At 42.0% G+C, this 72,089-nt stretch overlaps 1 protein-coding gene, 1 long non-coding RNA gene and 2 pseudogenes across 2 annotated transcripts; all 4 read left to right on the forward strand.

Moving 5' to 3' along the window:
* The first annotated feature begins 11,011 nt into the window (after positions 1-11,011).
* Positions 11,012-12,959, forward strand: LOC114428083 (interferon-inducible GTPase 5-like; annotated as a pseudogene).
* A 2,921-nt stretch (positions 12,960-15,880) lies between these two features.
* On the forward strand, positions 15,881-20,039 carry LOC114427852 (interferon-inducible GTPase 5-like; annotated as a pseudogene).
* Positions 20,040-34,851: 14,812 nt separating this feature from the next.
* On the forward strand, positions 34,852-40,356 carry LOC114428089 (uncharacterized). The gene is made up of 3 exons (XR_003669512.1): positions 34,852-35,131; positions 37,423-37,611; positions 39,903-40,356. It is a non-coding gene; the product is annotated as an uncharacterized LOC114428089 (long non-coding RNA).
* Positions 40,357-41,293: 937 nt separating this feature from the next.
* Positions 41,294-44,122, forward strand: LOC114428078 (interferon-inducible GTPase 5-like). The gene is made up of 3 exons (XM_028396405.1): positions 41,294-41,632; positions 41,888-42,446; positions 43,186-44,122. Exons 1-3 carry the CDS (start codon positions 41,558-41,560, stop codon positions 43,809-43,811), a joined length of 1,260 nt encoding a protein of 419 aa, XP_028252206.1. The 5' UTR covers positions 41,294-41,557; the 3' UTR covers positions 43,812-44,122.
* The last annotated feature ends 27,967 nt before the right edge of the window (positions 44,123-72,089 follow it).

A 72,089-nucleotide genomic window follows, 5' to 3' on the forward strand; every position in this document is an offset into this window, starting at 1 on the left:
CTTGGTCCCTACACCGGCGCTCTGAAGACTGCAGCGGAGAGCTGGACGGGACCAGGGCTGAGGCTCCTAGGAGGCAGAAACAATGGATAAGTATTTGCAGAAAAAGGGACAACAGGCTCAAAAGGAGGTCGGTCTGATTACCGCAACGTGAACGGAAGAACAGGTGAGACCAATCAGCCCAGTATTCCGCCCAGAGTAAGCTGCAGCCAGAACAGAGTGCCTGAAAGAAAAGCAAAGGGAAAACCAAAAGCACAACAACCAGGAGGCCAAAAGAGGGTGCTGATGCATCTCACCACACCATCAAAACACAAGATTCCTTCAAATTACAAAGAACATTTAATTGTTTGTTCAGCACAGCATTGCATTACTTTAAATCATTATGTAAATACTGACAGGGGCACAGCATAGGAACAATGGGTAAAACAATAAAATAAAATAAAATCATAAGTTATTAAAATATTCTTGTAAGCCTACAGTTTAAATTTTCAGGGATACATTATTGGGATAATTTTACAAATACTAGAACTTATATACCTGTTGATATGTACCTTCAATCCACCATTAGGCTTTTTAATTTATCTGTCCTTGTCAGAGCTGTGCTCTCTGACTAATGCATCATTTCATGTGGGGGAAGGTTGGGTTAACACCCCAGCCTGTATCTTTCGAGAGATAAAACCCCATTAAGTTACAGAAAGCAAACTGCACTGAACTTTTTTTTGGGGGGGGGGGTCTAGTTTGCAAAAGGGTGAGAACCCCTGTCCTAGGGGGATTAATAATCTTAATCTTAAAGATTTATTCATTCATTCAGATGCTGGACTGAGAGTTTGTTCCTCTCTCTCTCTCTCTCTCTCTCTTCTTCATCCTCTCTGTCCTGTCTCCCTCTTCTTCTCCTCCTCTCCCTGGCCAACTGGTAGCAGGAAGGTTCTCCTTATGAGCCAGGTCCTGCTTAAGGTTTCTTCCTGTTAAAAGGGAGTTTTTCCTGACACCGTGGCTCTTAAGGGGGTTCAGGCTATGGGTCTCTGTGAAGCGCTTTGAGACAATTTGTGATTGTAAAATGCGCTATATTAATAAAACTGAATTGAATTGAATTGCAGCCTTCCCCCCTGATTTAATGACCTCCGCCCGGGGAGTAATTCAATGTAGAACCGCCAAAACAGCTGTAGTTGAATGGTGGGGCTAACAGACCGTCTTAGGGCCCCCCTCATGCTCGGGCCCTAAGCAATTTCCTAGTTTGCCTACCGTGTTGTGACCCAAAATCTACATCTATATGGGACCAGGGACAGTGAGGGATAGGTAGAGGTCGCAGCAGCCCGGCGGGAGGAAGATGGGAGGCCTTGCCACGGGCACAGACTGAGCAGGCTTTGACAAATTCCTGGACGTCCTGTCACATCCTCAGCGACAGGATGTTGTATAAGGTAGTAGGTGCAATGGATTCCTGGGTGACAGGCCAGAGGTGAGGAACAAACAGGCAGTTGTCCGGCAACAGGAGGGTGATGGCTGAGAGCGGAGGCCTCCTTCTATATCAAAAGTGGCCGCAGCCACAAAACAAGAGGGGGGCAGGATACTCACAGGTTCTGAGGTGGTTGAGTCAGGGAAAACTGTCTAGAAAGCACATCTGGCTCCTGTGATGTAGACAGCATCAATATTATCAATACTCTTAAAATCCCTTGACTTCTCTCTTTCAGACCTATCAGCATCTGGGGAAATGGTCTACTACAGCAGATGTCTGTCTGAAGACGCCGCAGTTTAAGACAGCAATCCTACCAGTACTCCCCACAGTCCCATGTATAAGTACTGATGGGGGTAGCAACTTAAATATTACTCCTGCAGAAATAGACTGCTTTGTCAACAACACTGCAGACACATTACACTCAGTCTTAAACAGCATTGCTCCACTGGAGAAGAAAACTACAAATCAGAAGAGGCTAGCTCCGTGGTACAACTCAAATATCCGATCACTGAAATGGATTACATGAAGGATGGAGAGGAAGTGGCAGTCCTCTAAATCAGATGACTCCCAGAGGGCCTGGAGAGACAGTTTGCTGACGTATAAGAAGGTCCTTCATAAAGCTAGGACAGCCTACTATTCATCACTAATAGAAGAAAACCCTAAGCCTACCCCGCGCTTTCTCTTTAACGCTGTAGCCAGGCTGACGAAGAGCCACAGCTCTGTGGAGCCTCGCATTCCTGCAGCTCTTAGTAGTGAAGACTTCATGAGTTTCTTCACTGATAAAATCACCACTATTAGAGGAGTAATTAACCACAATCTCTCTGTGACCGCTGAGGATACACCGCTACTTCTGGACACAGATCCTGATCTAACTCTGGACTGCTTCGTGCCCATCGGCCTCCCTGAGCTGACCACCAGCATCAGTAAGTCTAAACCTACTACCTGTCTTTTGGATCCGATCCCATCACGGCTCCTCAAGGATGCTATTCCTCTGATCGGAGACTCTATATTAGGACAAATCAACCTGTCTCTGGAAACATGATATGCAGGCTTTTAAAACTGCTGTGATCATTCCGATACTTAAAAAACCTTCACTGGACCCGGACGTCTTAGGAAACTACAGACCGATCTCCAACCTCACCTTTATTTCTAAAATACTTAAAAGAGCTGTTGTAAGTCAGCTAAATGACCACCAGCATAGGAACAGTCTGCTCGATGCTTTCCAGTCTGGATTCAGAGCCCATCACAGCACAGAAACAGCACTGCTTAAAGTCACTAATGACCTCCTCATGGCATCAGACCATGGACTCGTCTCTGTACTCATTCTACTGGATCTCAGTGCTGCCTTCAAAACAGTAGATCATCGCATCCTGCTACACAGATTAGAACATGAGATTAGGGCAGGATTACAGGAACAGCACTGCGCTGGTTTAAATCATATTTATCTGACAGATTTCACTTTGTTCATGTTAATGATGTTTCCTCCTCAGGTACAAGGGTTAATCAGGGTGTTCCACAGGGTTCTGTGCTTGGACCGATCTTGTTCACCCTACATGCTCCCTCTAGGGAACATCACCCAGAAGCACGGCATAAACTTTCATTGTTATGCTGATGATACCCAGCTGTATTTATCCATGAAGCCTGAAAAAAACGAAGCCGCTAGTCAGACTACAGGCTTGTCTAAAGGACATGAAGGACTGGATGACCTCCAACTTTTTACTATTAAACTCGGACAAGACTGAGGTCATTGTTTTTGGACCTCTGGACCTCTGGATGGAATTACTTTGGCCTCCAGTATGACTGTGAGAAACCACAGAGTTATCTTTGACCAAGACATGTCTCATATTAAACAGGTCTCCAAGACCGCTTTCTTTCACCTGCATAATATTGCTAAAATCAGGAGCATCCTCTCTCAGAGTGATGCTGAAAAGCTCATCCATACTTTTGTCGATCTTGTGAAAAAAAGAAGCAAATCCTCCCATGTCAGAAAAAAGTGACCTAAGTGATCTAAGGGATGCGAGGTTGCTTGTTGCCTTACCAGGTTTAACTGGTGGGCATAAGAGTGAACGTAGTGAGCGTTTGAATAGATGTCCTGTACCTTACGCTGCACTCCTCCAGTGGCACCCCTCATTACTGAAGCCCCATCATAGGCCTGGGCGATCAACTTTTTCAAAATTCAAAAAAACTCTCTTGAATGTTGTGGCGTTGGTCAATGTATCTCAGTACCAGGACTAGTTGACACCACGGCGCACAACTCTCCCTCCCCTTAAATAAATGGCAAATAGTAACGTGATGAAGTTGCACTCACTCACTACTGTTGGTACTCACCACAAAACTGAGGCACAAAGCTGCCTCCTGTAGCTGTGTGCCTCGTTCTTCTTCTCTGATCCTTCAGTACTCCGTGTTTAGTCAAGTAATCACGCTTGACATTATTTTCCCTTTGGACACCGTTTTCTTTGCACTTCAGGCAGGTTCAATTCCCCAAAATATCCTGCTGTGTCAATCTTTGAACCTGTGGTCACCATTCACTTTTTGTTTTTTTAACACCTTTGTTCACAGCCGTACAAATCTCTGAGCTGCACGACACAAAATAAATAATTTTTTGTTAATATTACTGTAGTGTTATTCAGCAGAATATTGTGGGTAGTTTAAATTTATATATAAAAAATAAAATCTTATATTTATAAAAAACATTTGGGCTGGATCATATATGTTTTGGACATCTTGGTGTGGGCCAGATAGAACGTTACAGCGGGCCAGATTTGACCCGTGGGCCTTGAGTTTGACACATGTGGATAAGAGTCCACAAGGTGGCGACAAGTCACCGCACTACTACTAGCAGCTAATACTGCACACAATCATTTGGATATAGTTCTGTCATTACTGTTGTTTTTCAGCTCACTTAGATATTACTAATACTGCTCTCCCTTATTTTGCCTCATCTTGTTTTTATGTCATACATCATCCTCCCATACTGGTACTGACAGACCTCGCTTTGTCTCTAGCTTGTAGTAATGCTAAAATCAAACAGTCCAATCAATTCCTATATTACAATATTATTCAAATATTTTCACATTTCTCACAGGTGTGGCTCCTGTATAAAATGAGGTAAACAAAAAAACGTCAAATTAAAAACACAGATGTAGAGCAGACCTGTTCATAGCATAAGGGTACATAGGACTGACCTATCTGTATGGAGGAGATCAGAGGAGAGAGTCTGTCGAACCTAAGCATCAATTGTGTACTTGAGTCACCTTTAAACCTACACACAGAAGAGCAGAAAAAGTTATGGTCTACTGTGAGCAGGCCTGATCGTAAAGTCTGACAGCAGCAGGGAGGAGCGCTCCTTCACACAGTGCGGATGGTAGTGTTGGGAGGTTCGACTCGTTACTGACTCGATTCAGTTACTCTCAAACCCTAATGTGAACGAATCTTATTGTGAGTCATTTAGTTCATTTTTATAGCCGATGGCGCATGTTCCTCTGTAGTATAGTGCCGCGCATTGATATAGGTCAAGCGGCGACGTGCATTAGGTGTGAAGCGTTGTGTGTTGCTATGGTAACTGGAAGTCTTGCGTGAATAAACAGAACTGAAGAAGCCTTGGCCGCGGTTCTCAAACACTAAATACTGAAGACAACATGGTTTGCTTCAGCTGACAAAGTATAATACACAACTACCACAAGCAATTCAAAGCATGTGAACACATAAGAGAGCAAATACACACCACAATAAAGCACCTGTTTTTTTTTAAATCAGGAAAACGGCACAACGCACTATTCTCACGGGCGGGTCTTATTTTGCTGCTGCTGGTTTATCTGTTAATAAAAACCGCCAGGCTAGGCCACACACACCACACCAAAATCCCAACAATATTTACAAAAACACAGAGGAGCCAGAGATCGATTGTTTAGAGTTCACGCTGTGTTGCAGGCAGAGCTCAGGTGATCAGCTCCGCACACAAGCAGCGCGACACAACCGGTCTTTTTCCACAAAGCTTCTCCCCTGTACCCCCAGAGTTTAGTGCAACCCGATCAGTTCCCAAATAATATATACAGAATATTTATAGTTCAGAGTTCGAGAGAACGGTCCAAATGAACCCGTGTCCCTCCGTGAGGACAAGATCAGCAGTTCCTCGGTGAGACGTCGCTCCATTAAAAAAAAGAATAAACGCGATCTCACCAAACTCCAGTCGTTCGGGTAAATCCTTTTTAGTCCTGGGGTAATCCACTGTCTTTGGTAAATCTACATTGTCCGTAGATTCCACTTAAATCGCGGTAAATCCAGCCAGGGAAAAGGTCCACTCGTCCACCTGTGCCTTCCGTGTGTCTCCTGAGTTCCCCCCGTGTGTCCTCCGTAGAGACATCTAAATGTTCCGCACAGATATCCCACACCTCCGCAGCGTAGATTGGCAGGTGACAAATATACATACATGACATTTATATGTGATGAGAAATAATAACCTCTTTTCTCTCATTTCTAAAACAGCCATGAACGAGAGTGTGCTGCTTCCCACACAGCGTGTGTGGAGCCCGTCACGTGACAGATGAACGAAGAACGAGAACGAGAAGGAATCCACAGCTCTGATCTGTGCAGCCTGAGCAGCCTATCGCATGACAAATGAACGACGGACGAGAAGGAGAACTGCTTCTTACACACTGGTAAAGTTAAAAAATATTTATCATTAAATGAACACATATGTGCAGCGGAGAGGATGAAGTACAGGAACTATTAAAGTATGTATTATTATATTTTATTATTTAATGGCGAATAACACTAAAACATATAATTTTCGAAAGCATTTATATACAGACACACTTTACATTATATACACAATAACTCTACACATCAACAAGAACCAAAGACCACTAATTAGTTATGATAGCGTATGCCGGTTGTCACAAATGAAGGAGCGTCAGATATCAGATTCATTTCCTTGTTTGTTTCTCAGTACACAGCCCCGCAGCTGAGCTTCAGCAAATGAGCAATCTATGAATGATCTGTGAACGATCCACGAACGATCCGTTCGTTTGCTGATCATTTGCTGCTGGTCAGATGCCACACAGCCTGAGTGGCTTGGTCGTCATGTGACAAAAGAACGAAGATCCGGGGGCGACTCGTGAACGAATCATATCTGTTTCCTGTCCTGCCAACTGAGCTTATGCGGCTGCCTGCCATGTGTGCGAGAGAACGAATCACTCACTGAGACATTCTGGGTTGATGTCCAGTACTAGACCTGTTCGTTTTATCTTCTGTGCAAGACTTGTTGAGTTCATCTTCAGGCCTCAATATCCTGAAAAAGAAATTTCTAATCCTCGTCAGCAGTGTCTTCTGGGTTTTATTTGTGCTAAAACCTGTATTTTCTCTGTCACTGCCTGACTTGTGTTGTTGACTGTGGATTTCTTGACTGTACTTGTTCGGTTTATCTTCTAGACAGGACTTGTCAGTTTTATCACCACAAAGAGGCTTGTTGGGTTTATCTCCAGGTCTAGCCTTGTCAGGTTTATCTCCAGGTCTAGACTTGTCAGGTATATTCCACGTCATCCTCTTCAGAGTGGACTTCTCGAGTTTCCCTTTGGGTGTACTGTTGTTTGTGTTGTTTGTATTAGTGCCAATGTTGTTTTGACCAACAAAGCTGCAGGAAGTTGAAGGTGTGGGTTCTTCAACATCTGGAAGTTCACTTGGGTCTGTGGGACTCTTGTTAGGAAAGTGTCTCATGGTCAAAAACTGGTGCCCCAGAGCTTCTATGGGCGTGATTCTCTTTGCAGGATCTGTGTGTAACATCCTTTTAAGAAGGCTTAAAAATGCCCTATTGTCTTTCCACTTCTTGACTGTTTCTGGGTCTTGGCGCATCTTGAGCAGATCATCCACACAATGAAAGTCTTCAGAAATACCACCATAGTCTTTGCTGTGCATACTGTTTGTGGTCATGTATTCATCCCTGGTTTTCAGTTGCCATGTGTGCTGCTTTCCATGTTTTTTCTTCCAGAAAAACCTTTTAGTGTACATCCCTTTATCCAGCACATGTTTAGCTGGCTGACCTTGCATCTTTATAATGATGCTGAATTCCTCAAATGGATCCTGGATAGGAAACAGATGGGAGTTTATATACATGAAAGCCGCCACACATCCGAGAGACCACATATCCACAGCCGTGGTCACTGGGAGGCCCAAGGTTACCTCTGGCGCTCTGTAACCAGTAGGTTGTATGTGGAAACCTTGCTCTATTTCTGACACATCAGAGGCTAAACCAAAATCAATCAGTTTCACCTTTAACGGCTTTTCATGACTAAGCATTATGTTGTCTGGTTTGATATCCAAATGTACGAGACCAATGCTCTTGAGTGCATTCAAAGCCACCAGGGTCTGGTGCAGGATTACTCGAATCTCATCCACAGGTAGGTATGTGTGGTTTTCCATGTAGTTGTGTATATCTGTATTTAACTTTTCCATTGCAATATAAGTGTAGCTGCCTTGCTTGAAATAGCCATAACACTTTACCAAATTGCACTTGTCCGGATCCAAACATCTGAGTTTCTTCAAAACGTTTATCTCCCTCATGGCCATCGATCGATATTCTTTCCTAATACATTTTACTGCCACATTTGTCAGACTGGGAAGCCTGTAACCATTCAACACGGTCCCAAAGCTCCCCTCTCCGATGAAGTTTGTGAGTAAGTACCCTGACATTTTCTGTGTTTTAAACACACAATCTTACACACTCACATCTATAACAACATTATGATGTCAAAGTCATCTATGACATCATTATGGTGTTACAAAGTATGGTGGTTGTTACGCATGACATCATAACTTTAAGGATGTCATGACAACTGATGATATTCTAGAATTTTCTCCTAAAACCATGACAACCATCAAAACACAAGAGTCCTTCAAATTACAAATAACATGTAATTGGCTTGTACAGCACAGCATGGCATTAAATCATTGTGTAAATACTGACATGTGCCATCAACAGGGCACAGCAGGAAACATGGGTAAAACAATAAAATTATTATTAAGTTATTAAAATATTCTTGTACACCTACAGTTTAAAAGTATGTGTTTAGTATGTATTTAGATTTTTCTGCCTAAGTTTACAAATACTAGAACTTATATACCTGGGGTGATATTAAAGGCAATTAAAGCAATGGTGTGAGCTTGCAGGTAGTGTTCACCTTCAATCCACGATCAGGCTTTTTAATTTATCTGTCAGAGCTGTGCTCACTGACCCAGACTAATGCATCATTTCATGTGCATGGGGGAAAGGTTGGGTTAACACCCCAGCCTGTATCTTTCGAGAAATAAAACCCCATTAAGTTACAGAAAGCTGGAGGGCTCCAGCTCAGGACGGGAGGTGAAAAAAAAAAACACAGAAAATCGCAGATTCACTGGCTATTAAGTCTGAAGGAGCTGCAGCAGATTGGCCCCATATGCAAGCATTTGGACAATTATTTATAACACACAAACAAATCAACCACAACCTTTGTCCTGACGTCAGTGCCACTATATAAGTATCCATCCTCATGCAGTTTCTCTTGCCAAGTTTGCTTGTGCCATCTCTCCCTATCAATACATTTATTATTTTTATTTTCAATAGCCAGTTATTTTTAACTGCTAGACTGCTTCTCTGCCTTTTTCACCATATTGCAACACAACCACGACATGACACACACACACAAAGCAGTGTTTCCCCATCCTTGAAATTAGGGAGCAGCCAACCCCTCCAACTTACCTTATTTACCTTATTTACCTTATTTGCACGATGACATGTGGTTTCTGTCTCTACATGGTGGTGTTTTTATAATTCACTGCTGCTGTCTGCACACATGGGCCCGGTGCGCATATACACAGATTGTCATTTTAATGTGTTTAATTTGTTTGGCTCTCAGCATATCACTAAAACAATATATATACAAAGCATAAACCAGTAAACTGAACATGATTATTGATGAGTTACATTTTTCCAGCAGGTACCAGAGAAACAGTACCATTGCACCCATGATTATTAGACCAGAATCTTGCATGTGCGTGTGAGATGAAATCAAACGTTGACCACAAAACAAGTCTTAATTGAGAAGAAACAAAAAGATTCTTCATTCTTTGGTGTCCTTTCAAAGCTCAGTAAAGCTGGATGTTGTATATAGCATCTCTCCACTGTATACTTCTTGTAAATCATGTCATGCCTTAAGAACTGTTCCTGTTGCCTTTCCACCACATCCAACCAGTTTGACCGTTAACACAGAACCTCCGCTCACTAGACATGGTCTCCACTTTCTCAGGTCATCTTTGCATGCCTGTCTGCACAAATGCACTGAGTTTCTGTGTGTCTGATAATCTGTGGTAAGATTACATGTTAGATTGAAAAAAGATTACAGATGTGTTCCCTTTTTGACTGTCATGACATTAATAAATACAAATAAAAAGAGATGTGCATCATTTGATTATTTGTTGATATCATTATTATTAGCCATGCACAAACTTACACTAACAGCAGCAAGACCCAGAAGCAGACTGACAGCTTAGGTTGAGGGTTTCTTTAATGAACTAAACGACAGCAGAGGAGGCAGTTGTGGGCAGGAGAGGGAGTCCAGATGAGGTCCAGGTGTACCAGCAGCCAGCACCCAGGAAACCACGCCCAGCCACTCTGAAACAAAAACACCTCCCACCGAGAGGAAGAGCATAGATAGCAGGCATAGGCATAAGGCCATAAACACAAGATCAAAACATAACTCCAGTACAGTTATGTAGTGGATGAGCAGTGTGCTGTAATGAAAAACAGTTCTTTTGTATAGTCTTCACGGATAGTGAGTCAAGGTTAATGAGTTTGAGGGGGATCAATTTATTAATTGTAACATTTCTAACACCACCACACATAGGTGAGAGAGAGACAGAGACCAGGAAACTGAAGTAAACACTCTAAGTTCAGTTCAGTCATACAAAGAGTCTGTGTTTCACAAAGTGGTCAAACCTGTACCATCAAATCAAAGAAGCCATGAGCAGGAACAAGGGAAACATCACCACACCTTTGACTTTATGTAACAATCATTATCAGATTAGAATTTTCTAACAGATGTTAAAAAGTCACCCTAATAACTACATGCCAATGCATCAACATTTGAATAAATCATTCATATAACTGTTCAGGTTATATACATATAAAATACATAAAAAGACATTTAAACAAGATGGCAGGAGCAAGGTGAAGCCAGGACAAAGGAGATTCATGTTGGCAGGTCTGATTATTTATAAGCCGTGGGCAGCTTATAAATTGTCCAAGTGGAGGACAAGACAGACCATGAATGATTTTAAACATTAAAACATAAAAATGTTTTACCCATAGCGTGCATAAAGCCCTTTACAGACTCAAACTCTCCCCGCCTACACACCTACAGTGAATACTTGCAGCTCCGCCCTGTGTACTTCCTGGGAATGACATGTATTACAGGTTTACCTTGAAATGAAGACAACTGATTGGTTTATACTGCGTCACCTAAAGTGTTTTGATAGGTCAATGACAGCTGATGACAGCCTAGTGCTTTGTCTAACAAATATCAGTGTAGATTAAGGTGTTGTTGCTGCTCACTCAGTGGTTGTTTGAGCAGGACTCCAGTGTAAGTACCTGCTAATATTCTGATTTATCCTTTTGATGGTGCTGTATGTAACTAAGTAGAACTCGCTTTACTATGATTATTACTTAGATTATTCCTAAATCAGGTAGAATAGGTGGAGATTTTTAAATATGATGATCATCTGTTGATTCTTTTTTCAAATTCTAACTTCCTATACTTTCCTTCAGTTGCCAATGGCTGGTCTACCTTCTTCTGAGCCACTCGCAGAAGTAATTAAAGAAGTACTCCAGAACAGTGATCAAACCCTGGCTGTAGAAAAGATCAATGAGTTTTTAGACAAGCAGAACAACATTCCACTCAACATCGCTGTCACTGGAGAGTCTGGCTCTGGTAAATCCACCTTTGTTAATGCCTTCAGAGGCATAAACAATGGAGATGATGGAGCTGCACCCACTGGTTGTGTAGAAACCACCACAGAGGTTACAGCATACCCTCATCCAAACTATCCTAATGTGGTCTTATGGGATCTCCCTGGTATCGGCACCACCAAGTTTCCAGCTAATAAGTACAAGAAGCATGTTGGACTGGAGAAGTATGACTTCTTCATCATCATCTCAGACACTCGCTTCAGAGAAAATGACGTCAGACTGGCTAAGAAGATCAGGAAGATGAAGAAGAAGTTCTACTTTGTCCGCTCAAAGATCGACAGGGATTTACAAAGTGAAGAAATTACGTGCAAGAGTAACTTTGACAGAGAGAAGACTTTAACCAAAATCAGGGACAACTGCATTCAAGGTTAGTTCACACTGAGGACATGTTCCCACCTGTGATGGTGTTCGCCATCATGCTCACACAACCCTAGCTTCCAGACTGCACACACTCACACAGTCTAATGTTGTGATCTTACAGATCTTACTAGAAGCAAATTTAATGTTGAGTTTCTATAGTCACAAACACTCTTTCTCATATGACATAATATTAAATACAATTTCCTTTTTTCATTCTGACCATTATGATGGTGTATTAAGGCCAGATGTCTTTACTAAGATTTGGTCCTTAAGTCCTTTTTAATGAGCACAGTGACCACAAACAGACTGATTTAATTTTATTTTTCTTTTCTTTTCTAACACAGGTCTTCAGAAAGAAGGCTTTGAGTCTCCACAGGTCTTCCTGGGGTCCAGCTTTAACCTCCATGACTTTGACTTCCCTCAGCTACAGGAGACATTAGAGACAGAACTTCCTGAACACAAAAAGGATGCTCTCCTGAGAACCACACCCATCACCAGCCTGGAGATCATCAAGAAAAAAAAAACGCTTTTAAGTCCAAAATAAAATACTATGCTTCTGCCTCTGCAGTAGGAGCAGCTGTTCCTGTTCCTGGTCTTTCTATTGCTGTTGATGTAGGCATACTGATTGCTGCTATCACGCAGTACGTGGTTGGGTTTGGTCTCGATGTCTCAACGCTGCAGAGACTTGCTGCAAGGATAAATGTTCCTTTTAAGGATCTGATGTCTGTCACAGTTTCACCGCTGGCTGCAAAAAGAGTAACCCGAGACCTTGTCGTGAGGGTGCTGTCTTCACTAGCAGGCACGGCTGCACTGATGGCAACAGAGGAAGGCTCCAGATTAATTCCAATTCTCGGAATCCCAGTATCAATGGGCGTCTCTTTTATAACAACCTACAAAGGTCTGAATCATATCCTCGACATGCTCACTGAAGATTCAGAGAGAGTCTTTAAAAGGGCTTTGACACCTCAGAGTGATGCATCATATTCGTAAACAATATGCTGATATAGATATTCAGTGTGTTAAGGCTTCCTGCTTTCTGTCCAGGTTTTTTCCATTATGTCACACAATCACTGTAAAAAGGTCTGGAGGTGTGGAGTTTCAGTACATTACAGCAGATGATGTTAGTAGGAGCTACTTTGCCAATTTGTTTATTGGAATAATTATTTTTGGGTTAGTTAGTTAGTGGGTATTATTTCGCATGTTTATTTAATGTACACTCAACAAAAATATAAACGCAACACTTTTGTTTTTGCTCCCATGTTTCATGAGATGGACTTGAAGATCTAAACTTCATTCCAGATACACAATATTACCATTCCTCTCAAACATTGTTCACAAATCTGTCTAAATGTGTGATAGTGAGCACTTCTGCTTTGCTGAGATAATCCATCCCACCTCACAGGTGTGCCACATCAAGATGCTGATCTGACATCATGATTAGTGCACAGGTGTACCTCAAACTGCCCACAATAAAAGGCCACCCTGAAATGTGCAGTTTTGTCTCACAGCAAAATGCCACAGATGCCACAAGCATTGAGGGAGCGTGCAATTGGCATGCTGACAGCAGGAATGTCAACCAGATCTGTTGCTCGTGCATTGAATGTTCATTTCTCCACCATAAGCCGTCTCCAAAGGCATTTCAGAGAATATGGCAGTACATCCAACCGGCCTCACAACCGCAGACCACAAGTAACCACACCAGCCCAGGACCTCCACATCCAGCAGGTTCACCTCCGAGATCGTCTGAGACCAGCCACTCAGACAGCTGCTGAAACAATTGGTTTGCATAACCAAACAATTTCTGCACAAACTGTCAGAAACCGTCTCAGGGAAGCTCAACTGCATGCTCGTCGTCCTCATCGGGGTCTTAACCTGACTCCAGATCGTCGCCGTAACAGACTTGAGTGGGCAAATGCTCACATTCGATGGCGTCCAGCACATTGGAGAGGTGTTCTCTTCACGGATGAATCTCGGTTTACATTGTTCAGGGCAGATGGCAGACAGCGTGTGTGGCGTCGTGTGGGTGAGCGCTTTGCTGATGTCAATGTTGTGGATCGAGTGGCCCATGGTGGTGGTGGGGTCATGGTATGGGCAGGCATCTGTTATGGACGAAGAACACAGGTGCATTTTATTGATGGCATTTTGAATGCACAGAGATACCGTGATGAGATCCTGAGGCCCATTGTTGTGCCATACATCCATGAACATCGTCTCATGTTTCAGCAAGATAATGCACGGCCCCATGTTGCAAGGATCTGTACACAATTCTTGGAAGCTGAAAATGTCCCAGTTCTTGCATGGCCAGCATACTCACCGGACATGTCACCCATTGAACATGTTTGGGATGTGCTTGACCGGCGTATACGACAGCGTGCACCAGTTCCCACTAATATCCAGCAACTTCGCACAGCCATTGAAGAGGAGTGGACCAACATTCCACAGGCCACAATAGACAATCTGATAAACTCTATGCGAAGAAGATGTGTTGCACTGCATGAGGCAAATGGTGGTCACACCAGATACTGACTGGTTCTGAGTCCCCAGACCGCCAATAAAGCAGAAACAAAATGCACATTTCAGGGTGGCCTTTTATTGTGGGCAGTTTGAGGTACACCTGTGCACTAATCATGATGTCAGATCAGCATCTTGATGTGGCACACCTGTGAGGTGGGATGGATTATCTCAGCAAAGCAGAAGTGCTCACTATCACACATTTAGACAGATTTGTGAACAATGTTTGAGAGGAATGGTAATATTGTGTATCTGGAATGAAGTTTAGATCTTCAAGTCCATCTCATGAAACATGGGAGCAAAAACAAAAGTGTTGCGTTTATATTTTTGTTGAGTGTAAATTAGTTATTGATTTAGTTTAATTTATTGTTGCAATTTAGTGTCACTAGGGGGCACCAAGGTTATATTTATTAGGTAAGCAGGTAGACACAGGTAGACCAGAATGCCCTGGGTGGGCTAATGGTTTTTTACCAGCGCAAGAGACACAGCAGGGACAAGTTTGTCTGGTTGTCTGCCTGAACACGGACTAAATAAACCTGCCATCAAAATGATTTTTTGGAATGGACATTGAGTTTTTTCTGCCAAATCCCCACGGTGCATATGAGTGATTGTTTGATTTTAGTTGATCGGTTTTGTTTAGTTAGAGTTTCAAATATTTTCGACAAATAGTCACTACAATGTTAGTAATATGTAACATCCACCAACCACAGCCATAATAACCCAGATAATCTCTTTGTTCTGTTCTTGTACGTTTGATTTATGTCCCCCTCTCTTGTATAAATAAATATGATTCTCCTGTGTAGGTATAAAGTAGTCACATTAGTGCACATGATTTTTTTTCACAAGACATAATTCACTGATGTACTGTGTTACTGAGTCTGTCTGACGCCTGTAAGACTAATTGTGATTAATGTTTGCTGCCCTCTAGTGGTCGTGGTGAGGAAAAAGAACAGATGAAATGATTGCCGATTTGTAATTATTAAAACAATGAACAGCATTGTTTTAATCCTTCTTCTCTGCCATTTCTTCTTTAACCAAAAACAATGTTTGGAATTTCAGGTAGGTACCACTCAGCTGGCTTATCTTAACAGAGGGGAGTGCCAATCAATTGGCACCCCCTGCTTGTGTTGTCCTGCAGACTGTCTGGGATGGAATGATGTTAACCACAGTATAAAATTGTCTGTCTGTGCTCACCAGAAGGAATTTCAGGTAGGTACCACTCACCACTGTATTATTATACTGAGTGTCTGATTATAACTTATGTGGCCAGTCAGGTGCTTTTAGTGAACACTAAAAGTGAAGCAAATAGTAAATCCTCTATTAGTTACACTGAACTACGTCCTCAATAGAAACAGAAGCTCTGACGGCTCTGCACACCTGTTCATGAGTGTAACGCACACACCTGCAACAGACCCACTGATAATGACGCTGGTCATTTGACACGTCACAGTCTGGGTGCATAGAGCCTGACAGTCACCTCCTTCCTGCTGCCACACTAAACTACTTTCATCTGTACAGCAGCATGAACACAGCTAAGAAGCCATCGGCCACACTTCAGAACCATGGAGGGTGAACAGCGAGCACACAACCACAGCAAACCAGCACTATGATCAAATATCAAATATCTTACACTATGATGACGGCTGAGTTGGTAAATACACAGATAATTCAGCATCACGACTTTTCTCAGATAAACATTAACACAGACTGCAAACAGCAGCAGCACCAGCAGAGTGAAACCAGTCAGCACGACAGTTCTGTTCTATCCTCAGGGACAGGCAGAGAAACACCATTGAACAGTGCCTGTGATTTAAATGTTAAACTTATTGTGGCTTGTTGAGCTCCTGCACTTTTGTCAAAAACACAATTTCACTTGTCAAATTGTATGTTTTAATTGTCACATTTTGTAATTGTTTTATTGACATGTGCTGCTGACCTATCATTTTATATATATTTTATCAGGTTAAATAAAGGTTGATAGAGACAGCTATGGCATAATATATATATATATATATATATATGTGAATTTATTGTGAGCGCAGGCGAATAAAAACTCCAAGCATGTCAATTATATGTTGAGGAGAAAATGTAATACTGTAAGGAAAAAATATTTTCGAGCACACAATAACTGAATTTGAGCAGACAAAAACATGTTTCCTTTGCTCAAATAAAGTGTCATCTACACACAAAATTACATATTTCCTTCAGTTTCAGGTTCTTTCTCCTTGCCTTGCACTCTCTCTCCACTTCTCCTTATCTGCATGCCCAGTTCAGCCTTCCTGCTTGCACAACTATTACACACATGCCAGAATTCTGATACACCAGTTTGACATTCATGCTGCCATTCATGGAAGAAGGATGTATCCCACATGATGTGTGTTTATTGTGCCAACAAGAGCACACAGAGACACACCGTTATTTAGCCTAAAACAATAAGTACACAATAAGTACTACTGAACATACCAAAAGTGGACAAAGCTTCAGCAGTTATAAAACATAAAAAGCTGCCTGTGTTTGTAAGTGATATATGTATGCCCAGCTGATGACTACCTGGAGGTATTTATGTCAACTTTTTTGTTTTAGAATACTCAAACTCTTCCTCAGTCTCAAATATGCAGTGAATACTTTACATACATTCTTGTAAATCACGTGATTAGGTATTTAGTTTAGGCTGTTTGCCCTCTGATGACTGTATAAAGTTGTCCAGTAGTTGAACTCATACAGCTTACTGTAACTCTTTTAAAAATCACAAACGTCTCTGCTCAGTCTGTTTTAACAGGACTCCTGTGTAAGTATCTGCCAAAATTCTACTTCCGTTTAATCTTATGTAGTTGAAATTATGTACTCAGATTACTACTGACATGGATTTTGTCTGTGGCAGGTAAGATAGTAAGACAGTAAGAACATCATCCATTAACAGAAGAAATTAAAGAAGCCCTGCAGAACAATGAGCAAAACCTAGCTGTAGAAAAGATAAATGCATTTTTGGAGGAGCTGAACAACATTTCACTCAACATCACTGTCACTAGAGAATGTGGCTCTGGTAAATCCACCTTTGTTAATGCCTTCAGAGGCATAAAAAATGGAGATGAGGGAGCTGCTCCCACTGGTTGTGTAGAAACCACCACAGAGGTTACAGCATACCCCCATCCAAACTATCCTAATGTGGTCTTATGGGATCTCCCTGGTGTCGGCACCACCAAGTTTCCAGCTAATAAGTACAAGAAGCATGTTGGACTGAAGAAGTTTGACTTCTTCATCATCATCTCAGACAGTCGCTTCAGAGAAAACGATGTCAAACTTCTACTTTGTCCGCTCAAAGATCGACAGTGATTTATATAATGAAAAAAAGAATCAGAGAGAGTTCGACAGAGAGAAGACTCTGATAAAAATCAAGGAGAACTGCATTCAAGGTAAGAGTGCACCAATATTCAATGTTACCCTATTACAATGTTTTTTACAATTTGTTTTCCTTTGACACAACCCTCCCTTCTGTAGCCTACTTCTTGTAAATCAGGTGTTTTACAAACATCACCTCCTACTTGAGAACTGATTGGCTTAGACTATGCCACCTGAAGCGTTTTCATTGGTCACTGCATTGTGATAAAATCCTATAACAGGTAGTTGATCTGACCTGCATAAACCTCATTGGAACTTATTTCATAAGGGAAATGTCTGTATGAGTAAGTATCTGCTAATATTGCAATTTATTCTTTAATAATGTATCAACAGTGTTGAGGTAACTGGTAAATCCACCTTTGTTAATGCCTTCAGAGGCCTAAAACGTGGAGATAAGGGAGCTGCACCTACTGGTTGTAATGAAACCACCACAGAGGTTACAGCATATCCCCATCCAAACTATCCTAAGGTGATCCTATGGGACCTCCCTGGAGTTGGCACCCCCAGGTTTCGAGCTGATAAGTACCTGGACAATGTTGGACTGGACAAGTTTGACTTCTTCATCATCATCTCAGCCACTCGTTTCACAGAAAACAATGTGAAACTCGCTCGGGAGATTCAGAAGATGAAGAAGAAGTTCTACTTTGTCCGCTGCAAGATTGACAGTGATTTATATAATGAAGAGCAGGATTTCAAGACCAAGTTTGACAGAGAGAAGACTCTGATGGAAATCAGACAAAACTGCATTCAAAGTAAGTTTCTGAATTAATATTTAATGTTATCCTCTTACAGTGTTAAAATGCAGTTGCATAGGTGTCATTTACAAAGAGTTTGGGCTGGCGCACATATCACAGATGAGTAGCAGCCAGCGGCCAACACGTTTGCTAATGTTCAGGTTAATACTATAGGAGTATTGTGGCCTTAGAGGCCAACAAGAAGCAGATTAGTGTGCACTGGCAGTGTCAGAACATAAATGCAGGCATGCATACACTTTTTTATTATCCCTAAGCATGGAGGGGTAGGCTGGTGCAGCATCACAGTGTGACAGATATGGCACACTGGTAGTGCCAGAACTGACTGTTGTGTTCTGGTATTGCTGCTACAGCGGCTATACTTCAAAATAGAGACACAATTTAAGACCCGTGTTTATATGTATGTAAAAACAAAAAAAACATTAAAAAAAGCTGTGATTATATTATATTTCAGACATCATGTTCCTGCAAATGAGGAGCCACACAGAATAAAATGCAGGGGTTGCAGCCCCCTAATGTCCCCTCGTGGCACAAACTTCTTTTCATAATTTCGTCCTTTTCTTTTGTATTACATATTTTAACTGTTTTGAAATGTTGAGCTGACCAAACGATAGTTATTCATTTTGTCAGAATTCAGATTTTACTTTATTATCCATACATATTGCATCTATTTTAAATACAGTTGTAGTGTTCATCAGAATATTTGTGTGTTTTCATAAAATTAAAAAAATAAGTTTGACAGAAAGAGTTATTTGATCTATATCCTGATATGTATCATAAAAAAAAAAAACAATCCTCAAGTCCAGTTGCCTCGATTTAAATCACTTTCCTCATTTTAGCACACATTAATTACTGTACATTGTTTACAGATAATCTGGTGAGTTGACTTAAGAGTTATATTAACTCTGAAACATTTTGTATACTACAAACAGATCTTAAAGCTGAAGGCCTTACGTCCCCAGAGGTCTTCCTGGTGTCCAGCTTTAAACTCGGTAAGTTCGACTTCCCTCTGTTACAGAAGACATTAGAGAGACAAATTCCCTGACACAAGAGGGACGCTCTGCTGTTTGCCATGCCCACCATCAACTCGGAGATCATCACGAAAAAGAAAGAAGTTTTCCAGTCCTGCATTAAATACCATGCCCTGGTATCTGCAGCAATAGCAGCTGTTCCTGTTCCTGACCTGTCTTTTGCTGTTGATCTAACTCTACTGCTTAGAGTTCTCAAAGAGTATATACTTGAGCTTGGTCTTGATAAGTCGTCACTGGAAAGACTTGCTGCCAGCTCAGATGTGCCATATGATGATTTGAGATCTGTCATTAAATCATCACTGGCTGCAGAAAAAATAACCTGTGAGCTCATCCTGAAGGCGTTGACCGCATTAGCAGGCACAGCTGTGCTCATGGCAGCAGAGGAAGGGTCCAGATTCATTCCAATATTTGGAATTCCAGTAGCAATGGGCCTCTCTTTCACCACAACCTACAGAGCTCTGAATCATTTCCTGGATGTGCTTGCTGAAGATGCACAGAGAGTCTTTATAAAGGCTCTGGGTGTGGACACCTCAGTGTGATGCATCATACGGTTTCTAACTGAATACCAGCTGCGAATTTAGTCAAATATAGTTTTTTTTTAAAAATAAAAACTATATTTGACTTGATTTGAAATAAAGATTAATCACTTTATTATGGCCTCAATCAGTCTCATTTATGTTATTAGTGCAGGACAGGATTTTGAGAAAAATAAGATATTATTGTGTAAATGTTATAAAATGCTTATTATTGCGATTGTATTGTATAGTTACAATTGTAATTGTAATTATCATTTACGTAGGTGTATAGCATGTTAGAATCACTGCATTTATTTTGTTGCACACTGCAAGTTTCACCTCACTATTTCAGATTTGTTGGGGCCTCAGTCCTCTTTCTGTTCATGCCAGATCCTCTAGAGCTCTCACACCGCAAGTGCACTGAACTCTGGGTAGTTTTCACTTGAAGCAAAATATCTACTGTAATGCTTGTTAAATTATTGCATGTCCATCCATCCATCATCCATTAACTTGCTTCGTCCTGCAGTGCAGGGTCACGTGGAGCCTATCCCAGCTAACTATAGGTGAGAGGCATGCAGACAAACAACCCTCACACTCGCAATTTAGAGTGACCAATTGACCTAGCATCTTTAGAATGTAGGCACAGGGAGAACACAGTGGAAAGATTTACATTATTTATTGCCATAGTTATTTTTTATTGGGTGTCTAAATAACTTGTTTATAAAATGTAAATTATATTTATATAATTCGAATTATGCATTTATAATAGTAATAATTATAATAATTATTATATTTTATATAATTATTGTTTATTGCCATTGCCACGACCACGACCTGCTGCTGCCATGCTTTGTTTGTTTTCACCGACTACAGTCACTACGGCAAGTAAAGAAGGTTATAATACAGTGAAAAAGTCAAAGTGGACCCAGTGCACGTTCACAATGTTCACAATGCGCTGATTAGGTGAACCATACTGCAGACTTTTTTAGCAAACTTTCTAGGTTCGTTTTAAATGGGGTCTGGGTACGGTTGGAGCATTCACACAAAAAATGTGTCATTGATCTGAATTTGAGTTCGAAATACACCATATCTATGGTCTTTATATGCACAAGTAGTTGGAGGTCAACACTGAGAGAATGTGAGGGCATTCCCCCTTTTGGAAAAAAAAGGAAGCACAATGCCATTATTGCAATTACTGCCAGGGAATGGCGTAACATGTGAACTTAAAGTGGAGAACTTCACTACATTAAAGTCAATGACATAACACCAACACTTTATCACATACATATCCAACAGCAACAAAGCCACACTGCCATCAGTCTTGCATCCGTTTTCTTCTTTCAGCTATCACAACAAGTGTAACATTGTCCAATATTTACTATAGTTTGGTCACTTTCTAGCTTCCTGTTGTTTGTTTGCCACACATGTTCCTCTTCACTGGCGCTGCCATAACCTCCACTCAGATAATAACAGGCTAGATCTATCTTAACAGTTTGCTGGTGGTTAGCTCCTCCTTTGAGCAGCTCTAATATAGATATATGCCACAAAGCATGTCATATTTAGTTTCTGTGTGTCCTGTGTGGATCGGCTTCATACTGTTGAGTTAATATGCCATAAAAATTAATTTGCAGCATTATTTCAAGGGACAAAGAGGCATAGTATTAGTTAAAATATACACATCATGTCCTTAAAGACCCAAATAAGCAACTGACAACTACACACTTGGAGACAGCAAGAGCAGCACTGTCTGAATCTTCACTTCAGACAGGTCAGCTTTCAGTTTATAAACTACACACATATAAACTACATAAACTTGTGTTTGGACACACAAAGTGATTGTTTGGAGGGTGCAACCCCCATTAAAATACATGGGATCTGCCCTGAGAGGAGTAAAATGAGGATTTTATGAATGATTCAGCTTGTATAATAATTTCAGCTTTTGTTCAAGCTTTTGAGTAATTCAACTCTTGTTCTGCCATTCAGCTTCTATTCATATGCATTCTGATGTGTTTTTTCATATTTTAAGAATTCAAAGCAATCGTTCAAATAAGCTTTTAAAGCAATGCTTCAGCTCCTGCAATCAAACTTGCATTTTCTTCAGGAAATTATTTTTCTAGTTATTATTTTAATCAATATGCAACATTTATCTTAATATTAAAAATAAACTTTGAATTCATGTGGATGTGAGCAAAATGTTCAACTGTTTGGATATTGTTGACTGTAACAATGTGGTGAGTTTACTGGCCTCCAGTGGTGACTGTGAGAAACTACAACAGATACAAAAAATGTCATATGGACATTTTTTGATCATAGATGTCAAAAAATTATTTTTATAACCATATTTGATTTTTTAATCAAACAATCAATGCACCCTATAACATATTCTAACACTAGGTGAAGTTCTACACTTTCACATTCAGTAGGTACAATTACAACATCTGACTCAGCTCTAACAGTGGAGGTGCTGCAGGATGCTGCATCATGGCTTCAAAGCTGACCTCAACCTGCTGCCCTTAGAGAATACCTCCATCACCTTTCTTCTGGATGAACTGCAGAATGCTGCTGTCAACATTTCAGGGTGTCACACTGCAGCCAGGACAAGAGTGAGGATAGAGGCATATATCATGTGTATGAAGCAGTCACATCAATCTATTGCTAATATATTCAATGTCAAATTCAAGTCTTTTCTTCAACTTTCCTGCTCTTTTTATTCTGTTTTCATGACTGAAACTGCGACAAATTACTGATGTGATTCCACACAGTGATTTCTCTCAGTTATTCAGCATCTCACTTGTTCAAACTGGACAAATGGCTCAAAATATTTTTGAATAAAACATGACAGCTGTAAGTGCAGGAGGTAACAGATGAGGGTAGGTTTAACCTGGTTGGGCTTAAACTTGCTTCTAATACTCGGTGAGAGTGAGAGTGAGAGAGAGCATTCTGCCCAGCAACCACAGCAGCCTCATCAGTGCACCTAAAACACACACAAAGAAACCAACAACAGATAAGAGTCCACAAGGTGGCGACAAGTCACCTCACCACATCCACTTTCTACACAACTACGGCTCACTGTCAGCACTCAGTGCGTCAACACACTCATCCAGCATCAACATCCGTCCTCTGAGGTACTTTGAGGATGTGACAGCAGCTGTGTCAGAGCTCAGAGACAAACTACAGGACACTCTGAGACAGAAAAAAAGTTCACTGGGGAAAATGTATTAATATGATTAATTAATCATATTAACATATGAATCGATCTTTAAAAAATAATATAAGAATCTATTCAGATTAAGCCCAACACCATGCAGGGTGATTGGCATTTGCCAGAGAACACCAAGACTGGCATATTCACCGTTGGCGCCCTGTGTTCTTCACGGATGAGAGCAGGTTCACACTGAGCATGTGTTAGACGTGAGTCTGGAGACACCGTCGAGAACATTCTGCTGCCTGCAACATCCTCCAGCATTATTACTTATTCATTTTTTGCCTTTCTGGTTTTGGACCTCTACTCATTCTCATAGAAACCTTGAATAAAACTGAACTTGCCTCTCCCTTATTGACTCTCACATTGTTTTGATATTACACAGCACACTCCAATATTGACAGACCTCTGTTTGTCTCCTTCAACTCATGTTGTATCACACTCACTTTCTACCTCAGTTATGTAATGTGTTTTCTGACCAAGTTCTTTCCTTGAGTGTGTTGTCTTGTGTGAGGCATCTCCTCTGTGGCTTCTGATGTAGAGATTCAGGTGAACAGGGAGGTGACACCAGTGGTGTCAGGAGTTCAGCCAAGTGCTTAGCCACATTGTATGTGACTGAGTTTGTGCTGCTGATGATGGGTCTGAGGGGGACTTGTGTATCTTGGGGAGTCCATACAGGCGTGGAGTGGCTTCCCCAGGATACAGTCGGAAGTAGAGCTTGCGGTTGATGCTTTGGTCCTTCTCCTACCCACAGCCAGAAAGCCCCCACCTGCTCTTATCCTTTTAAATGGAGAAACTTTTAGCCTTTTAAACCGCTGATTTTTATTGTCCATTTGTAATAAAATTGTATTCTTGGATTTGGAACCTTGTGCCTTGCCTCCCTGGGTACCGAACCTGAGTACGTTTCTCTTTAAAAATTGTGATTTCCTCACTGGAGTACTGGTGTGTCCTCGGGCACTCTCCCGAGGTGGCGTATTTGTCACGTGTTAGTAAGCTGGTCATCTCGCCAGCGTGTCGCCACATTAAGCTGGAAAAACCTTCCCTTAACAGAGGTGGTGGCCTCAGACATCGTCTTTCTACCACTTATAATGCAGTGATTCCATCCATTCCCAGCACATATATTCTTCTCTCACACACATATATTCTTACCTACATCCGTTTCCACTATTCTTTCTCTCTCACTCACATATATTCTTACTCTCACACACATATATGAATGTAAAATAAGAATATATGTATGTGAGAGGGAGAATATATGTATGTGAGAGGGAGAATATATGTGAGTGAGAGTGAGAATATGTGTGTGTGAGAGTGTCAGACTGCATTATGTCTTGTACGGCCCCTCATAGCTACCTAGGGGGCATATTGTACAGGGGGCTACGACTCACCACACCCATTGTGCAATAGTAATGTTTCAAAATCCCAGAATTTGTTTACCGTATTATCCAGACTATAAGTCGCACTTTTTTTTCATCCTTTGGCTGGGTATGCGACTTATACTCAGGGGTATACTCAGGTGCGAGTTATCTATGAAAAAATATACAACTAGTTAGCCTTGCGTCCTGACGTCTGTCGTGACCTTCCCTGGTCACCCCGGATTGTCAGATTCCGTCTCCTGTATTCAGAACATTGAGTGAAAGAAAATACCCTGGGTTTTGTAGTTTCACCTTTTGCAAAAGGGAGAACACCTAGTGAACACAGGCCTTTCAGTCTGCTTCACTCCCCTCCATAAGTGTTCTGCCCCTCCCCTGGACACAGGCTTGTTTTATTGAAAGTTGAGGTACATTTGCATAATAGATAAACAGTTCTTCAAGACCCTCGTAGGTATTCCCATATTGGGACATGTTGCCCCTTTATCTCCACCTACTAATTATCATAATTGGTCTAACATATTTATGACTATGAAATACTTTGCCCCTTCTATGTTGGATGAATTATGTTACATCCGTACCTCCTAGTGCTTCGGCCTTCACCGCATCAGAGAGTTCCTCCCTAACTCTCTATAAGAGTTATAGATGTGTTTTTCTCTAAGTGTAAGCTTATATAATCAAATACATACATGGTCTGTATCATGTCATTGCGTAAATAACCTTGTATACTTCACAATTCCCCCTTTTGGACTCTACTAGAGTCCAACACCCAAAGAAAACCGTGACAAAGGTTATATGTATCAAACATATAAGTAAAAGATCATGAGCAATCAAACAGTAAACATGTGTTCAAAGCTAATAAAAAGTTAGTGAAAAGTTAGTGATCATTCACCATGTCTCGTTAATCTGTCCTAAACTTGCACCTGTAACCGTAAGGTTTACACAAGAAAAATCTCCAGGGGCCACATTTGTGGAAAACACAGGATGTTTCTCAGATAGCTTGGTGATGGGGAATATAACATCCCATTCCATGCATTTTTTTTTTTAGGGGGAACCGAGCGAGTCATAACTGGTATAAAACAGTCAGTGGTCAGATAAGCTGACACCACCTATAACAAAGGTCTGGGTCCCAAGCAGACCACACAATCAACTTGGAATGCATTAGCTGGCTGTTCAGCTAATAAAAGCCAATTATTCCTGTAGCCAGTGACACCTGTAGCAACCTGAAACCATTGATCAGTAGGCAATCCTTCTGTTCCTGATACAATAACAACCCCTCCTGAATTAGCATTATTCTTACCTGTCACTAAGCTCCCCTGCACTGCTGAACTCTCTGGGATTGTGGAGGTGGTTGTATTAGGCAGACTATGTGTCTGCCAAAATCCCACCTTCCAACAGGGGTCATGACCTACAAACACAGCACAGACAAGGAACCATGTGCCATTCTGTGTTTCGGGAAGTATTAGTGGAGTTAGTGCATGGATCGAATAGTACAGTGTGTTGACCTATCTGTAGCAACACATAGACCGTCAGGAGGAATAGAACCACAACCATGATTATAACCAATAGGATAATATAAAAATAATATAAGTAACAAGTAGAACAGTATAAAGATTAATATAAAAATGAATACGTAGTTTTACACCTCTGTCCAGGGAACTCGCAGTGTAACCAATAGATCAAAAAAATTATGAACAACCCTAATATGGTTATCTCAACAAGAAAACAAATACATGTTATACATCATAGTATGTGGGGGTATTTTAATCGGTCGGTCTTTCACCGTTCCCGCCCCCAGATACTCCTAACAGCTCAAATGTAATGAAAATTATCCTACAGTAAGAATGTTCAAAATTGTGTTTTATCAGTTCATGTATGTGTTCCTGTCCGTCTGCCTCATCGTCCAGCGCCCCGCCTGGTTCTCTGGTCCTCTCGTCCTCAGGATGTGTCTTCTTTCTTCGGATCCCTGGGGTTAGACTACCCGGGATCCTGGATTCCTGTCAGGGGATTATTCTGCCCCTTTTGTGACAGGATCCGTATCTGAATCAGCCGATTCAGACTTCTGCGCCCTCAGATCAGCGTGGACGTCCTGTAGAGATCATTGAGGCTCCTCTGCAGCTGTGCACTGGCTCCAGTGGAACCAGGTGTCCCCCTTTCCTCTCAGCCGAACTGCGTGTGAGGTGCGTTCCGTCACCTGATAGGGACCTGTCCACCTTGGCTCCGACCACTTCCTTTTGATGACCCTCAGAAGTACCCACTCGGCTAAATACTAACACCAAAGCTTTAAATTCATTATGGTTTATGTTAATATCATAATACATACTCTTTCAGTCTCAGCCGGCCAGCTGGTCCAGGAAACTATCGACCTGTAAGAAGCTCATAAGGTGTAGATTATATGGCGTTATTACCAGAACATCAATACAATAGATAATACTTGAACCCATATAAATTTGGTCTGTGTACAGATTTTAGCCAATTTTTGTTTTAGGTTTGATTCATCCTTTCCACCTTTCCTTGAGACTGTGAATGATAAACAGTACCAAAAGCATGCTTCAGTCCCAACATAGCCTCCACCTGCTGGAGGTATTTATTTTTGAAATGTGTTCCATTGTCAGATCTGATTTTTTCAGGAAAACCATGTCTAGGGATGTAGGTGTTAATCAGAAATTTAATGACAGTTTGTCCCCCCATGTGCTTCTTCCATGGCAGTTTGTCTCAATCCAGGTGGCAGTATGGGTCGTCCATCCTCCATACTCCTCCTGTGTCAGTTGCCCCCCTCGCTTTCCACAAAGTCTTTTCCTGTGGAGAGGCTTTGTTTTGTAGTTGTGTTAAGTCATTCCAGTCAACAGGGGGAGGTAAGTCCGTTTCTGAACACATCAAAATCATCTGTTCAACATAGCCTGCTGCCTGCTTTGCTGCCTGATCTGCTGCATTATTTCCTCTGGTGATCCTGTCAGCGCCTGTTCCATGACCTTTGCATTTTATTACAGCTACCTTGCTAGGCAACAACAGGACTTCTGCAAGTTCTCTCATTTCTGCCTCATGTTTTATGGGTTTGTTATCTGCAGTCAGAAATCCTACTCTCAGCCACTGGCCCAACTCCACATGTACTGCTCCTGCTGCATATGCTGAATCAGCGAAAACATTGATGTGTTGTCCTTCCCCTATTTTGAGTGCTTCGATCACTGCTCTCACCTCTGCTCTCTGTACTGACTGCTGTCCCTCCAGTCTTTCTGCTTTTAGCGTTCTCATCTCTTCCCGTGTGTCTTCAACAACTGCGTATGCCGCTCTGAGTCCTTCTGTGTCATGTCTGAAACAGCACCCGTCTGTGAACAGATTTCTAGCCTCTGTTAGTGGTGTGGCCTGTAAATCCATTCTGACTTTTTCATCTCTGGTTACCCTCTCTGCACATGTGTGTGGCTCTCCAGCTTCTATCTGCTCTGCCATGTTTATACCATCATGTGTGAAGGTAATGTTTGGTGCTTCCAAAATCTTGCTCATTCTCCTTTGTCTCAGTGGGGTGAGTGTGAATGTCTCTGAGTTTACATATGCGACTACACTATGTGTTGTGAGTACGTACAGCTGTGTCCCATGACCATATGTTCAGTTTTCTGAATTAGCTTAGCTATTCCTGCTGCATGTTGTGTGCACTGAGGGTGTCTTTTTTTCCATGTACATCAGTATTACTCTCTCTCCCCCTTTTCTCTGGAACAGGATGCCGTTTGCACAGGTATCCGTTCCAGAGACATCTAAATAGAATGGTAAAGTGTAGTCTGGTGTGGCTAGTTCTGCTGCTGTAGCCAAAGATTGTTTCAGTTCAATGAAAGAGCGTTCAGCTTCCTGTGTCCAATTTAGGTGGGCTGTTAAATTACACATGCCATGTTCTCTGACTAGGTCTCTAAGTGGCTGTATGAGACCAGTGTAGTTTGCAACGTAGTGTAAAAATATCTCTATATTCATGAGCCAGAGGAAGACAAAAGAAAGCATTAGCCAAATCTAATTCACAAAGGTTCAGATGTGTAAACCCGGAATGTCACAGGCTCACAGTTCACTAAGCCCACATCAGTGGGGCCCTCTGCCCATAAATGTGTTGGTAAGTCATTAATCAAAGCCTGAGCAAGAAGGTGGTCTGTTTTTTCTCGTCCATGATATCTGGCAAGCTGTTCGTGTGCTAATGTAACAGTGTTAGTAGCTGAAACATGTATTCTATATGCTTTGGCAAATGGAGAGTACATGTTTTGTGCTATAGGTGTAGGTTGCCAATCTGTTTGAGCTATGGCACGTTTAACCATGCCACCTAATTCTTTTGCCTGATGTTTTGGATGTACAGCTAATGAGACGTGGGAATGCCCTTCGTCAATGATCATATACCAAGCCTGTTGTTCTAGTGTAAAATCCACACCAGCTGCTACGCCCTCAGATGTCACAAAAATATCTCAGACTAAAATCAACCAGTTTTTCTCCTCTAGGGAGCATGTGATGTTATCATGATACCAATCAGTTTGCCGCCTGTCATAAAACAAAGTCACATGAGGGGGGTCAGGGGGAGTGACATATGGCTCGAGCTGGGCTATCCAGGGCTTCCACTGCAGGTAAGCAGAGAGGATTCCTGGGTCGTGTGGTGTTTCTGCATGTAACAGACCCCAGTAGATGTCCGCACAAGGGTCAGCTACAGGTCTCACAAGATACTGTCCACCTGTGTCAGAGGCATTACAGTGGAACATGGTGCCGTCCGGCAGTGTCACTGTCAACCCGTCAGGGCTGCATAAAATAGATGCTCCAAACTTAATCAGCAAGTCTCTCCCCAGTATATCCAGAGGCACTGTGGGTGAATATACAAAACAGTGTAACACAGTCTGATGTCCCAGCTGAGCAGTCATTGGAGTGATTATAGGCAGAGTCTGTTTCTCCCCAGAGAAGCCCATCACTGTGATAGAGTCATTTGACAGTTTCTTAGAAGATGTATGAATCAGAGTAGAACAGGTGGCCCCTGTGTCTACCAGAAAAGGCAGTGTCTCATCTTCTACTCGCATATACAACATCGGATCTGCCGCAATGATGTCATCAGAGCTGCTCTGTGGGGAGTGTCATTGTCGGGAGATGTTATCCCCTTCCTGTTCCCAGCCGGAAACAGAAAACTGCCCCTTCCATGGAGCTCCAGCAGGGCGGAAAGAAGCCCTTTGTACGCCCTCGACTGTGCTGTCCCTCTCAGCTGTACTGCCCCATAATGTATGGACAGTCCTTTGTCCAGTGTCCGAGCTCCTCACAGTAGTAGCAGCGGTCACGACTGAAGTCTCCCCTCAGCTGTCCCCTAGGCGGTCTACCCCTTCTGCGCCGGCCTCCCCAGCTGCCCCTCCCTGGTCCCTTGCCCCTGTATGACCCTGTGGGCGGCTGATCATAATTAGGATATCATAGCTGTGGCACCCAAGGTGTGTCAGGTGGTGTAGTAGAGCCCTCAGTGGCCACCATGACTTTATTAGTTTTGTCTTTCTTTTTGTCATTAGCTTTTGTCTGGCCTCAGCCAGTTGCATTTTTAATAATTGAGTCTATAATTCCTGTACATCCTTACTTTGTGTGTGTGCTGCATCCTGGGCACGAGTCAAATGATGCACTAAAAAATCCATGTATCATATATTGTCTCCATACTGCGTACTATACTCTGATTTGGATTATAGTGACACTTATACACTCATACTCTGTACTTAACTACATTTAATGTATCTTGATTCCTCTGGCACAAGAATTTCCTTCGGGATTAATAAAGTTTTATCTTATCTTAGATGTCTCTCCCACACATTGGAATCACAATCTGCCATGTCTAGTTTACTTTCCATGGCATTTTTCACGTTCTCTGGGACCCCGTTTAGGACGGCGGTCCTGTACCACACCCTCTGAATGCCTGATTTAGCTGGATGACAACCTGTGTATCTAATCCATGCATCTTTACTTTGATTAATATATTCTCTTGGACTCTGTTTCAGATCCCATTTTAAGGTGGGGCAGGCTGCTCCACTAGGCACAGGATATAAAGGGCAGTATATTAGATTGTGTGTAGGGGGAGGGTCGCTACTCTTTTCTGTTTTCCCTTTCTTTGCTTTGGGCTTTCCTATCATGAGGTGAGTTACACCCTGACATACCAAAGCCCATCTCGCCCACTGAGTTCTTCGCTCCTCCGCCTTCTCCTGCTCCTTTCTAAATTTTCCTCTCTTAGTCCAACCACACTGCTCTGCACTTTCCTTGGCCCTCTCTCTGTCTTACCTCGCTTCTCCCTCTTTTCTCCAAAACTCCTTCTGCAAACTTCCTCTATCTTTCACCATCAACTTTCACAACATCTTTCTGCCAACAACTCATCTACAGCATCCTTCATAAGAATCACTTCTGCCGCTGCAGTCTTAGAGTCATAAGTCTGGTTCAGTATGTCGCCTAAGACCGTCAGCTGTTCTTCTACCGTCTTTAGTGGGCTGTGCGGACCCCACCCATCGTCAGTCATGTCTCTGTGCACACTTAAGTCCATGTCATCAGTCATTAAAGTCTTAATCTCGTGGTCACGTAGGAATTACAAAACTATAGTTTAAATTCAAATTTACAAAACTGCAGTTACAATGTTTCTATATCTTCTACCAAACTGTGTACACATCAGAAAAAACAACTAATCCAGTTCATGAGTGAACCTACTTCAACAGACCACTGCTTTACGTTAGCACCGGTTAGGTTTCCAGCAGTGCTGCTGCTTCAGCTCACACGTCCCTGGCACTCATCCACATTTCTCATTCATGCATTACCCATAATATGAGCGCTCAGTATGTGTGTGTGTTACAGCTTCACTCTCAGCTGTGTGTCTCAGTAAGGGGTGCTTTTGAACTCACAGGACTTTCCTCTGTTCTTGTAGCCAGTCCGACTACTCACAGTTCATCTGTTCTTGCCGTCTCTCTTTTAGAGAGGCTCACAGTCATAAATCAGTGCCCTGCACTGTCTGGATTCCGCCCGACTGAGAAATATGGCACGCTATGTCCCTAGTACTCAGTCCAGTGGATTTGAGACTAGCCTCTCTTCCACGACACCAGAATCTTATACATCTGTAATTTGGAAGCCTGTTGACTTACTACAACTTCCGCCTAACTAGTGCGGTCGTTGTTTCAGTTTCCAGTCTTTCCAACATCCATACCATGTGTTTGCCTGTTGTTCCTTTTCCTCTCTCTTTATGTAGTGATTTAGGGTTCCTCAAGCCCCGGGACTCAAACCCAGCTTTTCCGGCCCCTCGTCAGAGCACCGGTGGAGTCGCCACACTCAGGATTTTCTGCTACCCCTTTTTCTCTTATTCCTCTGCAGGCATTATCCCTCTGCAGGCATTATTCCTCTGCAGGCATTATTTACTTATCTCTTAAACAGCTGTAGTTATTACTCATTTACCGTAGTCATATACATTCACTTACGGTTATTTCACTGTAGTCATATTCATTCACATACAGTTAAATTCATTCAGTCAATGTTCTTTTTGCTTTTACAGACAGATTACTACTAAGACTCGGGACACGTTACACTTTAGAGTAGTCAATGCAGATATAAAAGGTCTGCTTACCTTATTGTTGGCGCGCCACATGTCCTCTGTCTGTTCGTAATCAACCCCTGTGTTCAATTGACGGATCTGAGAAAAATATAATTACCTTTTATCCCCGTACGGGCCACCAAATTGTCGTGACCTTCCCTGGTCACCCCGGATTGTCAGATTCCGTCTCCTGTATTCAGAACATTGAGTGAAAGAAAATACCCTGGGTTTTGTAGTTTCACCTTTTGCAAAAGGGAGAACACCTAGTGAACACAGGCCTTTCAGTCTGCTTCACTCCCCTCCATAAGTGTTCTGCCCCTCCCCTGGACACAGGCTTGTTTTATTGAAAGTTGAGGTACATTTGCATAATAGATAAACAGTTCTTCAAGACCCTCGTAGGTATTCCCATATTGGGACATGTTGCCCCTTTATCTCCACCTACTAATTATCATAATTGGTCTAACATATTTATGACTATGAAATACTTTGCCCCTTCTATGTTGGATGAATTATGTTACATCCGTACCTCCTAGTGCTTCGGCCTTCACCGCATCAGAGAGTTCCTCCCTAACTCTCTATAAGAGTTATAGATGTGTTTTTCTCTAAGTGTAAGCTTATATAATCAAATACATACATGGTCTGTATCATGTCATTGCGTAAATAACCTTGTATACTTCACACGTCCCATTACAAATATAATGGCAGCTGTTCTGTCCCTCTCCTGATGGTTCTCTTCCACCTCCAGCTTGTCCACACTTTGCATTCCAAGCATAGATGACACGCATGTTCACGGAACGTGTGCTTGCAGCTGAGCCTCTGCCTGAACCTCAGACCTCACCTGGCAACAAGGAATTCTATTTTCTGATTGGTCGATATGTCGCTAATTCCAGACAGCTATGTGAGCGCACAGTAGTCTGCCTTTTACTCATCCTGTGAAGTTTGGGTGGGGTCAAATAAAACGTATGAATTCATTTGTTTGATCCTCAGATCACAAACATATTTTTTAGACAGTTCATTTTTTTTAATAAAATATAACCAGAAAACAATGTGGAATGATTTACAAACATGAAGTGAAATTCAACTATATGCTCTCGTCAGGAACCTTTTTTGTTGCCTTGGAGAGTCTCCACTGCCACCTGCTGGCTGTTTTAACTTGTGAATCCATCCATTAATGGAATAGATAGCTTTGAATCATGCAACAGGAACATTCACATTTTCTTAAATCAAATTATTCTTACCTATCAGTCCATTTATTAAAAAACCAAGTAAGGTCACTGATAATGGGAAATCATCACTTTAAGTGCAGAAAAAAACAATCAATCATCAGTGTACAGTTTTGTCTGTCCAAGCCATCAATTAAAATGGAAAGTCAACATAGAATTGGAAAGGATGTTTGCATTGGCAAGTAAAGCAGTAAAGCCAATGGAGACAATGTCCTCTCTTCTGTCTCCTGCCAACAAATTTCAGCTTCTTTAGCAATTCAGAGCAGTTTTTAATATGTTAATGTGGAAAAGTGAAATAAGCGATAAGGGCATGCTCTTCATAACATAATGTTGTTGACATAGTGAGGAGTCAAAGCAAATATTCAGACTTTTCCTTCCTTCCACTATTCTGGGCTGTGTTGCATTCCCCGGACTTGTGGAATAGATCATCATTTCACTTCATCACTTCAGTTGTGATGCTTCAAAAGTTTACTAGTAAGATTCTGCTGTGACTTAATATGAAACTATGAAGTTCCCTGTTACTAACAGACATGGTGGATAAATCAACAGGAAGTGTGGAGGTTTTTGCAAATTTGCAGAAATATGAATGCTGAGTATCAGCACTGTGGTGCAGCGGTTAGCCATGTCGCAAAAAGGTTCCTGGTTCAATTCCAGCTGCAGCCTTACTTTGTGGAGTTTGCACATTCTCCCTGTGCCTGTGTGGGTTTTCTCTGGTTTGCTCTGGCCTCCTCCTACATACCAAAGACTTGTTAGTTTAATTTAAATTGCCCGTAAGTGTGAATTAAGTTTGTTTGTTCATGTTTGCCCTATTATGGACTGGTGACCTGTAGATAGGTTGATAGGCTGGGATAGGTTCCAGCCCCCCATGACCCTGCACTGCAGGAGGAAGCGGATTCAGGGAAGAGGATGGATGGATGGATGCTGACTATGGTAGAACAATTTGAGGACAGTGTGCAACATTTACACTAAATGGTAGGATTACCGCTGCTCCTCCACATCAGGAGTCAGCTGAGGTGGCTCGGGCATCTGTTTCGGATGCCTCCTGGATGCCTCTTTGGGGAGGTGTTCCAGGCATCTGTGTGTGTCCGGTGAGAGGGAAGTCTGGGTGTCCAAGCTTAGACTGCTGCCCCTGCGACCCGGCCCCGGATAAGCGGTTGAAGATGGATGGATGGATTAATACAGGAAGGCAGGCATCCCTGAGGGAAATTTAGGCTCTCAGGAAAATCACAGCTTATCAATGAATTGTTAATCTAACGATAAGGTCATTTAATAAACGATTAATGAATGAATCGATAATTTACATATACCAGGTTAGTTGTTATGATGTACTTTGGGCTGTATGTTGGTTGTTTTTTGGGTTTGCTCTGCCCCCTATGGGCAGTTCTTTTCTTTTCAGGAAGGCTGGGCATGGTTTCCAGTTGGTTGGAGGCTGGCACACCTCCGCTCCATCTGTGCTCTTTCTCAATATAAGTGTGTGTCTGTCTGGTAACTTTCACTCCACCTAGAAACCACTTTTGTGACGTATTTGCTGTGAATACTTTTTGTGATTCAACTAATGACTCTGTGTTTTTGTTCTTTTTCCCTAGATGCTGTAGCAAACCACTCCAACCAGCCTCCAGCCAGCCACGCCGTTTTTGCGTCACAACATTTTTGCTTAGGATTATTCTCTGTTTTTGGACTTACCTGAGTGTTTTCAATTATTAAAACTTCACTAAATCCTTCCCTCTATGGCAGGGGTGTCCAGACTACGGCCCGCGGGCCAACTGCAGCCCACGGTAGGATTAGACAGCTTCTATCTTAAAATGTGTTATTTTTGGCCCGCCAGCCAAACACAGTAAATCGACGATATATATAGATATCCATTATAATATAATCACTGTTTCATCTTGCTGTCATGTTTGCTCTGTACTGTATCATGTTTGTATCATGTTTGCTTCTCTCTCTCTCTCTCTCCCTCATCCTCTCTGACTAGCAGCAGGACTGGTTCCCCCTTAAGTTGACGGGTCCTGCTCAAGGTTTCTTCCTCTTAAAGGGAGTTTTTCCTTGCCACAGTGCTCTTAGGGGGGTTCCTGTGAAGCGCTTTGAGACAATGTCTGATTGTAATATGCGCTATATAAATAAAACTGAACTGAACTGAACTAAACTAACATTTCCAGCATAGGTTGTTGGTCCTGATGCTCATCCTGTGAAGTTTGGGTGGGGTCAAATAAAACGTATGAATTCATTTGTTTGATCCTCAGATCACAAACATATTTTTTAGACAGTTCAATTTTTTAATAAAATATAGCCAGAAAACAATGTGGAATGATTTACAAACATGAAGTGAAATTCAACTACTGTATATGCTCTCGTCAGGAACCTTTTTTGTTGCCTTGGAGAGTCTCCACTGCCACCTGCTGGCTGTTTTAACTTGTGAATCCATCCATTAATGGAATAGATAGCTTTGAATCATGCAACAGGAACATTCACATTTTCTTAAATCAAATTATTCTTACCTATCAGTCGATTTATTAAAAAACTAAGTAAGGTCACTGATAATGGGAAATCATCACTTTTAGTGCAGAAAAAAACAATCAATCATCAGTGTACAGTTTTGTCTGTCCAAGCCATCAATTAAAATAGAAAGTCAACATAGAATTGGAAAGGATGTTTGCATTGGCAAGTAAAGCAGTAAAGCCAATGGAGACAATGTCCTCTCTTCTGTCTCCTGCCAACAAATTTCAGCTTCTTTAGCAATTCAGAGCAGTTTTTAATATGTTAATGTGGAAAAGTGAAATAAGCGATAAGGGCATGCTCTTCATAACATAATGTTGTTGACATAGTGAGGAGTCAAAGCAAATATTCAGACTTTTCCTTCCTTCCACTATTCTGGGCTGTGTTGCATTCCCCGGACTTGTGGAATAGATCATCATTTCACTTCATCACTTCAGTTGTGATGCTTCAAAAGTTTACTAGTAAGATTCTGCTGTGACTTAATATGAAACTATGAAGTTCCCTGTTACTAACAGACATGGTGGATAAATCAACAGGAAGTGTGGAGGTTTTTGCAAATTTGCAGAAATATGAATGCTGAGTATCAGCACTGTGGTGCAGCGGTTAGCCATGTCGCAAAAAGGTTCCTGGTTCAATTCCAGCTGCAGCCTTACTTTGTGGAGTTTGCACATTCTCCCTGTGCCTGTGTGGGTTTTCTCTGGTTTGCTCTGGCCTCCTCCTACATACCAAAGACTTGTTAGTTTAATTTAAATTGCCCGTAAGTGTGAATTAAGTTTGTTTGTTCATGTTTGCCCTATTATGGACTGGTGACCTGTAGATAGGTTGATAGGCTGGGATAGGTTCCAGCCCCCCATGACCCTGCACTGCAGGAGGAAGCGGATTCAGGGAAGAGGATGGATGGATGGATGCTGACTATGGTAGAACAATTTGAGGACAGTGTGCAACATTTACACTAAATGGTAGGATTACCGCTGCTCCTCCACATCAGGAGTCAGCTGAGGTGGCTCGGGCATCTGTTTCGGATGCCTCCTGGATGCCTCTTTGGGGAGGTGTTCCAGGCATCTGTGTGTGTCCGGTGAGAGGGAAGTCTGGGTGTCCAAGCTTAGACTGCTGCCCCTGCGACCCGGCCCCGGATAAGCGGTTGAAGATGGATGGATGGATTAATACAGGAAGGCAGGCATCCCTGAGGGAAATTTAGGCTCTCAGGAAAATCACAGCTTATCAATGAATTGTTAATCTAACGATAAGGTCATTTAATAAACGATTAATGAATGAATCGATAATTTACATATACCAGGTTAGTTGTTATGATGTACTTTGGGCTGTATGTTGGTTGTTTTTTGGGTTTGCTCTGCCCCCTATGGGCAGTTCTTTTCTTTTCAGGAAGGCTGGGCATGGTTTCCAGTTGGTTGGAGGCTGGCACACCTCCGCTCCATCTGTGCTCTTTCTCAATATAAGTGTGTGTCTGTCTGGTAACTTTCACTCCACCTAGAAACCACTTTTGTGACGTATTTGCTGTGAATACTTTTTGTGATTCAACTAATGACTCTGTGTTTTTGTTCTTTTTCCCTAGATGCTGTAGCAAACCACTCCAACCAGCCTCCAGCCAGCCACGCCGTTTTTGCGTCACAACATTTTTGCTTAGGATTATTCTCTGTTTTTGGACTTACCTGAGTGTTTTCAATTATTAAAACTTCACTAAATCCTTCCCTCTATGGCAGGGGTGTCCAGACTACGGCCCGCGGGCCAACTGCAGCCCACGGTAGGATTAGACAGCTTCTATCTTAAAATGTGTTATTTTTGGCCCGCCAGCCAAACACAGTAAATCGACGATATATATAGATATCCATTATAATATAATCACTGTTTCATCTTGCTGTCATGTTTGCTCTGTACTGTATCATGTTTGTATCATGTTTGCTTCTCTCTCTCTCTCTCTCCCTCATCCTCTCTGACTAGCAGCAGGACTGGTTCCCCCTTAAGTTGACGGGTCCTGCTCAAGGTTTCTTCCTCTTAAAGGGAGTTTTTCCTTGCCACAGTGCTCTTAGGGGGGTTCCTGTGAAGCGCTTTGAGACAATGTCTGATTGTAATATGCGCTATATAAATAAAACTGAACTGAACTGAACTAAACTAACATTTCCAGCATAGGTTGTTGGTCCTGATGCTCATCCTGTGAAGTTTGGGTGGGGTCAAATAAAACGTATGAATTCATTTGTTTGATCCTCAGATCACAAACATATTTTTTAGACAGTTCAATTTTTTTAATAAAATATAGCCAGAAAACAATGTGGAATGATTTACAAACATGAAGTGAAATTCAACTACTGTATATGCTCTCGTCAGGAACCTTTTTGTTGCCTTGGAGAGTCTCCACTGCCACCTGCTGGCTGTTTTAACTTGTGAATCCATCCATTAATGGAATAGATAGCTTTGAATCATGCAACAGGAACATTCACATTTTCTTAAATCAAATTATTCTTACCTATCAGTCGATTTATTAAAAAACTAAGTAAGGTCACTGATAATGGGAAATCATCACTTTTAGTGCAGAAAAAAACAATCAATCATCAGTGTACAGTTTTGTCTGTCCAAGCCATCAATTAAAATAGAAAGTCAACATAGAATTGGAAAGGATGTTTGCATTGGCAAGTAAAGCAGTAAAGCCAATGGAGACAATGTCCTCTCTTCTGTCTCCTGCCAACAAATTTCAGCTTCTTTAGCAATTCAGAGCAGTTTTTAATATGTTAATGTGGAAAAGTGAAATAAGCGATAAGGGCATGCTCTTCATAACATAATGTTGTTGACATAGTGAGGAGTCAAAGCAAATATTCAGACTTTTCCTTCCTTCCACTATTCTGGGCTGTGTTGCATTCCCCGGACTTGTGGAATAGATCATCATTTCACTTCATCACTTCAGTTGTGATGCTTCAAAAGTTTACTAGTAAGATTCTGCTGTGACTTAATATGAAACTATGAAGTTCCCTGTTACTAACAGACATGGTGGATAAATCAACAGGAAGTGTGGAGGTTTTTGCAAATTTGCAGAAATATGAATGCTGAGTATCAGCACTGTGGTGCAGCGGTTAGCCATGTCACAAAAAGGTTCCTGGTTCAATTCCAGCTGCAGCCTTACTTTGTGGAGTTTGCACATTCTCCCTGTGCCTGTGTGGGTTTTCTCTGGTTTGCTCTGGCCTCCTCCTACATACCAAAGACTTGTTAGTTTAATTTAAATTGCCCGTTAGTGTGAATTAAGTTTGTTTGTTCATGTTTGCCCTATTATGGACTGGTGACCTGTAGATAGGTTGATAGGCTGGGATAGGTTCCAGCCCCCCATGACCCTGCACTGCAGGAGGAAGCGGATTCAGGGAAGAGGATGGATGGATGGATGCTGACTATGGTAGAACAATTTGAGGACAGTGTGCAACATTTACACTAAATGGTAGGATTACCGCTGCTCCTCCACATCAGGAGTCAGCTGAGGTGGCTCGGGCATCTGTTTCGGATGCCTCCTGGATGCCTCTTTGGGGAGGTGTTCCAGGCATCTGTGTGTGTCCGGTGAGAGGGAAGTCTGGGTGTCCAAGCTTAGACTGCTGCCCCTGCGACCCGGCCCCGGATAAGCGGTTGAAGATGGATGGATGGATTAATACAGGAAGGCAGGCATCCCTGAGGGAAATTTAGGCTCTCAGGAAAATTACAGCTTATCAATGAATTGTTAATCTAACGATAAGGTCATTTAATAAACGATTAATGAATGAATCGATAATTTGCATATACCAGGTTAGTTGTTATGATGTACTTTGGGCTGTATGTTGGTTGTTTTTTGGGTTTGCTCTGCCCCCTATGGGCAGTTCTTTTCTTTTCAGGAAGGCTGGGCATGGTTTCCAGTTGGTTGGAGGCTGGCACACCTCCGCTCCATCTGTGCTCTTTCTCAATATAAGTGTGTGTCTGTCTGGTAACTTTCACTCCACCTAGAAACCACTTTTGTGACGTATTTGCTGTGAATACTTTTTGTGATTCAACTAATGACTCTGTGTTTTTGTTCTTTTTCCCTAGATGCTGTAGCAAACCACTCCAACCAGCCTCCAGCCAGCCACGCCGTTTTTGCGTCACAACATTTTTGCTTAGGATTATTCTCTGTTTTTGGACTTACCTGAGTGTTTTCAATTATTAAAACTTCACTAAATCCTTCCCTCTATGGCAGGGGTGTCCAGACTACGGCCCGCGGGCCAACTGCAGCCCACGGTAGGATTAGACAGCTTCTATCTTAAAATGTGTTATTTTTGGCCCGCCAGCCAAACACAGTAAATCATACAAAATCAACAATTCTTATTTTCATTCTAACTCATTGTGTAACATTTGCATGATTCTCTGAGCAGAACATTATCACTCTCTCTCTGTCTGCATCGTCACAGAGCGTCACAGTGCTGTAGGGCTTGGTTGTTGGTTACAGCTACGCAGAGGGCTCTGATGGTGCAAAACACCAGTTCAGCACTTCGACACAATTCACCCCGAGACTAAACATGCTTCTGCATCTGTACAAGTGCAGTTCTCCAAAACTACGGAGCCCCTCTGTGACATGGTTGAAAAATAAATAAATTGTGGCCACAAATGATGTATAACATGCGCACGAAATATTGTTTTTTTAGTTGTAGTAGTAGTAGCCCTATTATAATTCATGGTCTGGGAGCGGGCTGCCCGGCCAGGGAGCAACCTCCCCATGCAGCAATGAGCATCCCTCCCTGGGGAATGTGCTGAAGCACTGGGGAGCTCCAGGAAGGCAGGGGAGTGGAGCGGAGCTCCCTGCCATAAGAGGAGTCAAAGCAACACGATGGAGAGGAAGAGGGACGCTCATCGCTCCCTGCTGCATGGGAGGCTGCGTCCTGGCCGGGGAGCCTGTTAGTGTCTTTGTACCTGCAGCTGGATAAAAGCAATTCTCCAGAAATGCGAACATTTGTAAACAATTAATTAGTTAGTGTCATGGGAGCAGACTGTCTGTTATAAACTGTGATGTTTTATTGGTGCAGCAATGAGCAGTCCTTCTTTGCTTGTTAACAATATCTGTTGTTATACTGTCAGATGTACAGTGAGTGTAGATGCGGTCATTCAGTACGCATCTGTCGTAAGGCATGTCATCACGTTTTTACGTCTCGTTGGCATGCACTGCAAACCTGTGTAAACATTAAATTACCAGACCCTTTGAGATCAGCACTAAATGACTCCCACCTAGTCTACCAGACATTTTATTGATGTCTGCTGCTCCTAAACCAGACCTGCCACATATGATCAGATCTCACCTGCACAGTAGAGTCGATAACTTGCCTGTTGCTCTGTTATCACAACCACACAGTTTCTGAAAGTTTTAAATTTATGCTGTAAATTCATATAACATGTTCTGATCTGTTGATCTGAATGCTACGATGTTATTTTGTTTGTTGTGTGAAATGAAATATATTACATAACAGCATACACATTTTTAAAATAATAAAATAATGTCATTGGCGACTGTTGGCCCTCGGAGACTTTCACATTATCAAATGTGACCCTCCCCAAAAAAGGTTGGACACCCCTGCTGAATGGTCACATTTTTACTGCCTGTTAGCAACATATTTTCCATCATTAGTCTGTCTTTATCTCACCCAAAACAATAAATAACTAATTTCCTTCCTCTCCACCCACAAAAAAGACACCGCCCCTGTATCCCACATTATATGTCACAAAGTGAAACTACTGTTTCAAACCAGACAAATCCACCGGTGTGGAAGGGCTCAAAGGCTGAGATCAAGGCAAGTATTTTAAAAATGCAAACCTTTAATGTTGTGAGGCAGCTGTAAGTTTTTTTCATTTTGGTTTTATATTTTTTTAATCATTCATTTTATATTTTAGTATACCACTCATTATTCACTAGTTCACACAAGTTCTTTTTCCATTATCACTGATCAACAAATTTAAGAAAACAATATCTGCAAGACATTAAATGACATAGACTTTTCACTATGTCATGGAAGGTAATTATTATTTTTACCTCTCTTTTACTGCAGATATCAAGATTCATCATGGATGCTGACCTTGATCCTGAAATTAAAGAAGCACTCCAGAACAGTGATCAAATCCTGGCTGTTGAAATGATTAAGAAGCTTTTGGACAAGCAGAACAACACACCTGTCAACATTGCTGTCACTGGAGAGTCTGGCTCTGGTAAATCCAGTTTTGTTAATGCCTTCAGGGGCCTAGACAACAGAGATGAGGGAGCTGCACCCACTGGTTGTGTAGAAACCACCAGAGAAGTTACAGAATACCCCCATCCAAACTATCCTAATGTGACCTTATGGGATCTCCCTGGTATCGGCACCACCAAGTTTCCAGCTGACAAGTATCTGGAGCATGTTGGACTGGAGAAGTTTGACTTCTTCATCATTGTCTCAGCCACTCGCTTCAGAGAAAATGACGTCAAACTTGCTCAGGAGATTCAGAAGATGGGGAAGAGGTTCTACTTTGTCCGCTCAAAGATCGACAGTGATTTACAAAATGAAGAAAGGAGTCAGAGAGAGTTTGACAGAGAGAAGACTCTGATAAAAATCAGAGAGAACTGCATTCAAGGTAAGAGTGCACCAATACATTAAAAATCAGTTCAAACATTAGATACAAACAAGCAGCAAATTAATTATTATGAAATGATCGTTTTCATTGTTTAGTGCTCTTCACTTCTATGCATGAGACAATCCTGCAACTCCTCATTAGGTAATATGCAGCCAGGTCTTTAAAGTTTGGGAATCAGAATCAGAAATACTTTATTAATCCTTGGAGGGAAATTGCTTTTATGGCTGCTGCTATGCAATGTCATACAATGACATGCAAGGCGTGCCACACAAAAAATGGTTTGTAGTTGCAATACATACATTTAACACAATCACATAATGACATGACACTTGAACACAGTACATGTGGTAACGTGCTGGAATTTTTTCATGAATACAGAGGGTGAGGGAGGAAAACAAAGATACGAAGGCAGATGTGAAGGGAGGGTGGAGGTATGAAGGGGAATGTATGTGCGTCAGTTCATGAAGAGTGATTGCGATTATATGACTGAGACTGCCAAGCTGTTTACAGGCCAGTTCATCAGTTGTCCTTGAAGGGAGATGTGAGTTGCACAGGAGTTTAGATAAGAGCACAGCTGCTGAGCTATTCTTAAAGTGCTGCCAATGTGGCAGTGTGCGATGTCACAGGCAGTTAATCTGAAGTAACGGAAACACTGAGGACATCTCTCAACCTCATCATTTGTATTTACATCTGTTTCTTCATGTGGCAACCTTGTTAACATACTACACTTTTTTCACAGGTCTTCAGAAAGAAGGTTTTGAGTCTCCACAGGTCTTCCTGGTGTCCAGCTTTCAACTCCATGAGTTTGACTTCTCTCTGCTACAGGAGACATTAGAGAGAGAACTTCCTGAACACAAGAGGAAAGCTCTGCTGTTTGCCATGCCCATTGTCAATCTGAGGGTCATTGAGAAAAAGAAAACGGCTTTTATGTCTCAAATTAAATACTATGCTGCTGCATCTGCAGCTGGAGCAACTGTTCTTGTTCCTGGTCTTTCACTTGCTGTTGATGCAGGCATACTGGTTGCTACTATCACACAGTATGTCTTTGGGTTTGGTCTTGATGTCTCAACAATGAAAAAACTCGCTGCCAGGTCAGGTGTGCCATATGATGATCTGGTTAAAGTTGTTCATTCTCATCTGTCAGCAAAACAAATAACCGAAGATCTTGTCCTGAAGGTGTTGGCCTCATTAGCAGGCACAACTGCATTGCTGGCAATAGAGGAAGGAACACGATTCATTCCATTAGTTGGAATCCCATTAGCAATGGGCCTCTCTTCCTTCACAACCTACAGAGCTCTGCAGTTTTTCCTCAATGAGCTTGCTGAAGATGCAGAGAGAGTCTTTAAAAGAGTCACCTCAGAGTGAAGCATCATATTTTTCAGGTTCACATTTTAACCAACAGGGTTTTCATAGATGATCTATTAGAGGATTTCAGCTCCTTTATTCTTAACAGTGCAGAAACACCAGAAGAATGTCACCTTGTTTTTCACATACATTTACATGCTATGATTCATGTGTAAAATGTGGAACATACTGAGTATTGTTGTGATGCTTTTTCTATGTCTTCATTTGGCTTTCACATGCACCATATTGATGATGATACTTTTCTTCTTGCTCTTCCTGTACCTTGCATTGTTAAGAAAAAAACAATAAACAATCAATTGTAAATGAAAAAAGCACGGGAGCATTACAACAACTACTTACAGCTCTGCTAGCCAATGAAGCATTCACCACCACAGAGCTTGGAAGTAGAACTGTAAACTTCATCACTACATCCTGTAGCAAAACATTTGCGACCCCTTATCCTTATTAGCCTGGTAGTTGGCAAAACCAGCACAGCAGGTTAGCTAATGCTATTGTCGGACTTCTACAATGAGAGGGGCGCAACAGCTGCTCTGGTCTAAAGACAGCCCCTCATTGGCATATTAGGAATGAAAATAAATACAAAACAGTGAGAAATAAAAACTATTTGGAAATAAATGTCTAAATTAGTAAATACATGAATACAGCGAACATACAGCTTTCCATAGTAAACAACCTGCACTACAATATGGGTTAAAGCTCAGATTTAAGAGTTTAAACGGTCTCATATACTAGCTGATTAACTGGAAAGACGGAGCAGAAGTCAGAAAACAGAACTAAGGTCACTAACAATTATTTCTATATCAATTAATCTATGGACTAATTTATTGATTAATCAGTTAATCGAAATGTTTAATTGTCCACAAAAACAACAAAAAACCTCAGCACGAAGAAAAAGTGCATAACAGTATCAGCACTGTAGCAAACTGGTGATGCAAAATGCAAAAGACCAAAGTCTTACATGGCTTTGCCTGCAACTGAAAGAAACAGAGAAAACAAATAATTAACATTTGATGAGACTGGAGAAAAAAAGTCTAATTAAATTATCAGACATTCTTTTAGGCACACTTTTCATAGTGTACATGTCAGGGTTTCAGGTTTTTTGTTTTGTGTTTTGGTTTTGCTTGTGTTATTTCCTGTTTCCTGTATTTTGGCATTTCCTGTTTTGTTGTTCACTGACTCTCCCCTCGTTTCAGGTGTCTTGACTTCCCCCTCCTTGTGTTCTCCCTCCTCCTCCCGGTGATTACCTGCTCCTCCATCATGTGTCCCACCTGTGTCCAATTGTCCTCCCTGATCCCTTTGTACCCTTTGGTATTTAGTCTGTCCTCCCTGCACTCGGTGCTAGTCACTTTGGGATTGTGCTTGTGCCTTGCCAGCCTTGACTTCAGAGATCTCCTGGTGACTAAGCCTTGCTTTGGTTTTGTATTATTGTGAATCTATGCTAAGAACTTTTTTCCACGCTTCGTGTGATCCTTAGTTTGTTGGTATTTTTGGTTTTTGCCCTGCGGGTGTCGTAAAATAAAAGACTGTTTGCTTTACCTGCACTGCTCTCTGCATCTGTGTCCACACTGAAACACAACCCTGACTGTACATGCATTTGTTAATTGTATGCATTCAAAGCAATGCTTCAGCTGCAGCAATCAAACTTGTTAGCTTATGTACTTGTACTAATAATAATAAATCATTATAAATGCTTGTGCCAGCGTCCAGCTTTAACAGGAGGTTTAGTAACTTTTGTTTCATTTTCTCATATTTTCATTGTTGCTCTTTCATAGGTAGGTTGTCACTCAGGTAGTCTGTGTTGCTTTCTATTTATCACTCATCAGAATAGATGATGTTGCACCTTCTGGCCTATAAAAGGGTAAAGGATGGTTGTACTGGCCATCATCATGACATGGAGCACATCTAATAACTGATAACCCTCAATTGGGCTGAGGTTGGCTTCAGTCACTGTCTTGAAATAGATTAACCTATAATATGAAAATTATAATGTATGATATACAGTACCTCTGACAAGAGAAGATCTGCGTATCCTTCTCGTTCCTGAGGTTCATGTGTGATCCACCGAATGATGGCCTCAAACACAGCTGCCTCCTGTCTCACATTGAGGTCGTCACTGCTGATGATGTCAATGACATCTTGGGCAGAGAGCTGCAGGAACTCTTCGCCGAAAAGTGACTGAGGACATAGTGGAAAGCCTTGAGGTGCAGTTCAGGGACGTGGTAGTTTTTTGTGAACTGCCAGATGCCGGTGCAGTTGTGTGGGCAGAGTGTCTTTTCAAAAAAGTTGCAGCATATTTGCACCAGCTTCACTATATTAAGGCAATCAGCTTCCATGAAAAGCCTCCGTGCATTGGACTCTGTCACGTTAACAGAGCCGGTGTATGCAAACTCAAGGATGAGCTCCATCATGTCTGAGGAGAGGTCAGGAATACTGAAGACTTTCTTGTCAGCTTCAGACGAACGTGTGAAGAGAGCTCTGAAAGACACAGAAAAAGTTCCACAACATTATACACCACTTTGATGCATTTCAGTTTTTAAACAGACAATAAAATTAGTCACTAAGTCACTGGTGGAGTTGGGTTACTTTATTCAACAGTCTAGTTAAAGATCTAAATCTGATTGCTGTAACATTATATAATTCACTGATGACTTCTAAACTATACATCAAGTTTAAGTTTAAGATAATAATTATATAACTAGACACACCAGCTCACGCATATCCCTAAACTGTGGACGGGCCGGCTTTGTTTTTGCCTTGAAAGTTATTGAGAGTTAGAGAGTGTGAAAATGCCCTCTGAGTGATGTCATTGGAGGACACTGAACCCTTGTTGTGTTAATTAGAGCTCAATGAAATGATGAGTAGGAGAAAAAAACAGAATGAGATTGCAGACTGTAAACCAACCTGGTCAAATGTATAAAGAATTATTAGTTTGGTTGCCACAGCAAGTTTGTTTTTACCAAAAAACAAACTCTGCTGTCACCATGGTAACAGCAGAGGAGACCTCAAAAATCCCCTGCCATTTGAAGATGGAGCTGAAAGTAGCATCAGTCTGTCACCATGGTAACAGAAGAGGAGACCTCAAAAGTCCCCGGCCATTTGAAGACGGAGCTGAATTTCCAAATTCTGTATGCAAGTTTTGAAGACCAAGATGTTGGAAGTATTTTAAGCTTCGAATGGTTTCTCCATCTTGTAATTTGTAGGAGGAGTAGCATTTTGCAGAAGACATGGAAAATGTTTAATATCTTTAATATTATAATATTTGCAATTATTATTGACGGTTTCCGGGAATGTCCTGAATGAGCTGAATCTGTTGATGTTTGAATGGTTTGAATCGGCCCATGCATTCTGAAGATATGCTGAGCCAAAGAACGTACAGAATAATAATAATAACTAGAAAAGCATTTCCTGAAGAAAATGCAAGTTTGATTGCCGCAGCTGAAGCATTGCTTTGAATGCTGATGTGAACGATTGCTCTGAATTGCTGGAGAAACTCCAATCTGAACTTAATTTGCTGAAACACAGTTAAGAATTTAGAAAGATGAAGCTCTTATCTGGAAAAGTAGAAAATGTTTTAATATTATGAAGATATGAAAGAGAAACAGCTGAAGACAAGAACAGTATGAAGTCACGACCTGAAAGAATAGCCTGTGAATATACCATATGAAAGGTCTGAGGGTGGAATAATACCATAAGACTATAAGAAGCTCAGGCTGTGTGATTTGAATGTGGAAAGGTAGTATACAGCTGAAGGATGATCAATGTGACAGATATAATGCTTAAAGTCTGATAAAGACTACAAATATGGCTGCTTTGTATGCTTCTAGTGAGTGAGTCTGTCACCATGGTAACGGCCCTGCCTGCCTGCCTGCCTGCCTGCATCCATGGCAACCGGAATGTTTATGAGCTGCCCCTAACTGCAGCTCTCTTTCCCCCTCCTAATGCATTTCCTATGTAAAACCACCCTCCGAACAACGTCTCATATTCTCCAAACCGAAGACTTTAGACAAAAAATAAGAACACCGTCAGAATCCCAAGAAGTTGCTCTACAACTGGTACGATTTTTATGTCTGGGATGTCGAAGATGTGGAGATGGCGGCGAGTTAGAAAATATGGCAGCTCTGCTTCTCTGTTTTTGGTTTTACATTATGTCTTAATGGAGGAATGACCGGCACTCTCCCCGAACAGCTCGATCTACAGGCAAAACTGTTTGGTGTTGAGTTTTAAGACCGACACCAACAGAACCCAGACCATTTTTCCTTCGAACTGGTGGCCAAATTATCCCTGTCAGATAAAAGGTGCAGACGTGACAGCAGGATAGAAACGCAGAAACTGGTTTAATTTTTTTCCCTCCCGCACTCTGAGCGATGACTCACCCACTCTAGCTCCCAACATTCCACGCAATACACACTAATGTTAAACTCAGAAGAGACCTCAAAAACCACTTCATCTTTAATCCCCTGTCATTTGAAGACGGAGCTGAACTTCCAAATTCTGAATACAACTTTTGAAGACCAAGACGTTGGAAGTATTTTAAGCCTCGAATGGTTTCTCTAACTTAATATTTGTAGGAGCAGTAGCATTTTGCAAAATGCATGGTTTGAAGGGCTCTCCCATTGACTCCAATGTTAATTTGAGGGTGGAAAATGTTAAATATTTTTAATATTATAATATTTGTAATTATTATTGAAGGTTTCCGGGAATGTCCTTAATGAGCTGAATCTTTTGATGTTTGAATGGTTTGAATCGGCCCATGCATTCTGAAGATATGCTGAGCCAAAAAACGTACGGAAGAATAATAATAATAACTAGAAAAGCATTTCCTGAAGAAAATGCAAGTTTGATTGCCGCAGCTGAAGCATTGCTTTGAATGCTGATGTGAGTGATTGCTCTGAATTGCTGGATAATCTGCAATCTGAACTTAATTTGCTGAAACACAGTTAAGAATTTAGAAAGATGAAGCTCTTATCTGGAAAAGTAGAAAATGTTTTAATATTATGAAGATATGAAAGAGAAACAGCTGAAGACAAGAACAGTATGAAGTCACGACCTGAAAGAATAGCCTGTGAATATACCATATGAAAGGTCTGAGGGTGGAATAATACCATAAGACTATAAGAAGCTCAGGCTGTGTGATTTGAATGTGGAAAAGTAGTATACAGCTGAAGGATGATCAATATGACAGATATAATGCTTAAAGTCTGATAAAGACTACAAATATGGCTGCTTTGTATGCTTCTAGTGAGTCAGTCTGTCACCATGGTAACGGCCCTGCCTGCCTGCCTGCCTGCCTGCATCCATGGCAACCGGAATGTTTATGAGCTGCCCCTAACTGCAGCTCTCTTTCCCCCTCCTAATGCATTTCCTATGTAAAACCACCCTCCGAACAATGTCTCATATTCTCCAAACCGAAGACTTTAGACAAAAAATAAGAACACCGTCAGAATCCCAAGAAGTTGCTCTACAACTGGTACGATTTTTATGTCTGGGATGTCGAAGATGTGGAGATGGCGGCGAGTTAGAAAATATGGCAGCTCTGCTTCACTGTTTTTGGTTTTACATTATGTCTTAATGGAGGAATGACCGGCACTCTCCCTGAACAGCTGGCCTTCAGGGCAAAATGGTTTGGTGTTGAGTTTTAAGACCGACACCAACAGAACCCAGACCATTTTTCCTTCGAACTGGTGGCCAAATTATCCCTGTCAGATAAAAGGTGCAGACGTGACAGCAGGATAGAAACGCAGAAACTGGTTTAATTTTTTTCCCTCCCGCACTCTGAGCGATGACTCACCCACTCTAGCTCCCAACATTCCACGCAATACACACTAATGTTAAACTCAGAAGAGACCTCAAAAACCACTTCATCTTTAATCCCCTGTCATTTGAAGACGGAGCTGAACTTCCAAATTCTGAATACAACTTTTGAAGACCAAGACGTTGGAAGTATTTTAAGCCTCGAATGGTTTCTCTAACTTAATATTTGTAGGAGCAGTAGCATTTTGCAAAATGCATGGTTTGAAGGGCTCTCCCATTGACTCCAATGTTAATTTGAGGGTGGAAAATGTTTAATATTTTTAATATTATAATATTTGTCATTATTATTGAAGGTTTCCGGGAATGTCCTGAATGAGCTGAATCTTTTGATGTTTGAATGGTTTGAATCGGCCCATGCATTCTGAAGATATGCTGAGCCAAAAAACGTACGGAAGAATAATAATAATAATAACTAGAAAAGCATTTCCTGAAGAAAATGCAAGTTTGATTGCCGCAGCTGAAGCATTGCTTTGAACGCTGATGTGAACGATTGCTCTGAATTGCTGGAGAATCTGCAATCTGAACTTAATTTGCTGAAACACAGTTAAGAATTTAGAAAGATGAAGCTCTTATCTGGAAAAGTAGAAAATGTTTTAATATTATGAAGATATGAAAGAGAAACAGCTGAAGACAAGAACAGTATGAAGTCACAACCTTAAAGAATAGCCTGTGAATATACCATATGAAAGGTCTGAGGGTGGAATAATACCATAAGACTATAAGAAGCTCAGGCTGTGTGATTTGAATGTGGAAAAGTAGTATACAGCTGAAGGATGATCAATATGACAGATATAATGCTTAAAGTCTGATAAAGACTACAAATATGGCCGCTTTGTATGCTTCTAGTGTGTCAGCATGTCACCATGGTAACAGCCCTGCCTGCCTGCCTGCCTGCCTGCATCCATGGCAACCGGAATGTTTATCAGCTGCCCCTAACTGCAGCTCTCTTTCCCCCTCCTAATGCATTTCCTATGTAAAACCACCCTCCGAACAACGTCTCATATTCTCCAAACCGAAGACTTTAGACAAAAAATAAGAACACCGTCAGAATCCCAAGAAGTTGCTCTACAACTGGTACGATTTTTATGTCTGGGATGTCGAAGATGTGGAGATGGCGGCGAGTTAGAAAATATGGCAGCTCTGCTTCTCTGTTTTTGGTTTTACATTATGTCTTAATGGAGGAATGACCGGCACTCTCCCCGAACAGCTCGATCTACAGGCAAAACTGTTTGGTGTTGAGTTTTAAGGCCGACACCAACAGAACCCAGACCATTTTTCCTTCGAACTGGTGGCCAAATTATCCCTGTCAGATAAAAGGTGCAGACGTGACAGCAGGATAGAAACGCAGAAACTGGTTTAATTTTTTTCCCTCCCGCACTCTGAGCGATGACTCACCCACTCTAGCTCCCAACATTCCACGCAATACACACTAATGTTAAACTCAGAAGAGACCTCAAAAACCACTTCATCTTTAATCCCCTGGCATTTGAAGACGGAGCTGAACTTCCAAATTCTGAATACAACTTTTGAAGACCAAGACGTTGGAAGTATTTTAAGCCTCGAATGGTTTCTCTAACTTAATATTTGTAGGAGCAGTAGCATTTTGCAAAATGCATGGTTTGAAGGGCTCTCCCATTGACTCCAATGTTAATTTGAGGGTGGAAAATGTTTAATATTTTTAATATTATAATATTTGTAATTATTATTGAAGGTTTCCGGGAATGTCCTGCATGAGCTGAATCTTTTGATGTTTGAATGGTTTGAATCGGCCCATGCATTCTGAAGATATGCTGAGCCAAAAAACGTACGGAAGAATAATAATAATAATAATAATAATAATAAAGACGTAGAAGAACAAGAGTTTGATTGCCTAGCAACGGCAATCAAACTAACTAGAAAAGCATTTCCTGAAGAAAATGCAAGTTTGATTGCCGCAGCTGAAGCATTGCTTTGAACGCTGATGTGAACGATTGCTCTGAATTGCTGGAGAATCTGCAATCTGAACTTAATTTGCTGAAACACAGTTAAGAATTTAGAAAGATGAAGCTTTTATTTGGAAAAGTAGAAAATGTTTTAATATTATGAAGATATGAAAGAGAAACAGCTGAAGACAAGAACAGTATGAAGTCACGACCTTAAAGAATAGCCTGTGAATATACCATATGAAAGGTCTGAGGGTGGAATAATACCATAAGACTATAAGAAGCTCAGGCTGTGTGATTTGAATGTGGAAAAGTAGTATACAGCTGAAGGATAATCAATATGACAGATATAATGCTTAAAGTCTGATAAAGACTACAAATATGGCTGCTTTGTATGCTTCTAGTGTGTCAGCATGTCACCATGGTAACGGCCCTGCCTGCCTGCCTGCCTGCCTGCATCCATGGCAACCGGAATGTTTATGAGCTGCCCCTAACTGCAGCTCTCTTTCCCCCTCCTAATGCATTTCCTATGTAAAACCACCCTCCGAACAACGTCTCATATTCTCCAAACCGAAGACTTTAGACAAAAAATAAGAACACCGTCAGAATCCCAAGAAGTTGCTCTACAACTGGTACGATTTTTATGTCTGGGATGTCGAAGATGTGGAGATGGCGGCGAGTTAGAAAATATGGCAGCTCTGCTTCACTGTTTTTGGTTTTACATTATGTCTTAATGGAGGAATGACCGGCACTCTCCCCGAACAGCTCGATCTACAGGCAAAACTGTTTGGTGTTGAGTTTTAAGACCGACACCAACAGAACCCAGACCATTTTTCCTTCGAACTGGTGGCCAAATTATCCCTGTCAGATAAAAGGTGCAGACATGACAGCAGGATAGAAACGCAGAAACTGGTTTAATTTTTTTCCCTCCCGCACTCTGAGCGATGACTCACCCACTCTAGCTCCCAACATTCCACGCAATACACACTAATGTTAAACTCAGAAGAGACCTCAAAAACCACTTCATCTTTAATCCCCTATCATTTGAAGACGGAGCTGAACTTCCAAATTCTGAATACAACTTTTGAAGACCAAGACATTGGAAGTATTTTAAGCCTCGAATGGTTTCTCTAACTTAATATTTGTAGGAGCAGTAGCATTTTGCAAAATGCATGGTTTGAAGGGCTCTCCCATTGACTCCAATGTTAATTTGAGGGTGGAAAATGTTTAATATTTTTAATATTATAATATTTGTAATTATTATTGAAGGTTTCCGGGAATGTCCTGAATGAGCTGAATCTTTTGATGTTTGAATGGTTTGAATCGGCCCATGCATTCTGAAGATATGCTGAGCCAAAAAACGTACGGAAGAATAATAATAATAATAATAATAATAATAATAAAGACGTAGAAGAACAAGAGTTTGATTGCTTTGCAGCAATCAAACTAACTAGAAAAGCATTTCCTGAAGAAAATGCAAGTTTGATTGCCGCAGCTGAAGCATTGCTTTGAACGCTGATGTGAACGATTGCTCTGAATTGCTGGAGAATCTGCAATCTGAACTTAATTTGCTGAAACACAGTTAAGAATTTAGAAAGATGAAGCTCTTATCTGGAAAAGTAGAAAATGTTTTAATATTATGAAGATATGAAAGAGAAACAGCTGAAGACAAGAACAGTATGAAGTCATGACCTTAAAGAATAGCCTGTGAATATACCATATGAAAGGTCTGAGGGTGGAATAATACCATAAGACTATAAGAAGCTCAGGCTGTGTGATTTGAATGTGGAAAAGTAGTATACAGCTGAAGGATGATCAATATGACAGATATAATGCTTAAAGTCTGATAAAGACTACAAATATGGCCGCTTTGTATGCTTCTAGTGTGTCAGCATGTCACCATGGTAACAGCCCTGCCTGCCTGCCTGCCTGCCTGCATCCATGGCAACCGGAATGTTTATCAGCTGCCCCTAACTGCAGCTCTCTTTCCCCCTCCTAATGCATTTCCTATGTAAAACCACCCTCCGAACAACGTCTCATATTCTCCAAACCGAAGACTTTAGACGAAAAATAAGAACACCGTCAGAATCCCAAGAAGTTGCTCTACAACTGGTACGATTTTTATGTCTGGGATGTCGAAGATGTGGAGATGGCGGCGAGTTAGAAAATATGGCAGCTCTGCTTCTCTGTTTTTGGTTTTACATTATGTCTTAATGGAGGAATGACCGGCACTCTCCCCGAACAGCTCGATCTACAGGCAAAACTGTTTGGTGTTGAGTTTTAAGACCGACACCAACAGAACCCAGACTATTTTTCCTTCGAACTGGTGGCCAAATTATCCCTGTCAGATAAAAGGTGCAGACGTGACAGCAGGATAGAAACGCAGAAACTGGTTTAATTTTTTTCCCTCCCGCACTCTGAGCGATGACTCACCCACTCTAGCTCCCAACATTCCACGCAATACACACTAATGTTAAACTCAGAAGAGACCTCAAAAACCACTTCATCTTTAATCCCCTATCATTTGAAGACGGAGCTGAACTTCCAAATTCTGAATACAACTTTTGAAGACCAAGACGTTGGAAGTATTTTAAGCCTCGAATGGTTTCTCTAACTTAATATTTGTAGGAGCAGTAGCATTTTGCAAAATGCATGGTTTGAAGGGCTCTCCCATTGACTCCAATGTTAATTTGAGGGTGGAAAATGTTTAATATTTTTAATATTATAATATTTGTAATTATTATTGAAGGTTTCCGGGAATGTCCTTAATGAGCTGAATCTTTTGATGTTTGAATGGTTTGAATCGGCCCATGCATTCTGAAGATATGCTGAGCCAAAAAACGTACGGAAGAATAATAATAATAACTAGAAAAGCATTTCCTGAAGAAAATGCAAGTTTGATTGCCGCAGCTGAAGCATTGCTTTGAACGCTGATGTGAACGATTGCTCTGAATTGCTGGAGAATCTGCAATCTGAACTTAATTTGCTGAAACACAGTTAAGAATTTAGAAAGATGAAGCTCTTATCTGGAAAAGTAGAAAATGTTTTAATATTATGAAGATATGAAAGAGAAACAGCTGAAGACAAGAACAGTATGAAGTCACAACCTTAAAGAATAGCCTGTGAATATACCATATGAAAGGTCTGAGGGTGGAATAATACCATAAGACTATAAGAAGCTCAGGCTGTGTGATTTGAATGTGGAAAAGTAGTATACAGCTGAAGGATGATCAATATGACAGATATAATGCTTAAAGTCTGATAAAGACTACAAATATGGCTGCTTTGTATGCTTCTAGTGTGTCAGCATGTCACCATGGTAACAGCCCTGCCTGCCTGCCTGCCTGCCTGCATCCATGGCAACCGGAATGTTTATCAGCTGCCCCTAACTGCAGCTCTCTTTCCCCCTCCTAATGCATTTCCTATGTAAAACCACCCTCCGAACAACGTCTCATATTCTCCAAACCGAAGACTTTAGACGAAAAATAAGAACACCGTCAGAATCCCAAGAAGTTGCTCTACAACTGGTACGATTTTTATGTCTGGGATGTCGAAGATGTGGAGATGGCGGCGAGTTAGAAAATATGGCAGCTCTGCTTCTCTGTTTTTGGTTTTACATTATGTCTTAATGGAGGAATGACCGGCACTCTCCCCGAACAGCTCGATCTACAGGCAAAACTGTTTGGTGTTGAGTTTTAAGACCGACACCAACAGAACCCAGACCATTTTTCCTTCGAACTGGTGGCCAAATTATCCCTGTCAGACAAAAGGTGCAGACGTGACAGCAGGATAGAAACGCAGAAACTGGTTTAATTTTTTTCCCTCCCGCACTCTGAGCGATGACTCACCCACTCTAGCTCCCAACATTCCACGCAATACACACTAATGTTAAACTCAGAAGAGACCTCAAAAACCACTTCATCTTTAATCCCCTATCATTTGAAGACGGAGCTGAACTTCCAAATTCTGAATACAACTTTTGAAGACCAAGACGTTGGAAGTATTTTAAGCCTCGAATGGTTTCTCTAACTTAATATTTGTAGGAGCAGTAGCATTTTGCAAAATGCATGGTTTGAAGGGCTCTCCCATTGACTCCAATGTTAATTTGAGGGTGGAAAATGTTTAATATTTTTAATATTATAATATTTGTAATTATTATTGAAGGTTTCCGGGAATGTCCTTAATGAGCTGAATCTTTTGATGTTTGAATGGTTTGAATCGGCCCATGCATTCTGAAGATATGCTGAGCCAAAAAACGTACGGAAGAATAATAATAATAACTAGAAAAGCATTTCCTGAAGAAAATGCAAGTTTGATTGCCGCAGCTGAAGCATTGCTTTGAACGCTGATGTGAACGATTGCTCTGAATTGCTGGAGAATCTGCAATCTGAACTTAATTTGCTGAAACACAGTTAAGAATTTAGAAAGATGAAGCTCTTATCTGGAAAAGTAGAAAATGTTTTAATATTATGAAGATATGAAAGAGAAACAGCTGAAGACAAGAACAGTATGAAGTCACGACCTTAAAGAATAGCCTGTGAATATACCATATGAAAGGTCTGAGGGTGGAATAATACCATAAGACTATAAGAAGCTCAGGCTGTGTGATTTGAATGTGGAAAAGTAGTATACAGCTGAAGGATGATCAATATGACAGATATAATGCTTAAAGTCTGATAAAGACTACAAATATGGCTGCTTTGTATGCTTCTAGTGTGTCAGCATGTCACCATGGTAACAGCCCTGCCTGCCTGCCTGCCTGCCTGCATCCATGGCAACCGGAATGTTTATCAGCTGCCCCTAACTGCAGCTCTCTTTCCCCCTCCTAATGCATTTCCTATGTAAAACCACCCTCCGAACAACGTCTCATATTCTCCAAACCGAAGACTTTAGACGAAAAATAAGAACACCGTCAGAATCCCAAGAAGTTGCTCTACAACTGGTACGATTTTTATGTCTGGGATGTCGAAGATGTGGAGATGGCGGCGAGTTAGAAAATATGGCAGCTCTGCTTCTCTGTTTTTGGTTTTACATTATGTCTTAATGGAGGAATGACCGGCACTCTCCCCGAACAGCTCGATCTACAGGCAAAACTGTTTGGTGTTGAGTTTTAAGACCGACACCAACAGAACCCAGACCATTTTTCCTTCGAACTGGTGGCCAAATTATCCCTGTCAGATAAAAGGTGCAGACGTGACAGCAGGATAGAAACGCAGAAACTGGTTTAATTTTTTTCCCTCCCGCACTCTGAGCGATGACTCACCCACTCTAGCTCCCAACATTCCACGCAATACACACTAATGTTAAACTCAGAAGAGACCTCAAAAACCACTTCATCTTTAATCCCCTGTCATTTGAAGACGGAGCTGAACTTCCAAATTCTGAATACAACTTTTGAAGACCAAGACGTTGGAAGTATTTTAAGCCTCGAATGGTTTCTCTAACTTAATATTTGTAGGAGCAGTAGCATTTTGCAAAATGCATGGTTTGAAGGGCTCTCCCATTGACTCCAATGTTAATTTGAGGGTGGAAAATGTTTAATATTTTTAATATTATAATATTTGTAATTATTATTGAAGGTTTCCGGGAATGTCCTTAATGAGCTGAATCTTTTGATGTTTGAATGGTTTGAATCGGCCCATGCATTCTGAAGATATGCTGAGCCAAAAAACGTACGGAAGAATAATAATAATAATAATAATAATAAAGACGTAGAAGAACAAGAGTTTGATTGCCTAGCAACGGCAATCAAACTAATAACTAGAAAAGCATTTCCTGAAGAAAATGCAAGTTTGATTGCCGCAGCTGAAGCATTGCTTTGAACGCTGATGTGAACGATTGCTCTGAATTGCTGGAGAATCTGCAATCTGAACTTAATTTGCTGAAACACAGTTAAGAATTTAGAAAGATGAAGCTCTTATCTGGAAAAGTAGAAAATGTTTTAATATTATGAAGATATGAAAGAGAAACAGCTGAAGACAAGAACAGTATGAAGTCACAACCTTAAAGAATAGCCTGTGAATATACCATATGAAAGGTCTGAGGGTGGAATAATACCATAAGACTATAAGAAGCTCAGGCTGTGTGATTTGAATGTGGAAAAGTAGTATACAGCTGAAGGATGATCAATATGACAGATATAATGCTTAAAGTCTGATAAAGACTACAAATATGGCCGCTTTGTATGCTTCTAGTGTGTCAGCATGTCACCATGGTAACAGCCCTGCCTGCCTGCCTGCCTGCCTGCATCCATGGCAACCGGAATGTTTATCAGCTGCCCCTAACTGCAGCTCTCTTTCCCCCTCCTAATGCATTTCCTATGTAAAACCACCCTCCGAACAACGTCTCATATTCTCCAAACCGAAGACTTTAGACAAAAAATAAGAACACCGTCAGAATCCCAAGAAGTTGCTCTACAACTGGTACGATTTTTATGTCTGGGATGTCGAAGATGTGGAGATGGCGGCGAGTTAGAAAATATGGCAGCTCTGCTTCTCTGTTTTTGGTTTTACATTATGTCTTAATGGAGGAATGACCGGCACTCTCCCCGAACAGCTCGATCTACAGGCAAAACTGTTTGGTGTTGAGTTTTAAGACCGACACCAACAGAACCCAGACCATTTTTCCTTCGAACTGGTGGCCAAATTATCCCTGTCAGACAAAAGGTGCAGACGTGACAGCAGGATAGAAACGCAGAAACTGGTTTAATTTTTTTCCCTCCCGCACTCTGAGCGATGACTCACCCACTCTAGCTCCCAACATTCCACGCAATACACACTAATGTTAAACTCAGAAGAGACCTCAAAAACCACTTCATCTTTAATCCCCTATCATTTGAAGACGGAGCTGAACTTCCAAATTCTGAATACAACTTTTGAAGACCAAGACGTTGGAAGTATTTTAAGCCTCGAATGGTTTCTCTAACTTAATATTTGTAGGAGCAGTAGCATTTTGCAAAATGCATGGTTTGAAGGGCTCTCCCATTGACTCCAATGTTAATTTGAGGGTGGAAAATGTTTAATATTTTTAATATTATAATATTTGTAATTATTATTGAAGGTTTCCGGGAATGTCCTTAATGAGCTGAATCTTTTGATGTTTGAATGGTTTGAATCGGCCCATGCATTCTGAAGATATGCTGAGCCAAAAAACGTACGGAAGAATAATAATAAGAATAATAAAGACGTAGAATAACAATAGTTTGATTGCTTTGCAGCAATCAAACTAATAATAATAATAATAAAGACGTAGAAGAACAAGAGTTTGATTGCTTTGCAGCAATCAAACTAACTAGAAAAGCATTTCCTGAAGAAAATGCAAGTTTGATTGCCGCAGCTGAAGCATTGCTTTGAATGCTGATGTGAACGATTGCTCTGAATTGCTGGAGAATCTGCAATCTGAACTTAATTTGCTGAAACACAGTTAAGAATTTAGAAAGATGAAGCTCTTATCTGGAAAAGTAGAAAATGTTTTAATATTATGAAGATATGAAAGAGAAACAGCTGAAGACAAGAACAGTATGAAGTCACGACCTTAAAGAATAGCCTGTGAATATACCATATGAAAGGTCTGAGGGTGGAATAATACCATAAGACTATAAGAAGCTCAGGCTGTGTGATTTGAATGTGGAAAAGTTGTATACAGCTGAAGGATGATCAATATGACAGATATAATGCTTAAAGTCTGATAAAGACTACAAATATGGCTGCTTTGTATGCTTCTAGTGAGTCAGTCTGTCACCATGGTAACGGCCCTGCCTGCCTGCCTGCCTGCCTGCATCCATGGCAACCGGAATGTTTATCAGCTGCCCCTAACTGCAGCTCTCTTTCCCCCTCCTAATGCATTTCCTATGTAAAACCACCCTCCGAACAACGTCTCATATTCTCCAAACCGAAGACTTTAGACGAAAAATAAGAACACCGTCAGAATCCCAAGAAGTTGCTCTACAACTGGTACGATTTTTATGTCTGGGATGTCGAAGATGTGGAGATGGCGGCGAGTTAGAAAATATGGCAGCTCTGCTTCTCTGTTTTTGGTTTTACATTATGTCTTAATGGAGGAATGACCGGCACTCTCCCCGAACAGCTCGATCTACAGGCAAAACTGTTTGGTGTTGAGTTTTAAGACCGACACCATCAGAACCCAGACCATTTTTCCTTCGAACTGGTGGCCAAATTATCCCTGTCAGACAAAAGGTGCAGACGTGACAGCAGGATAGAAATGCAGAAACTGGTTTAATTTTTTTCCCTCCCGCACTCTGAGCGATGACTCACCCACTCTAGCTCCCAACATTCCACGCAATACACACTAATGTTAAACTCAGAAGAGACCTCAAAAACCACTTCATCTTTAATCCCCTATCATTTGAAGACGGAGCTGAACTTCCAAATTCTGAATACAACTTTTGAAGACCAAGACGTTGGAAGTATTTTAAGCCTCGAATGGTTTCTCTAACTTAATATTTGTAGGAGCAGTAGCATTTTGCAAAATGCATGGTTTGAAGGGCTCTCCCATTGACTCCAATGTTAATTTGAGGGTGGAAAATGTTTAATATTTTTAATACTAGAAAATTTCACAAGAAATTTTGAGTGGGCCAATGCGCGCTCGCCCACACTCTGCTGCCGGTTCGCCCCCCTATAAATGCTTTTGGAAGACACCGCCATCACTGCCACATGTCAGTAAGTCCACTGATGACATTTCATGGTTTTACAGTGTTTCTGATTGGTTTTACATAAGGTTTAATAGGCCCTAAGCTTCCCCATTCATTCTGAATGGGGAAATCCTAAAGATGTGGATGCAACTTAAGCAGCCATAAGGACAAGTTGGGCAAAACAGATGAAGACGAGGACTCAATATGATAAAGTTCAACTCCTTATGAGCAGTTAACAGTTGAAATGAATATTCTGTGTAGAGGCATGCCAGACTGATAAGCCTTCAAATTTGACTGGGTTTTGTCAGGGGTCTGACCGATTTCCCATTATTTCCTATGAGGAGGGTTGTGTCAGCTTAGGTGGCTTTCCTGTAAATATGGTAAGTGGTACAGACATGGCGCCTCAATATGTCAGAGGTCTAATGTTTACGTACATTTTACATTTTGAATGAAGGTTCTGTGGGACAGCATGCCCAAACGGCATGCGTTCAAAGTTTGACAGTGATTTGATGCCTGTGGGGAGGGTTGATCGCAGTTTTTCGGGATTTTTTCGGATACCGTTTGTCCGATCGCCACCAAACCTCAGAGGGTAGTAGTCCTGACCGAGCCGGTCGATTTGATGTATAATTTGTAGGGGTGGCTAGCGCAAGTTAGCTGTGTAATGAATTAGAGGCTTTTATTTTGAAAATCAGTGTGTGTCTGTGTAAGTGTGTGTGTGTGCGGGGGTGGGTTGGGGACACTCCCTAATGCATGTTAAAACATGTTTAAGTGTTTTATTTTGAAAATCTGAATGTCAGCCATATCCTGTTATTGTGCAGGGTCTTTTATTTTGAAAATCCCTGTTTGTGTGTCTGTGTGTTGGCAGGTGTGTATAGTGTGTGTCTGCATATTTCTGGGTGGCTTGTGTGTAGTTTGCCAGGCCTAGTAAGGTGTGTAATGATTTGGAGGCTTTTATTTTGAAAATCAGTGTGTGTGTGTGTGTGTGTGTGTGTGTGTGTGTGTGTGTGTGTGTGTCTGTGTGCATGTGTGAGTGTAGTTGTGTATGTTCCTGTATGGTTGTGTATGTATGTGTGTGTCTGCCTGTGTATGGATCAATACAGTGTAATTACATTGGTTTGAATGAGCCCAATGCATTGTTAATGGGAGCGGCCATCTTTGGTGATGTCATCAGAGAAGCCTCCAAGTCGGTTAGAGCATCTGTGTAGGTTACCATGGAAACCGCTGCCTCAACCCCCCCAGCCCCCCTTCTGTTGCAGAGGTGTGTGTGTCTGCCTCTGTATGGATCAATACAGTCTAGTTACATTGGGTTGAATGAGCCCAATGCATTGTCAATGGGAGCGGCCATGTTAGGTGATGTCATCAGAGAAGCCTCCAAGTCAGTTAAAGCACCTGTGGAGGTTACCCTGGAAACGGCCCCCTCGGCCCTCCCACCCCCCTCCCTTCTGTTGCAGAGTGAGAGAGCAGAGACTCTGTAGCTGCTTCTGAGAAAACTCAGAGGCAGCTAGAAAAAGCCTCCCAAACAACTTCTTTTTACTGGACAACGAAAAGTCACAGAGGAAAAATTCTTTCACCGTGAGCGCCAGGCACTTGTCTGCTAATGCCATTTTCAAATTCATGTGTTTTGATCGACGTATGTGATTTTTCTGGCAGGTTAGAAATGCCTTGCCCATCAGGATTTTCATCTGAAATCTTGGCCAAGTTTAACATGGGAGCGGATGGGAGGAGGGAGTGGCGCTCCCTTCGCTTGAGGGTCACTTGACCAAAAACCGTGGGTCACATGACAAAAAGGGGCGCACCAGCTTGACCGGGACAAAAATCCCTACGTTTTGATAAGATATTTATGTATGTGGAGCACACAGTGTGGCCACAAATTGAAGCAGTTTACCTTTTTTTTCTGTTTTGGAAAAAACAGGGAAAGTTAGAGTGCGTGACATCATCCCACTCTAGCGGGTTCTCGCTCTCCCCATTCACCGTCTATGTCGTTCGCCCACTGGTTTTTTGCGAATAACGCGAAAACCGTACGTCGGAACGGAAAGAAAAGTCATAGCACACTATTCCCGATATGGCTGGACGTTCTGTGAAAGTTTCAGGTCGCTGGCGCAAAAGCTGTGGGACTAGTTACGGGACGAAATTTTGTCCGGAAGATGGAGAATAATAACTAGAAAATTTCACAAGAAATTTTGAGTGGGCCAATGCGCGCTCGCCCACACTCTGCTGCCGGTTCGCCCCCTGTATTGACACGATGCCGCCACCGCCATCACTGGCACATGTCAACAACGCCACTGATGACATTTCATGCTTTTACAGTGTTTCTGATTGGTTTTACATAAGGTTTAATAGGCCCTAAGCTTCTCCATTCATTCTGAATGGAGGAATCCTAAAGATGTGGATGCAACTTTGGCTTCTATTTCATGGAGTTGGGCAAAACAGATGAAGATGAGGACTCAATATGATAAAGTTCAACTCCTTATGAGCAGTTAACAGTTGAAATGAATATTCTGTGTAGAGTCATGCCAGACTGATAAGCCTTCAAAGTTGACTGGGTTTTGTCAGGGGTCTGACCGATTTCCCATTATTTCCTATGAGGAGGGTTGTGTCAGCTTAACTGGCTTGCCTGTAAATATGGTAGGTGGTACAAACATGGCGCCTCAATATGTCAGAGGTCTAATGTTTACCTACATTTTACATTTTGAATGAAGGTTCTGTGTGACAGCATGCCCAAACGGCATGCCTTCAAACTTTGACAGTGATTTGATGCCTGTGGGGAGGGTTGATCGCAGTTTTTCGGGATTTTTTCGGATACCGTTTGTGCGATCGCCACCAAACCTCAGAGGGTAGTAGTCCCGACCGAGCCGGTCGATTTGATGTATAATTTGTAGGGGTGGCTAGCGCTAGTTAGCTGTGTAATGAATTTGGGGCTTTTATTTTGAAAATCAGTGTGTGTCTGTGTAAGTGTGTGTGTGTGCGGGGGTGGGTTGGGGACACTCCCCAATGCATGTTAAAACAGGTTTAAGTGTTTTATTTTGAAAATCTGAATGTCAGCCATATCCTGTTATTGTGCAGGGTGTTTTATTTTGAAAATCCCTGTTTGTGTGTCTGTGTGTTGGCAGGTGTGTATAGTGTGTGTCTGCATATTTCTGGGTGGCTTGTGTGTAGTTTGCCGGGCCTAGTAAGGTCTGTAATGATTTGGAGGCTTTTATTTTGAAAATCAGTGTGTGTGTGTGTGTGTGTGTGTGTGTGTGTGTCTGTGTGCATGTGTGAGTGTAGTTGTGTATGTTCCTGTATGGTTGTGTATGTGTGTGTGTGTCTGCCTGTGTATGGATCAATACAGTGTAATTACATTGGTTTGAATGAGCCCAATGCATTGTTAATGGGAGCGGCCATCTTTGGTGTCATCAGAGAAGCCTCCAAGTCAGTTGGAGCATCTGTGTAGGTTACCATGGAAACGGCTGCCTCAACCCCCCCAGCCCCCCTTCTGTTGCAGAGGTGTGTGTGTCTGCCTCTGTATGGATCAATACAGTCTAGTTACATTGGGTTGAATGAGCCCAATGCATTGTCAATGGGAGCGGCCATGTTAGGTGATGTCATCAGAGAAGCCTCCAAGTCAGTTAAAGCACCTGTGGAGGTTACCCTGGAAACGGCCCCCTCGGCCCTCCCACCCCCCTCCCTTCTGTTGCAGAGGGAGAGAGCACAGACAGCTCAGAAAATTTAGAAAACTCAGAAAACTCAGAGGCAGCTAGAAACAGCCTCCCAAACAAATGCTTCTCATTGGACAACGAAAAGTCACAGATGAAAAATTCTTTCACCGTGAGCGCCAGGCACTTGTCTACTAATGCCATTTTCAAATTCATGTGTTTTGATCGACGTATGTGATTTTTCTGGCAGGTTAGAAATGCCTTGCCCATCAGGATTTTCATCTGAAATCTTGGCCAAGTTTAACATGGGAGCGGATGGGAGGAGGGAGTGGCGCTCCCTTCGCTTGAGGGTCACCTGACCAAAAACCGTGGGTCACATGACAAAAAGGGGCGCACCAGCTTGTCCGGGACAAAAATCCCTACGATTTGATAGCATATTTATGTATGTGGAGCACCCAGTGTGGCCACAAATTGAAGTAGTTTACCTTTTTTTTCTGTTTTGGAAAAAACAGGGAAAGTTAGAGTGCGTGACATCATCCCACTCTAGCGGAGAGAGAGAAAAATGTTCCAAACCCACGTCAAAACGTAAACTGCCAAATCTCCTAAACTAAGCAAAATTCAAGCACACATGTATATAGAAAAGATGTAGGTCTACTTGTGCTGATTCCTCTAAACCGAAAATCATGTCTGTAGGTGACAGTATGCCGGCGCTATGTGGACTCAAAGAGACCCCGGTTTTGGGGTTTTTTGCCTTTTTTTCTCGCTCTCCCCATTCACCGTCTATGTCGTTCGCCCACTGGTTTTTCGCGAATAACGCGAAAACCGTACGTCGGAACGGAAAGAAAAGTCATAGCACAGGTGTCCCGATATGGCCGGACGTTCTGTGAAAGTTTCAGGTCGCTGGCGCAAAAGCTGTGGGACTAGTTACGCGCCGAAAAATTGTCCAGAAGAAGGAGAATAATAAAGAAGCGGAATAAGTATTTACAATAGTAATAGTGGAACAATGCCCTAGGGCAGAGCCTATTGTAAAGCCTGCGGCTTTACAATAGGCTCTGCCCTAGGGCATTGGCCCACTAATAACTAGAAAATTTCACAAGAAATTTTGAGTGGGCCAATGCGCGCTCGCCCACACTCTGCTGCCGGTCCATCCATCCCACTTGCCAAAACCTCATAGCCTCAACGCTGCCACATGTTACTGATGCCACTGATGACATTTCATGGTTTTACAGTGTTTCTTATTGGTTTTATTTAAGGTTTAATAGGCCCTAAGCTTCTCCATTCATTCTGAATGAAGGAATCCTAAAGATGTGGATGCAACTTTGGCTGCTATTTTATGGAGTTGGACAAAACGGATGAAGATGAGGACTCAATATGATAAAGTTCAACTCCTTATGAGCAGTTAACAGTTGAAATGAATATTCTGTGTAGAGGCATGCCAGACTGATAAGCGTTCAAAGTTGACTGGGTTTTGTCAGGGGTCCGACCGATTTCCCATTATTTCCTATGAGGAGGGTTGTGTCAGCTTAGGTGGCTTTCCTGTAAATATGGTAAGTGGTACAGACATGGCGCCTCAATATGTCAGAGGTGTAATGTTTACCTACATTTTACATTTTGAATGAAGGTTCTGTGGGACAGCATGCCCAAACGGCATGCGTTCAAAGTTTGACAGTGATTTGATGCCTGTGGGGAGGGTTGATCGCAGTTTTTCGGGATTTTTTCGGATACCGTTTGTCCGATCGCCACCAAACCTCAGAGGGTAGTAGTCCTGACCGAGCCGGTCGATTTGATGTATAATTTGTAGGGGTGGCTAGCGCTAGTTAGCTCTATAATGAATTTGGGGCTTTTATTTTGAAAATCAGTGTGTGTCTGTGTAAGTGTGTGTGTGTGCGGGGGTGGGTTGGGGACACTCCCCAATGCATGTTAAAACATGTTTAAGTGTTTTATTTTGAAAATCTGAATGTCAGCCATATCCTGTTATTGTGCAGGGTCTTTTATTTTGAAAATCCCTGTTTGTGTGTCTGTGTGTTGGCAGGTGTGTATAGTGTGTGTCTGCATATTTCTGGGTGGCTTGTGTGTAGTTTGCCAGGCCTAGTAAGGTGTGTAATGATTTGGAGGCTTTTATTTTGAAAATCAGTGTGTGTGTGTGTGCGTGTGTGTGTGTGTGTGTGTGTGTCTGTGTGCATGTGTGAGTGTAGTTGTGTATGTTCCTGTATGGTTGTGTATGTATGTGTGTGTCTGCCTCTGTATGGGTCAATACAGTGTAATTACATTGGTTTGAATGAGCCCAATGCATTGTTAATGGGAGCGGCCATCTTTGGTGATGTCATCAGAGAAGCCTCCAAGTCAGGTGGAGCATCTGTGTAGGTTACCATGGAAACGGCTGCCTCAACCCCCCCAGCCCCCCTTCTGTTGCAGAGGTGTGTGTGTCTGTCTCTGTATGGATCAATACAGTCTAGTTACATTGGGTTGAATGAGCCCAATGCATTGTCAATGGGAGCGGCCATGTTAGGTGATGTCATCAGAGAAGCCTCCAAGTCAGTTAAAGCACCTGTGGAGGTTACCCTGGAAACGGCCCCCTCGGCCCTCCCACCCCCCTCCCTTCTGTTGCAGAGTGAGAGAGCACAGACTCTGTAGCTGCTTCTGAGAAAACTCAGAGGCAGCTAGAAAAAGCCTCCCAAACAACTTCTTTTTACTGGACAACGAAAAGTCACAGAGGAAAAATTCTTTCACCGTGAGCGCCAGGCACTTGTCTACTAATGCCATTTTCAAATTCATGTGTTTTGATCGACGTATGTGATTTTTCTGGCAGGTTAGAAATGCCTTGCCCATCAGGATTTTCATCTGAAATCTTGGCCAAGTTTAACATGGGAGCGGATGGGAGGAGGGAGTGGCGCTCCCTTCGCTTGAGGGTCACCTGACCAAAAACCGTGGGTCACATGACAAAAAGGGGCGCACCAGCTTGTCCGGGACAAAAATCCCTACGTTTTGATAGCATATTTATGTATGTGGAGCACCCAGTGTGGCCACAAATTGAAGTAGTTTACCTTTTTTTTCTGTTTTGGAAAAAACAGGGAAAGTTAGAGTGCGTGACATCATCCCACTCTAGCGGAGAGAGAGAAAAATGTTCCAAACCCACGTCAAAACGTAAACTGCCAAATCTCCTAAACTAAGCAAAATTCAAGCACACATGTATATAGAAAGCATGTAGGTCTACTTGTGCTGATTCGTTTAAACCGAAAATCATGTCTGTAGGTGACAGTATGCCGGCGCTATGTGGACTCAAAGAGACCCCGGTTTTGGGGTTTTTTGCCTTTTTTTCTCGCTCTCCCCATTCACCGTCTATGTCGTTCGCCCACTGGTTTTTCGCGAATAACGCGAAAACCGTACGTCGGAACGGAAAGAAAAGTCATAGCACACTATTCCCGATATGGCCGGACGTTCTGTGAAAGTTTCAGGTCGCTGGCGTAAAAGCTGTGGGACTAGTTACGGGACGAAATTTTGTCCGGAAGAAGGAGAATAATAAGCGGAACTAGAAAATTTCACAAGAAATTTTGAGTGGGCCAATGCGCGCTCGCCCACACTCTGCTGCCGGTTCGCCCCCCTATAAATGCTTTTGGAAGACACCGCCATCACTGCCACATCTGCACGACTCCACTGATGACATTTCATGGTTTTACAGTGTTTCTGATTGGTTTTATAAAAGGATTAATAGGCCCCAAGGTTCTCCATTCATTCTGAATGGAGGAATCCTGAATATGTGGATGCAACTTTGGCTGCTATTTTATGGAGTTGGGCAAAACAGATGAAGATGAGGACTCAATATGATAAAGTTCAACTCCTTATGAGCAGTTAACAGTTGAAATGAATATTCTGTGTAGAGGCATGCCAGACTGATAGGCTTCCAAAGTTGACTGGGTTTTGTCAGGGATCTCACCGATTTTCCATTATTTCCTATGAGGAGGGTTAGGTCAGCTTAAGCGGCTTGCCTGTAAATATGGTACGTGGTACAGACATGGCGCCTCAATATGTCAGAGGACTAATCTTTATCTACATTTTACATTTTGAATGAAGGTTCTACGTGAAAGCATGCCCAAACGGCATGCGTTCAAAGTTTGACAGTGATTTGATGCCTGTGGGGAGGGTTGATCGCAGTTTTTCGGGATTTTTTCGGATACCGTTTGTCCGATCGCCACCAAACCTCAGAGGGTAGTAGTCCTGACCGAGCCGGTCGATTTGATGTATAATTTGTAGGGGTGGCTAGCGCTAGTTAGCTCTATAATGAATTTGGGGCTTTTATTTTGAAAATCAGTGTGTGTCTGTGTAAGTGTGTGTGTGTGCGGGGGTGGGTTGGGGACACTCCCCAATGCATGTTAAAACATGTTTAAGTGTTTTATTTTGAAAATCTGAATGTCAGCCATATCCTGTTATTGTGCAGGGTCTTTTATTTTGAAAATCCCTGTTTGTGTGTCTGTGTGTTGGCAGGTGTGTATAGTGTGTGTCTGCATATTTCTGGGTGGCTTGTGTGTACTTTACCAGGCCTAGTAAGGTGTGTAATTATTTGGAGGCTTTTATTTTGAAAATCAGTGTGTGTGTGTGTGTGTGTGTGTGTCTGTGTGCATGTGTGAGTGTAGTTGTGTATGTTCCTGTATGGTTGTGTATGTATGTGTGTGTCTGCCTGTGTATGGATCAATGCAGTGTAATTACATTGGTTTGAATGAGCCCAATGCATTGTTAATGGGAGCGGCCATCTTTGGTGATGTCATCAGAGAAGCCTCCAAGTCAGTTAGAGCATCTGGGTAGGTTACCATGGAAACGGCTGCCTCAACCCCCCCAACCCCCCTTCTGTTGCAGAGGTGTGTGTGTCTGCCTCTGTATGGATCAATACAGTCTAGTTACATTGGTTTGAATGAGCCCAATGCATTGTCAATGGGAGCGGCCATGTTAGGTGATGTCATCAGAGAAGCCTCCAAGTCAGTTAAAGCACCTGTGGAGGTTACCCTGGAAACGGCCCCCTCGGCCCTCCCACCCCCCTCCCTTCTGTTGCAGAGGGAGAGAGCACAGACTCTGTAGCTGCTTCTGAGAAAACTCAGAGGCAGCTAGAAAAAGCCTCCCAAACAAATGCTTCTCATTGGACAACGAATAGTCACAGATGAAAAATTCTTTCACCGTGAGCGCCAGGCACTTGTCTACTAATGCCATTTTCAAATTCATGTGTTTTGATCGACGTATGTGATTTTTCTGGCAGGTTAGAAATGCCTTGCCCATCAGGATTTTCATCTGAAATCTTGGCCAAGTTTAACATGGGAGCGGATGGGAGGAGGGAGTGGCGCTCCCTTCGCTTGAGGGTCACTTGACCAAAAACCGTGGGTCACATGACAAAAAGGGGCGCACCAGCTTGTCCGGGACAAAAATCCCTACGTTTTGATAAGATATTTATGTATGTGGAGCACACAGTGTGGCCACAAATTGAAGTAGTTTACCTTTTTTTTCTGTTTTGGAAAAAACAGGGAAAGTTAGAGTGCGTGACATCATCCCACTCTAGCGGAGAGAGAGAAAAATGTTCCAAAACCACGTCAAAACGTAAACTGCCAAATCTCCTAAACTAAGCAAAATTCAAGCACACATGTATATAGAAAAGATGTAGGTCTACTTGTGCTGATTCCTCTAAACCGAAAATCATGTCTGTAGGTGACAGTATGCCGACGCTATGTGGACTCAAAGAGACCCCGGTTTTGGGATTTTTGCCTTTTTTTCTCTCTCTCCCCATTCACCGTCTATGTCGTTCGCCCACAGGTTTTTTGCGATTTACGCGAAAACCGTACATCGGAACGGAAAGAAAAGTCATAGCACACCATTCCCGATATAGCCGGACGTTCTGTGAAAGTTTCAGGTCGCTGGCGCAAAAGCTGTGGGACTAGTTACGCGGCAAAGTTTTGGCGGAAGAAGGAGAATAAGAACTAGAAAATTTCACAAGAAATTTTGAGTGGGCCAATGCGCGCTCGCCCACACTCTGCTGCCGGTCCATCCATCCCACTTGCCAAAACCTCATAGCCTCAACGCTGCCACATGTTACTGATGCCACTGATGACATTTCATGGTTTTACAGTGTTTCTGATTGGTTTTATATAAGGTTTAATAGGCCCTAAGCTTCTCCATTCATTCTGAATGGGGAAATCCTAAAGGTGTGGATGCAACTTAAGCAGCCATAAGGACAAGTTGGGCAAAACAGATGAACATGAGGACTCAATATGATAAAGTCCAACTACTTCTGAGTTGTCTAAAGTTGAAATGAATATTGTGAGTAGAGGCATGCCAGACTGATAAGCCTTCAAAGTTGACTGGGTTTTGTCAGGGGTCTGACCGATTTCCCATTATTTCCTATGAGGAGGGTTGTTTCAGCTTAACCAGCTTGCCTGTAAATATGGTAGGTGGTACAGACATGGCGCCTCAATATGTCAGAGGTCTAATGTTTCCCTACATTTTACATTTTGAATGAAGGTTCTGTGGGACAGCATGCCCAAACGGCATGCGTTCAAAGTTTGACAGTGATTTGATGCCTGTGGGGAGGGTTGATCGCAGTTTTTCTGGATTCTTTCGGATACCGTTTGTCCGATCGCCACCAAACCTCAGAGGGTAGTAGTCCCGACCGAGCCGGTCGATTTGATGTATAATTTGTAGGGGTGGCTAGCGCTAGTTAGCTCTATAATGAATTTGGGGCTTTTATTTTGAAAATCAGTGTGTGTCTGTGTAAGTGTGTGTGTGTGCGGGGGTGGGTTGGGGACACTCCCCAATGCATGTTAAAACATGTTTAAGTGTTTTATTTTGAAAATCTGAATGTCAGCCATATCCTGTTATTGTGCAGGGTCTTTTATTTTGAAAATCCCTGTTTGTGTGTCTGTGTGTTGGCAGGTGTGTATAGTGTGTGTCTGCATATTTCTGGGTGGCTTGTGTGTAGTTTGCCGGGCCTAGTAAGGTGTGTAATGATTTGGAGGCTTTTATTTTGAAAATCAGTGTGTGTGTGTGTGTGTGCGTGTGTGTGTGTGTGTGTGTGTCTGTGTGCATGTGTGAGTGTAGTTGTGTATGTTCCTGTATGGTTGTGTATGTATGTGTGTGTCTGCCTGTGTATGGATCAATGCAGTGTAATTACATTGGTTTGAATGAGCCCAATGCATTGTTAATGGGAGCGGCCATCTTTGGTGATGTCATCAGAGAAGCCTCCAAGTCAGTTATAGCTTCTGTGTAGGTTACCATGGAAACGGCTGCCTCAACCCCCCAGCCCCCCTTCTGTTGCAGAGGTGTGTGTGTCTGCCTCTGTATGGATCAATACAGTCTAGTTACATTGGGTTGAATGAGCCCAATGCATTGTCAATGGGAGCGGCCATGTTAGGTGATGTCATCAGAGAAGCCTCCAAGTCAGTTAAAGCACCTGTGGAGGTTACCCTGGAAACGGCCCCCTCGGCCCTCCCACCCCCCTCCCTTCTATTGCAGAGTGAGAGAGCACAGACTCTGTAGCTGCTTCTGAGAAAACTCAGAGGCAGCTAGAAACAGCCTCCCAAACAACTTCTTTTTACTGGACAACGAAAAGTCACAGAGAAAAAATTCTTTCACCGTGAGCGCCAGGCACTTGTCTACTAATGCCATTTTCAAATTCATGTGTTTTGATCGACGTATGTGATTTTTCTGGCAGGTTAGAAATGCCTTGCCCATCAGGATTTTCATCTGAAATCTTGGCCAAGTTTAACATGGGAGCGGATGGGAGGAGGGAGTGGCGCTCCCTTCGCTTGAGGGTCACCTGACCAAAAACCGTGGGTCACATGACAAAAAGGGGCGCACCAGCTTGTCCGGGACAAAAATCCCTACGTTTTGATAGCATATTTATGTATGTGGAGCACCCAGTGTGGCCACAAATTGAAGTAGTTTACCTTTTTTTTCTGTTTTGGAAAAAACAGGGAAAGTTAGAGTGCGTGACATCATCCCACTCTAGCGGAGAGAGAGAAAAATGTTCCAAACCCACGTCAAAACGTAAACTGCGAAATCTCCTAAACTAAGCAAAATTCAAGCACACATGTATATAGAAAGGATGTAGGTCTACTTGTGCTGATTCGTTTAAACCGAAAATCATGTCTGTAGGTGACAGTATGCCGGCGCTATGTGGACTCAAAGAGACCCCGGTTTTGGGGTTTTTTGCCTTTTTTTCTCGCTCTCCCCATTCATCGTCTATGTCGTTCGCCCACTGGTTTTTCGCGAATAACGCGAAAAC

The sequence above is a fragment of the Parambassis ranga genome, chromosome 22 (genome assembly GCF_900634625.1).
Source record: "Parambassis ranga chromosome 22, fParRan2.1, whole genome shotgun sequence".
Lineage (NCBI taxonomy): Eukaryota > Metazoa > Chordata > Actinopteri > Ambassidae > Parambassis > Parambassis ranga.

Excerpts from the sequence above, each read along its gene's own strand:
- LOC114428078 (XM_028396405.1), top strand. The coding sequence starts at position 41,558 with ATGTCACAAAGTGAAACTACTGTTTCAAACCAGACAAATCCACCGGTG. Across the intron at positions 41,633-41,887 it reads GCTCAAAGGCTGAGATCAAG|ATATCAAGATTCATCATGGA; the intron begins GCAAGTATTTTA and ends CTTTTACTGCAG. Across the intron at positions 42,447-43,185 it reads CAGAGAGAACTGCATTCAAG|GTCTTCAGAAAGAAGGTTTT; the intron begins GTAAGAGTGCAC and ends CTTTTTTCACAG.